This window comes from Emys orbicularis, chromosome 4, assembly GCF_028017835.1.
Source record: "Emys orbicularis isolate rEmyOrb1 chromosome 4, rEmyOrb1.hap1, whole genome shotgun sequence".
In the NCBI taxonomy this organism is placed as follows: Eukaryota; Metazoa; Chordata; order Testudines; family Emydidae; genus Emys; species Emys orbicularis.
Window position 1 is genome coordinate 55,470,598 of NC_088686.1, and position 72,089 is coordinate 55,542,686.

General features: G+C 41.0%; 2 protein-coding genes across 6 annotated transcripts in view; both read right to left on the bottom strand.

The window, feature by feature from the left end:
* Nucleotides 1-35,946: 35,946 nt before the first annotated feature.
* On the bottom strand, nucleotides 35,947-37,568 carry GJD2 (gap junction protein delta 2). Its single transcript, XM_065403809.1, has 2 exons — nucleotides 37,498-37,568; nucleotides 35,947-36,790 (listed from the first exon to the last, which is right to left on the bottom strand). The coding sequence occupies exons 1-2, from the start codon at nucleotides 37,566-37,568 to the stop codon at nucleotides 35,947-35,949; spliced, it is 915 nt and encodes a 304-aa protein (XP_065259881.1).
* A 32,564-nt stretch (nucleotides 37,569-70,132) lies between these two features.
* ACTC1 (actin alpha cardiac muscle 1) overlaps nucleotides 70,133-72,089 on the bottom strand; it is a 5,913-nt gene continuing 3,956 nt past the window's right edge. For all 5 annotated transcript variants that reach the window (XM_065402665.1, XM_065402666.1, XM_065402663.1 and 2 more), the window contains 2 exons: nucleotides 70,671-70,852; nucleotides 70,133-70,276 (listed from right to left, as the gene is read on the bottom strand). In XM_065402665.1, the coding sequence (XP_065258737.1) occupies nucleotides 70,133-70,276; nucleotides 70,671-70,852 (326 nt within the window). The remainder of the gene's footprint in view (nucleotides 70,277-70,670; nucleotides 70,853-72,089) is intronic.

A 72,089-nucleotide genomic window follows, 5' to 3' on the forward strand; every position in this document is an offset into this window, starting at 1 on the left:
GAGTAGGAGGTAGCAATAGTCTAGGTGGGAGATTGCTAGGGTTGGACAAAGATGTTGGTGGTAGGGGTGAGAAAAAAGGAGATAAAAAATCTGGAGCATATTTGAAGTTGTTGAATATAGGGCAATGCAAAATAGTTCATTGGGAAAAGTTTTTGAGACTAAATTTGTCTGTTTTTTAAAAATGCCAAATTCTTTTATGTTTTGTTCTCTCACATATAGAGCTCGCAACAAACTACAGGAAAAAAGGTATAACCATTTGGCTCATCTCTACATTCTGAAATGTTAAAAGCCTCATCATTTTTAAACTATATTTTAGAGTTAAATTAGTAAGTGGTTATTATCTTTCTCTATTTCAGAGTGTGAGTCTGTGACCTTGTAGTTTCTTTGTAGTAACATGAAACACTGGGAGACGGAGGGTGCGAGAGGCTATACAATCCTGCAGATATCAGCCATAATCCACATAAGGTTCTCAGATACAGCATTTGCATTGAGAGTGTTCCATTATCAAATATGCTTTCAGCAAACTTATGATCTAGATATATAAGACAAACAAAATGTGGGAGACAAGAAGTAAATAGATGTGAAAATGAGGCACAGAGATTATGTAGCAGTGTTCCACTGGTCTGGGGTGGACAGGAATGACAAATGTACACAGCAGCTAAAACCTCAGATGCAGTATATAGTCTTATCCTGGGTGAATATCTGACAGGTAGCCAATGAGTGTCACGTTACTCTTTGGCAGCACTTGACTACATTGTCATGACAATAAAGTTCTATTGAATTGCATTAGTTGACATGCCCAGGTTCACATAGGAAGTCCTGTGGCAGAGCCAGGAATTAAATGCAGATCTCCTTTACTTACAGTATTTCAGCTTTTCCGCTTCTGATAGACATGGAAGTACATATGTGCACAAAATAATGGAGGAGAAAATGTATTTAAACTCTTTAGAATCTCAAAAAAAGTTTGATTAGCGTTTGGAACAAAAGTTCAGGTTGATTCCTATTTCCTCAACACTCACACAACCATTCCTGCTAAGACTGGCTAAAACCATGTCGCCTTTTGGAGATCCATCATCTAACACTAAAATAGACATCCAGATCTGAAGTTAGGTACTTTGGAGAGAATACAAGAATCTTGATGAGCAGTATTAAATAGTTCAGACCGCAGCAGACCTCAGTTACATCACTTTTTATAAATAAGCTTGAGCAGATGTGACAGTAGAGACTTTCCCTTTATCCACTGCTAAGAAAAAATGTATTTACTGTATTACAGCAAGACATGGATTTCTCCATGTTGTCCTAGCCATGTGTTGTACTAGCTGGTGCAACAGCACAAGGGAAGATGGCACATAAATGAGCTAATCTCATTGACTTTGGGAACAGCTGCACCTCATACTAACAAATAAAATTTGTAAGTGTCACTATCAGCATGCAAAAGATCCCTCCCCTTAGCACTGTTGCTGCATGTGATTGAAAAGGGGGTTCACAGGGTGATGAAATAATGAGGAAAATGTCTTATTTCAGCTCTCCTGCCATAATACATTCTTCTCAAGATAGCTGATGATAAAAAATATGTTTGGAATTTTGTCACTTCTCATCAAATCAGCTTTGGTCTCATGGTCTCTAATTCTGGTTTTAGCAAAAAGTAGTTCTAGATACATACTCTCTATATCAATGTATATGTTTGTATATAATACACAGAGAGATGAAAGTATTCTAAAGTACCTGCTACCTACTTCTTTCAGCTGATGAAGGTTATGACTGCTTTGGGTCTTGTTAGTAGATAGATCATTTTCATCTCTAGGAGAAGCAAAGGGATTGTTAGAACCAGAACAGCAAGAAATTCTTTCAGTCCATGTGGCTTCCTATAAACTCAATGGAACATTAAAAACTGGCTACTTCAAAACAGGCAAAATCATATCAGTGGCAGCACCCAATACCCAGCTGCTAAGATAATTTTCCAAATGTTGCTCTGGCAACATCACATCCTTTATGAATTCTCCAGTGATTCCCCAATTTCTACTGTATCAAATTCTTCTCCTCACCTTCAAGGCCTTTCACAACTCTTTTTTATACTTTCATCTCTTATTCCATCCTTCTGCCAATGGTGCCGGGCTCAGACATCTATTATTTGTTTCTCTTAGAACACCTTCATACTTTCTTCCATCCTATCCTTGATGCATGGTGCATTGTTCCCTAATTAATCAATAAGGCCACTTACCTTCTCCTTCAGGGAAGAAGAGTATAGACGTATGGGCAAGAAAGACAGAAAGACATGCTAGAGGACAGAGCAGAAAGGGGTGGGCTGGCCTGGACCATGGCAGAAGGGTCTTTAACTATTAGATAATATTCCCCACCAGAACCTGGAGCAAAACCTAGGATTCCTGAGTTCCAACATTCCTCTGCTGTCTAGCAAATATCTGTGAACCCCTCCAGCAAATTGTGTTAGTTTCAACTCCCTCTAGTGGCTAACCCATACAGAGGATAATAGCCTACTACTAGTAACCAGTTATTCTATTAGCTCAAGTGGACTATGCTATGGTTTCAATAATTCCAAACCCGTAGATGACCTATGTGGGGTTCACTTCCACATGATGGAATTATTGCTTAAGCTGGTTAAGCTTAAGCCAATTTTACCAAAAGTGGCCACTGCATGTCCCTCATTTTCTGTGTGCCCAACTTGAGACAACTGCGGCCTTATTGGCAGAAGTGCTGAGCATTCACAACTGCAATTGAAATTGGTTGGAGCTGTGCTTTGAACATATAAAGCGCTAACTACTCTGAAAAATAAGGCCTTAATGCATCTCAAGATAGGCACCCAAAATTAGTGGACACTTGACAATGTTTACTTTAATCTCTCTCTACCTCAGTTCCCCATCTGTAAACCAGGACTAATAATACCATCTCACCTCAGAGTCTGTTGTGAAGATAAATTCACTGATGTTTGTGAGGCATTTAGATTCTATGGGAAGAGTCCATGATTAATTCATAATTTTGTGTTTGTTGCATGGTTTGGATGGTGTGAATTAAATAAGGCCTGGGATCACACACTGAATTATGAGAACAAAAATAAATATTTAATAGCTCCCTATTCACTGAGCATCATCCATCTTATGCACTGAATGAGGGAGGGGCTTTGTGGAAAAAAATAGTATGTGATCATGTAATTAAAGACTGTATCATAATGCATACATACCTGGTCAAATTAAGGCTGCATGGGCAACTTTAATTCTGGCATTTTAAGTGCTTGACTTTGCAACATTAATGTTCTTTTAACATCGTTTTGTTGTACATAATTTAAAATCAAATAGTCAAGTCAATGGAGCTCTGTGAATTTGCACCAGCTAAGGATCTGGACCAAGTACTAAATTCAGCTCTGGCTTAAATATGTCAACTCCATTAGCTTCAAAATTGTGCCTCTACATCTCTACATTTTTCAGTCCAAAAGCAACAGATGTAGCATGTCTTTACAAACCTAACCTCTCAACCACCTGCTCATTAATTTACCTTGTATAAAAAAGGTCTGAATAATACAGAGCTCTGTGGTACAAGAACAACCACAATATCCCATTTTATTGATGTTTGCTGCAGCAATGAAGTGAAATGCACTGATCATAATAGCACAAGATATCTGTGATCCAAAACCATGGACAAACTGGGCATTGATGCCAATAATTCTCACCTAGTATTCCGAAGTGGGAGATACCCCTATGACCACAAGTATGGGCAAAACTGCAGAAATATGTCCATGAATATTGTTTTGAATTTTTATACATTTTTTTCTTTGACTGTGTTTACATCCCTTTTGTTTTCACTTTCTACAAATAACCTAGTAAGCGCATTTATTCTCAGGAATGTATGCCGTGAGCATTGGAAGATATCTGTGCAATGCACATTTAAAATTTTAACCAAAATTATTTGTACCAATAATCATAGTTTCACTCATCTCATCAGGGAATAGAACTGTGCATCTAAAGACCAAAAATTATCCAGACGAATTATTTGGTGAATATTCTGAAACACAAATAAATCCAAGAAATTCATGTTCTGCTCATGAAGAGAAAAAAGAAGCAAAATTAATCAAATAAATTAGTAATTGTAAAGTATTATCCCATCTCTCTCCACAAATAAAGCTTTGAGAGGTTTTTTTTTTAACCAGGTCTAGGTCCCAGCTCTCTTTCTTTCACCTTTATTACCCACCAGAGGCCCATTATGGTTGGAGCTACACACAACAGTTATCATAGTAATATCTGTATTCACATAGCAGCAGGTCTTGGAACAGAGTTCAGGTTTTAAGAGAGATCATTTGTGCATGTTCACCTCCTGAGCTGTTCTGCGACTTCTGAGAGTGCACAGATGTGTAGGAGGTTTGCCCTTGAGCAGTGGGATGACCTGTTTTCTGACTAGCCTTACATGGCCTTCTCAGGCTTGTTTGGGGGCCCAGGAAGCCTGTATAAATTGTGTAGTGTGCACTGGATAGGGCCCGGCATGCCAAAAGCAAACTGCACCTTTTTGTTTTAGACTAACTCATCCTCAAGAGCCTAATGTGTATAAACAGCAGTGAGATTCCAAGTTAGTGTTAGCAAGTTTGTTGAATTTGCTAACCAGGACTTGAATATCTGGTTAATAGTTCACTATATTTTTATATAACAGATATCTGAATATAGATCCATGGATATTTCTGTTGTACACGATCAAATTCTTGCAGAAATAAACACTCTTCATGCCAATACTTGACTCGCATTCTCAGATACATTACTCAATTTCTGTAGACTGGTTCTCATTAGAACTACTCCTATATTCTCTTTGGACTGAACACAGCACAGGTGTCACCACTCCCATAGGAAAGGAGCTCATTCACTGCTAGCTGCAAATTAACTCTTCTGTATGAGTTTTACCGTTTAAAATTTGTCATGTAATATTAATGGGCTCCACATACAGTCTGTCATTCAAAGCAATGTCTTGGCAAAAGAAAATGCCTAAATAATTCTTTAGATGCATTTATGTTTACATTCCATACTTCAGAACAATCAGAAACTGGAACAATGTAAGTACAAATATTGTTAGATTTAGTAGTGTTGTAACTATCAATTTATGTTTTTTTCTCTAAAATTGCAATCTAAATGCACATTCCATTATTTCATTTTGGCTCAGACACTGCTTAAATCATGTCATCTCAGGTGACGTATATATAGCTACCGAGAGAGAAAGAGACAGAGCGCGCGAGAGAGATCTTACTCTTCTGAAGACAATAATGCAAACAAAAATACCATTGACTGCAATAGGAACAGGATCTGGCTCATTATTTGAATTATACATAGCTGCTTCAGTCATAGTGGCTTGAAAACAGATTTTAAAAAAAACATTGTTTAAATTGTTGAATATAGCATATGATGATTTTAAATAGAAAGAGACAACATACCCTTGATTTTCTGAATCAGCGATTTAAAAAAAAAAATTGTGTTATTGTATAATCTGGGGATGTTAAGAAGCTTATGCCGCCCTCTTGTTTCCCTGGACCACCTGCTATGCTGAGGTTGGATTTTATATATTTCTTGTCCCTTTGCTTTCTGATTAAATTCCACTGTATTCCATCTAGTTTCTCATTTTGATAGGTTTTCTTTATTTGTTTACATTAAAGCACAGTGTATTTTTACACACTTCCTCCTTTTTCTTAAATTACAAAAAGGGGTGGTTGGGGAATTTGCACTATCTCCAGTCAGATGCTTGTTGCAATTCATAAACATTTTATTTTAAAGTAAATTTTTGGCCCCTCAGGTGTAAAATCTGTTTTGACTTTTAAGATGATCTGGAAATGTTCATGTTCAGGAGTTCCCATTTTCTTTCTTTTGTTCTTTTTAGCTATGGCTCCAAGCCAGTGGTCCAGCCTGCTTGCCACTAAAGATGAAATCCTGGATCCAGAACACATAACCTCTGACCTTGGTGATGTTTCAGTCTGAATCTGAACTTCATGGCTTCGGACTTTTTCTAATTTCTTACCATCCCACTGAGTAGCACTAGTGATTAGATAGTGCACTTTCCTTAACAATGTATTCTTTGTCACTGTATTCTTTGTTCCAAAGCCATTGCAGCCAATGGAAAGACTCCCATTGATTTCAACTAGTCTCATATGCTTATAAACTGCTCCTGTTTTTATGATTTGACATTGGAAAGTTTGACGGGGGCAGGGATGGGATGCAAGGAGATGGTGCAGAGAAGCCACTTGAATTCCTCCAGATTCTTCTTCCCCACCTTCCCTCCTGCATGGGGGAAGTAGCAAAAATATTACAGCTTGAAGCAGAATTAACTCTGTGCTGTGGCACCTTCTCTGGTTATTTCTACACGGCAAAGAAAAACCCACAGCTGGCCTGTGCCAGCTGACTCAGGCTTGCGGGGCTCAGGCTACGGGGCTGTTTCATTGTTTTGTAGACTTCCGGGCTTCCATATCACAGGGTCCACAAGTGCCCAGCAGTGAAACAGCCCTGCAGCCTGAGTCCCACAAGCCCAAGTCAGCTGGCATGGGCTAGCCACAGGTGTCTAGTTGCTGGGTAGACATACCCTCTGAGACTTAGTTTACACTATAAAATTATGACGGCAAATCACATCCGCTAGCTGACAGCTATACCAACAAAACCCTCAGTGTAGACACAACTATGCCATTAGAAGCTTGCTTCTCTCAGCTTTGTTAACCTCATTCAGGGAGGCGATGCAGCTATGACGGCAGAACCCCTTTTTTACTGGGGGCTATTCCAATATAGGCTTTGTAGTGTAGACATGGCCTGAGTGTGGTTCCAGAGGCAGCCACAGATAGCAGAATCCCTGCAAGTATATCTCCTGCGGGAGCTGTGCCCTCTGTGATGATGGGAGTTGGGCAGCAGAACAGATTCCCCCCAAATCTACACAGATCTGGGAGGATCAGTGGCTTTTTCTACAAGGGAGTGGAGGGAAAGACACTGAACCTGTTCTCCCCTACCCAAAGAATTCAAAGGAAACTCTACAAGTTTTAGCTTATGGAGTTTCTTCTCCCATTTTCAGAAAATGCCCCAAATAGGGGGATGGGGGTCTTTTTTTAACATAAGATTTCACTATCATACAAGGAAAGATGGTAAATCAAGAAAAATCTGCTCTTGTCTTATATTAAGTTCAAATGACATTATTAAATGACATGTGCATGCTAAATTTATCTTAATCTTTCTTTATAGTTTAGCGCTTTTTCTGTTAAATAAAAGCCTTTTGAAGAATCTTGTGTGGAGCTCTTTTACTTCTACCTTATACTTTTTTATTACTTATTATCAGTGTTGTTATTTGGTTTTGGCCATAAACACAATGGTACCACTTGCAAATGAACCCTGCATTCTCTGAAAATCTAACACAACTATTCACTAATTAAAAAGATGACCAACATGTTAGAGAAGCTTAGAACATGCTGAAATTATGTCATTTCCTACTAAAACCACTGAAACCCTAATTCTGCAATTATTCTTGCTATATTAATTACAAAGAACCAGCATTTCTATGACCTACACTAGTGCACTCGTATTTCAGAATATTTTTTACGTGCTTTATATAATGGATGAGATAGGACCTTGTTTCCCAGTAAATGTGCTCTTGTGTCAGAAAATATTAGCAATCCACAGAACCACTGGATTATTTATTTTCAGTAGAAAAGTCTGAAATCGCAATATAGGGTTTCTTTTTCCAGCCACGGAGGATGTGGGAGGCTCGAACATTCCAATTTGGGCCTGCCATACCCTTTCCTCCTTAAGTGTGTTTGCTAAGCAGTGAAGTACTACATCCTAGGATATGTCTGCACTTTCCTCCCAGCCCAGGTAATCAGACACACGCTAGCGCTGCTTCCGTTAACACACTAAAAATAGCATTGTGGGCATTGTGGCATGGGCAATCGCATGGATTACTCATCCAAGCTCAGATCTATGGGGTCAAGTGGTCTTTTACTTGGCAGCCAGTCCATGCCGCAATGTCCACACTGCTATTTTTAGCAAGTTAGCTAGCATGTGTCTGTCTACCGAGGCTGGAGGTATATCTAACTTGGAGCTTGGGATGTGATTCCCAGCACAAGGAGACATACTTGCACTAGTGCCAGGGCCGGCTCCAGGCACCAGCTTGCCAAGCAGGTGCTTGGGGCGGCCACTCCGGAGAGGGGCGGCACGTCCAGCTATTCGGCGGCAATTCGGCGGACGGTCCCTCACTCCCGCTCGGAGTGAAGGACCTCCTGCCGAATTGCCGCCGCAGATCGCGATCGTGGCTTTTTTTTTTTTTTTTTTGCACCGCTTGGGGCGGCAAAAACCCTGGAGCCGGCCCTGACTGGTGCTGATTGAGCTAGCATGTTACCACCAGAGTGTAGCCACAGCAGTGTGAGCGGCAGGATGGGCTAGCTATGTGCCTAAGGGCTTGGATGGGCATATTATGGGGGCAGCTAGCTCATCTCACAACTTGCACTGCAATGGGTACATTGTATTTTTAGAGTGCTAGCTCAATGAGAACTAGTGCAAGCATATCGCCTCTTGCTGGGAATCACACCCCCAGCTTCAGTGTAGCCGTATCCCTTTGACCAGTGAGGTCAGCCCAAGTGCAGAGGTAGAGATTTCATATCCCCTCATGATTATAAGCCAACACTGGCAGGCAATATCATTATCCCTATTTTACAGCTGTGGAAACTGAGGCACAGAGAAGGGCACTGACTTGCCCCAGATCACCCAACAGGGTAGCAGCAGAGTTCAAATTAGAACCCAGATCTCCTGTGTTCCACTCTAGTGCTCTATCCACTAGACCACATTGCTTCCCCAGAATAAGTAAGCAGGGCACTGTTTTGGTTCTTGGAACCTTTGAAATGTTTCTAAATGACACTAGTAATATAACCACACTATGGGGAGGCAGGACACTTTGTTCACTAATGTTAAGGGACCTTGAGGGGATTTTGCTTTTCTCTACAGCATGGGGCACTGGTCACTTGCTAGGATCATCTGGTATATCTTATCAAAGCAATTCCCTGTCATTGCAGGGGCCTGGGGGCACCTCAGTCCCTCCTCTTCCCTGCCTGTGACACAACAATTTAATCTACTCAGGGCTGCAATACTTTAGTCTAATTCTGATTGAGGGGCTTGGTGTGGGGGAGGCTGGGTGGTATTTAATAGCTTGTGATATACAGGAGGGAAGACTATATGATCTGGTGGTCCCTTCTGGCCTTAAATTTTATTACTTGTAAAGCACTTCAAGATTCTCACAGATCATAGAATATTAGGGTTGGAAGAGACCTCAGGAGGTCATCTAGTCCAATCCCCTGCTCAGAGATGGTGCTATAGAACTGCAAAGTGCTTTTAGTATTATTAGTTTGTTATCTTTATGAACCCTACTTTATTAAATGTGCTATCACAATCTAATATGTGGTTAATCATACCCTCCTACTATTTTTGTGGTATTATTCTATGAATGGCACATATGTACATATGCACACAGGTGTATACCTATATAATAGATGTGTGCATGGCAGAGAACAATCTTTATTTACTTTAGCATGAGGAAATGAAGTTGTTGGGTTATTTTCATTTTTTTATACAAGTGCATGTGATGTAAGTCCGACAACAATAAGCAATAGCATGTATATATTGGCAGACGTCTGCTGCATATTCAGAAAGAATACGAATTTCATTCTAGTGACCTAGCTCTGCCCTGTTCCTGACTCCTCATTTTTTATTAATTACTTATGTAGACTTGCTTGATAACAACTAAGTGATGCTTTAAATTTGGACTTCTTTAAAAGCCTCAGAAAGGAGCTAGCACACACTGATTCAACTAGCCAGCATTTTTGCCTGTTAGCCCACGTGCCTCCCAGGCATCACTGGGTTGCATCACCAACTTTTTTCAGCAGAACAACAGCTTTCCAGGCTGATAGTGTACTGCACCCGAGAATGGCTATTCTCCCTGGCTGCGATGAAGGACAATGTTCATGTCAGTCCCGCTGGTTTTACATTAAAATGAAACAAGACTAGAATTTCAATAGCTGAGTTCAGCAGTACAGTACTCCAAAGTAAATTGTCTAGATTTCAACTACAAAAATGTAGCAGCAGCAACAGAATTCTACAGATTGAATTTCAGAGGGTATATAAAGACTAGAGGTATGCAGGTAATAAATTCCTGCTACCAACTTTCACCTGATATTAAAAAAAAAATACCGCTTTTCATAGGCAGCCCATCATCCAGATTAGCCTCATGTTTTTGCTTCAGTCAGTGGCCATCATAGAAGATTACAGTGAATGAGCAGAGCACTACCTCCTGGGTCTAAATCAGAAAAGCAGCTTTAGACAGTACAGCATTTAAGCATGTGCTTAAGTGCTTTTATGAATTGATACTTTAGTGTGCAATTGAGAGGGGCAGTTTAGTTAGAGGTGTTCTACCTTCCTTACAAGTACTGGAAGATGGTTCTTAAAAATACTGCTATTGTCAAAAATTTAGAGCCTGATGCTGAAAAGGGAGCAAATTGTGAAGAAAAAGAAAATTGTTAATTTTGAAATTTTTCTATAGAGATTTGGAAGGATTCATCCTATTATAGATTCATAGATTCTAGGACTGGAAGGGACCTCGAGAGGTCATCGAGTCCAGTCCCCTGCCCGCATGGCAGGACCAAATACTGTCTAGACCATCCCTGATAGACATTTATCTAACCTACTCTTAAATATCTCCAGAGATGGAGATTCCACAACCTCCCTAGGCAATTTATTCCAGTGTTTAACCACCCTGACAGTTAGGAACTTTTTCCTAATGTCCAACCTAGACCTCCCTTGCTGCAGTTTAAGCCCATTGCTTCTTGTTCTATCCTTAGGCTTTGTCTTCACTACCCGCCGATCCGGCGGGTAGCAATCGGTTTATCGGGGATCGGCTTACCGCGTCTAGTGAAGACGCGGTAAAATCGATCCCTGATCGCTCTGCCGTCGACTCCGGAAATCCACCTCGGCAGGAGGCGGCAGCGGAGTCGGCGGCAGCGCGGCAGCGGTCGACTTTCCCGCGTCCTCACCGCTAGGTAAGCCGACCTAAAATACGCAACTTCAGCTACGGTATTCACGTAGCTGAAGTTGCGTATCTTAGGTCGGACCCCCGCTGTAGTGTAGACCTAGCCTTAGAGGCTAAGGTGAACAAGTTTTCTCCCTCCTCCTTATGACACCCTTTTAGATACCTGAAAACTGCTATCATGTCCCCTCTCAGTCTTCTCTTTTCCAAACTAAACAAACCCAATTCTTTCAGCCTTCCTTCATAGGTCATGTTCTTAAGACCTTTTAATTATTGTGGGTTTCAGTAACTGAAAACAATTGGCTGGTCAGGCAAAAGTGTTGGTTGCTGAAAAATATTTTTTCCCCAAAATGTTCTTCTTTTCTGTTGTTGAAAGTTAAAAAAAAAAAAAAAAATCAGTTTTCAGGTTTTTGGTTTTCTGACAGAAAAACTGAATTATTTATTTCCTTTGCAAACTAACATTTCCTTTGTCCATTTGGACAACAAAAATTTTCTTCCAAATAAAATATTCAAATGAAAACTGTTGACTAGCTCCAGTTCCCTGCTCCAATTGAACTCAACTACTCTATTCACATGAGAAAAGATATGCATGTACTTAAGTGTTTGCCTGATCAAATCAAGTCCTTAGGCGCTGATACAGTAAAGCATTTAGCCATGTCCCTAGTTCAGAAAATCATTCCTATTCAGAAGACATTTACGTATTAGCTTAACTTTGAGCACATGTTCAAGTGTTTTGCTGTCAGGTCCTTATCACATGTGCACAGCGTGATTTTCAAAGCCTAATAACTCAGCCTAATTTTCATCAGAACAGTAAAAGAAACTTCTCAGCAATAAAGCCCCTCCCTCCCTGCCAAATAACACTTTATTTCCTTAAGCTGTCTCCACCGTACAGCTGGTCAAGCAAAGGTCACTATCTATATCTATATAGATACAGATATATAATAGGGAAAGTGTATTTTTTCCCCCACTCTCCTCATTCTGAAAATTGCCTCACCCTACTCTGTCAAACCCCAAATAAAAAAAAAATCATCTTCAGGCAAAAATCAGCTTCAGCCCAAGAGGTAAAAATTTGGGTAAATTATGTGTGACGGCAAATAAGGAGTTATAATGGAAATACATGGGTAATCTTAACTAACAGCATTTCCAGCTATTAAACCATCTAGAAAAATTGGAATAGATTTGTAAATTATCAAGGATTCAAACCAGCAAAAAGCTGAGTTTCCCCAATTACTACTGAAGAGAATCCCTGTCAGTAATGGGATTTGGGGGTTCTAAACATCTTGCGCAAGGTACTCAGCATTTTGCAGAATGGCCACTTATGCCTGATTCTTTAAACATCTAAGTATGTCCACATCTTTATGCACATAAGTAGGCTCATTTACAAATGGGACTATTCATGTGCATAGAGTTACACACAACTTTATATTTCTGCAGGATTGAGGATCTTAATGTTGTACATGTCAATTTAACCAAATTATCTATCAGTCTATTTAAAAAGAGAGAGAGAAGGGTTTTTTAATGACAGCTCCCTAAGGAAACAGTACAGAAGTATTTATTATTTTATACAAGCCAACATGTCAACACATTTTAGTTGAATCTCAGTGTATTTTTTGTCTAGCAACAAAAACTAGAGAATAAATTATTTATGACATTTGTAACTATTTTAAGCAAGCTTGTTTTGCATGGCTAGCAATCTACAAATTAGTCATAAAATAGTTTGATGTAATTAGCATCTCTTGTACATTATAGATGCTCTTCATTTTTTCATGTCACTTATCATTCCCACTGTAACATTTCAGCTGAAATTTACTTAGTGTAGCATCCAGTAATCAGATAGTATCTGTCCATTGTGTGCAACTTTCAGATGTTCTGAAATATACCAGCTGTTAGAAAGGTAATACTTTACTTCAAGACCCACAGGTATATAGCAAACATTTTGCTGTGCATAACATCTGGTACCTGTTTTTGCCAGACCACAGTGTGTATTTAATAATTACATACTATCTTGGAGTACTTTAATCATATACATTCATATAGATATATGCATCGTTCCCCTAGTGGATTTTACTATCAGAACGATCTGGCAATTTTATGTAACAGCAGATAAAGCCATGGGACCAAAATCTGTCATAAGATACATCCATACAATCCAAACTAAGTCAATATCCACCCAGGTGTAAGTGTCTGCAGAATTATTAAATATGAATATTTGCTACTCTTAATGTAAAATGTGTTTCACATAAATATTAAAACAATGCCTTTCCATTTTTGTGTTTCTATCCCTGTGTGTGAATTGGACAGCTAATTAGAATACATTTAAATAATTAAAGTGTTACATTGTAAATATCCAAATTCATCATTTATATCCTAATACAGAAACCCATCCTCAAAAGTTATTTCTTCAATGAAACCCAAAAGAAGAGATGGCTGTCATTCAGCAAATAATTTATTTGATGAACAGTTATCTACTGACCACACAATAGGTCAAATAATGAAAAAAAATTGTCAAGTTATTTGATGAAAAACAGCAAAATACATAGAATAATGTAGTTAGAGTGCTCAAACAGTGTTTTCACTGAGCAATCCACTCGCTGTGCATTGATAGCTGGTTGAAATCATACAATTAGCAAAAGCTCAAATGAATGGACCACTCAACCTTGGCTAGCACCACAGCCAGTTCCAGTAAACATAGGGGCCTCCGGCAAAACTGTTTCATTAAGGACCATAGCTGCAAGGCCTGAGAATCAGGGCAGCTCTACCCTACCGCTTAAGTCGATCTAACTTACATTGCTTAGGGGTGTGAAAAAGAGATCCTCCCCAAGTGACGCAAGTTAGAGCAACCTAAGTCTACAGTGGCACTACGTCGGCTAGAGATGCTCTCCCACTGACAGCTTCTGCCTCTCACAGAGGTGGAGTAATTATGCCAATGGGAGAGTGCTTTCCCATCGGCATAGAGCATCTTCACCAGGCACGCCGCATCTGTGCCGATGTAGCACTTCTCCACACTTTTCCACATAGAGTGTTTTCTATAAACTCCTATGCCATTCAAGCTGGAGAGGAAAGGGGTATTCAAGACCATAATTAGGGGGAGAAATAAGGGCTGGTCTACACTACAGAGGGGAGATCAATCTAAGGTATGCAACTTCAGCTACGTGAATAACGTAGCTGAAGTCGACGTACTTAGCTCTACTTACCGTGGTGTCTTCACTGCAGTGTGTCGACGGGAGACACTCTCCCATCAATTCCCCTTGCACTTCTCATTGAGGTGGAGTACCGGAGTCGACGCTAGAGCGATCAGCAGTCGATGTATCGCATTTATACTAGACAAAATAAATGGACCCCCGCTGGATCGATCGCTGCCCGTCGATCTGGCCGGTAGTATAGACATGCCCTAAGTCTTTTATTTGGAAGCGGAGTATGTGTCTGTAGTAAGAGGGGAATAGAGGATAGATGTTTCCTGTTAAACAGAAGGGGAGCAACTTGCAACAAGCTCCAGACAGGAAGACTTCCAGAGGGATATTTCTTGATCTCCTGCAGGGCTCCAATGCTGCAGAGCTTTCTCTCATCATAAAGCAGTTTGCAGTCTACACCACATGCTACTGTCACATGACACATACACATTACAATGTGACCATGTGAGGAGTGGGTCCCCATAGCCAGGCAGATATGACTGCATTATCTGAACCAGACATGACATTCAAATGACATTCAAATGTCTTTAACAGGCAAACTCTCTTTTGTTTAAACTTATAAGTGCAGAGACCTAGCGGGGATCCTTGAAAAGAGAAAACAGAACTGAAAACTGAGAAGAAATTAAAAAAAAAAAAGTAGGGGACATAAATCAGAAGTGAAGCAAGTGTTGGCATTACCCTCCTTTTTCGATAAACCTTTAGTATTTCAACATAGCCCAAGATCCTAAGCCCTTTCTGGCATTTCAGACCCTCTGGGATAAAGGAAGTATACATCCCAGTTTAACTGGACAGACCCAGTATTTTATATGATGTTACAGGGTGCCAAGAACTTCATGAGTGTTGACACTAATAAAGGTATTCTTTTGCTCAAGTGAGTGTTAATGATTACTTGTTCAGTATTTCATGATCAAATCATTCATATCACTATATTAATAGAAAAAAAATCCTCCATTCCAATGTCTGTGTTGCTGTTGAGTTAGAAGCTGTCAGGAGCAGCACCGGACACATTAAAAAAGAAAAGCATGCTTTCTACAGCTATCTCATATAATAAAATATTGCTCTAAAGGTGTTCTGGCTTTTGACTATGAAAATACAGTCACCTTACACTGTGGTAACTCCTAAGCACACTAACACACATGCAGGCACAGGGTAACTGGGAAATAGGCAGAATAATCCTTCGGGCTTAATAAACTGCTTTCTACAGCACGGGTCCAGTTGCAGTACCACAGCTCATTGCCCCGCATTTCAAAACACACACTACAGCCACTGAGCCCAGATGCATAGTAGCAGACTATTTGAGACACTGGGCACTGATTCTGATATCGACTACACCAGGATAAAGCAGAAGTAGCCATAACTAACATCAGATAAGTCACAATGAAATGAAACCAGCTGGGCTGATTTACATTTTTTAAATGAAAAATTTTGCATTAAAAATGACTTATTTTTTAAATAAGAAATATTCATAAATATGTGTTTCTTCTAAAAGATTTTTACGGCACTAGAAAATGTTAAATTTAGCTATTTTGAAAGGAGAGGTGGATTTTATTTTATCATTATTCCTTTTCTTTTCCCCCCACTTTTTTCCTTGGTAAAATTTAAAAAGAAAAAATAGTTAAGGGCATGGGGGAAGAAAATAAAATAGGAAAGAAAAATGAAAATAAACTGAAAATGTGTTTAACTGGAATTTTTTTATAAAAGTTTAGGCAAAAAAGTTGAACAAACAAAAAAATTCCTTTTTGGAACTCATGGAATGAAAATGTCTTCAACATTTTTGGGAAAACATTTTATCCATTTTTTGGACCAAGTTCTAGAAATTCAGTCGGAGTTCAAAAGCATACTCACTGTATGTGACAATACATGCCAGCCACCTGAGATTACAATCTGTTCCTCCACAAGGTCTCAGTGGACACAGTGGCTATTTGTATGGTAAAGTTGAACTGGAATGGCAAAATGTTGGTAATGGTAACCCACTGAATTGAGTCAGTTTTCAGAAGTTAGAAGACTGCAATTAAATAGATGTCACACTTCCCCCCCCCGCTATCAAGCTCTCATCAGGTGTCACAGTGCTACATATGGAGCATATTTTTAGAAATCCCAGTTCTTTCACCTTCGAGTTTCTGCCTATATGTGTTTATGGAAAACAAACGAGATCTACTTTTTTATTTATTTAGCTTTTCTCCTACTTGGGGTAGTTCATGAGTTATGTATTTTATGACCATCTCAGGAGCTGGTTTTAAAGGATTTTAAAAGCCTTTTCATTTATAAAATGAACTGAAATTGTGATCTGGCCTTGTTGACATTTTTAGATTCACCTGCCAGATCCTTAACTGGTGTAAATTAGCATAGCTCCAGCCAAGTTCCTGGCCTTAAAATATATAAGATCTCTGGCATGGCTTTTAGTCAAAGCCAAGTGTTGGCTCAGTGTAGAGAAGTACCATGCCAGTGGGAGCAGTAAGAAATTTTGTGCCTCGAGACAACATACTGCCTTCTGGAGTTCCTCAGCACACAGGAGGAATGTGCACAGTGCTATACTCCTTCAGAGAGATTCTTCCACATGCCCAAAGGGCTCTGATAGCCAGTACAGAGGAGGTGGAGGCATGTCCCCACACACACACTTCTCTTCACCAGTAAGGTGGCTAACACCCAAGGGCTGCCAGCTGGCAGGAGTCACTGCTTTCATGGTTGGCTCCTTCATGAGGGAAGCAATGGGTAATGGACTTCTTGCCCCTCCCTCAACCCCACAGGGGTCAGTCACAACCTGGCCCGAAATAAGTTGATCTCATTTTATTTTTGCAGAGATTCTACAGTGCCATAAGCACAGCCCACGCATACAAGATGGAGCACAAAGGTGAAAGAATTGCTGGTTGTGTGTTTTAAATTAACTGCTTTCTCTGCAGTACTGTGACACTGGATGACTGCTTGAAAGGGGGAAAGTGATTGCCACATCCATTTAATTACTGAGGCCTCCAACTTCCAAAAACCATTCAGTGCAGCAGTTCTGATATAACAGTTTAACTCAGTCAACAGCTTCAGGGGATGCTTAAGATCCTTTACCCTAAACATCTTAGTGGCCTTTCAAGATTTTTCATCTGCTCAGAGGAGGCTGCAGATCTATAACTCAGTCATTTCTCTTCCAATAAGAACAGAACTTAGTAAAAGGACTGGGTGGTGAGCTAAGAGGAACTTTAAGTAGTCCTTCAATCACTAACTTTACTTAATAACTCATGTTTACTAGTTAAATAAGTTAGTTTCTTGTAGCTCTCTCTATCTTACTTATTTGTTAATATCTGAATGAGCGGTAGAACACATTTTCAATCACCTTGCCTAAGAATAATCACAAAATGTAATTCTGCTTTAGAATATTTTTTAATCTTTGTTGACCTTAAAATAGAAAGACCACTGCCAGTAACTTTCCTCTCCCACCCAAAGACAGAGCTCCGATGACAGTCCCTAAGGTTACTGTTGGTGTATAAGTTGAAAAGCTTTGCCTTGAAAATACTGTGACGGATATGACAATTTCCTGCAATACCTTTGGGTGATCTTACTGTATCATACTTATGCATCATTGTGGGCTATGAGTTGTATATAACTCCGTGAGGGAAGGTGACTGCAGCTCCTCCAGAAACTAAGAACAGTGGAGGGCTGATTAGGCAAATTCACTCAGGTTGTAACATCTCCAGGAAGCAACCACCACCTGGGTAGGCTGGTATACACTAGTTCAAACTGGATTCTCCAGAGACCAACAGACGAAGAAAGATTTTTGGGATAAATAGCCTGAGTTTAAACTGACTCAGTCTTCTTTCTGATTCAGCAAATGGACAGCACTAGAGGCAGAGCACAATGCGGAGCTAGTGAAGTAACTAAAAATTTGATTAAAACAAAAAACGAGAAAAATAATAATTATTTTTCTTTTAGAGCTAAGTACTTCTCTTGCTAACATCCATGCAACTCCATTGATTTACATGTGGTTGTAGGAGTATTTCCAAGGGCATAATTTGACCTGTGGTCACTTGCCCATGTTCAATTAATTAGAATGCAGAGTGTATTTAACATACTGTGTATTTTTCTGATTATTTGGTATAGTTTGGCTTTAGACACAGTGCCTGATTCTCCTCTCATTTACACTTGTGTAAATGTGGAAGAATTCCACTTACAGTAGAACCTCAGAGTTACAAACAACTCAGGAATGGAGGTTGTTCGTAACTCTGAAATGTTTGAAACTTTGAACAAAACGTCATGGTTGTTCTTTCAAAAGTTTACAACTGAATATTGACTTAATACAGCTTTGAACTTTTACTACGCAGAAGAAAAATGCTGCTTTCCCCCTCCCCCCTTTTTTTAGTAGTTTACGTTTAACACAGTACTGTACAGTATTTGCCTTTTTTTTTTTTTTTTGGTCTTTGCTGCTGCCTGATTGCGTACTTCCGGTTCTAAATGAAGTGTGTGGTTGACTGGTCAGTTTGTAACTCTCAGGGTCTACTGTATTTCAATGGAGTTACTCCAGTTTTACATTGGAATAAGTGAGCAAAATCTAGCCCCATGTCTGATCATGTATATTATAAGTATTTCTGAACTAACTTATCCATTAAAAAATGTTCATCTTATTATATTACCCATTGTGTATCCTCAAGATCAGGAATTCTGTGGATCAGAGTTTGATTGCCTTTGAAAACAGAGAGGGTAGTGAGCTGCTGTCTTTTACACAAGTGTTGAACCTCAGACCTGCCTCCTGCAATAGAAGAGTGAAAAAAATATTCAAGCAGACTATTGTAGAGTCTGTATGAAAACATTTCCGAAAGATATTTTATATGATGTAGGACATCTTGGGCTCTGCTGCACCTAATTGATGAATAAGGACTGAGACAAGCTGTGTTAAGTGAACAGTCCAGATTAATTCCACTTTGACATATACAAACAAATGGCTATTCTGTTAACAAGATGAAACTAGAAAGCATAAACATCATACTTTTTGTATACACAAGATGATATGACAGTCAGAAGAGCTGGTCAAGATGTTCCAAATTTTGAATTTTCAACTATATTTTTTTCAAACATTCAATTTTCAATTAAAACCTGAAAAAACAGAAATGAAAATTTGGTGGGATTTTGATTAGCCATAACGGTCAGTAAGTACCAAGGGCCAGACTTTCTCTGCTCTGTGCTGATTGACTGTTTTCTCCAACCCTCCCTCTTCCCCTCTGCTTGGCTCCACACTTGCTTCTCCGACCCTCTCCTCCCCTTCTCTTTCCATTTAGCTGATCCCCTCCTAACTAAAAACACACCCAAGGGAAAATATCATGGGACTCATATGACATTTGCTGCCATCATATTGTTCACTCTGCTTGTGTGTACTCACTCTGTTGCAGTGTGTACTGCAAGGCAGCCCCTCATGGGACACCATCCAGCAGCAGGCTATGACACAACACATGCCCCTACATCAGTGTCCCCTCAGTCCAACCATAAAGAGAGCACCATCTCCCTGACTGTCCAACTCAAAGTCCAGCCTGGGCATAATTTTTTCACATACTGTACACATACACTAGTCCATAGAATGCTCAAAGTAAAACTGTTCTCCCAATTCCCACATATCAAGATGCAGGAATTTTCCATTCCCCTCTCCAGGGACATCACTTCCAGGTCACCCACCTGTAAATCCACTAACACTGGGTTCCCAGATCCTTTCTGCCCTTGTTCCAGGACTCCCCCCCCACGCCCCACCTTCCAGGCTATCCACCTGAGAGTGACCAGTCTCATGATTCTTGAACCCAAAATACAATCCAATCACTCATCCCTTTTCAACCTGCCAGCACTGGATCTCCATATCAGGAAGGTCAGCAGGCTAGCCCCTTGGCTGGTCTCTTAACCCTTAGCAGCCTCCTGGCACTGGTTCTCCTCATCAGGAAAGTCAGCAGGCTAGGCCTTTGGCTAGTCTCCTAGCCAATTCCTCCCTATTCCCAGGGAAGACCACCTGTAGAAATTTCTGCTGTCAGCAGCATTCCCTGTCTCTGCCACACAGCTCTCTTCTGTCCTTCTCTGTATCTCTCTCAGACAGCTCCCTAGGCCTCCAGCTCACCTGGTCTCCTCCCCTATAGGGCCCAGGTGCCCTCTTTTAAACCTAATTGGGTTTCAGCTAACCAGTCACAGATGCACAGTACCCTGTTCCCTCTTAAAGGGGCCGGTCACTCGGTGACACTCCCCTTCCTCTACCCCGTGTCTGTCTTGTGTAGTTAGACTATATTGGCTCATTGTTTCCTTGTTCTCCCCTGTCTGTCTGTATCCATTTACTGTCACTTGTTTTATACTTAGATTGTATGTTCTTTGGAGCAGTGACCATCTTTTGGTGCTATGTTTGTACAGGGCTTAGCACAATGGGGTGCTGCTCCATGACTGGGGCTCCTAGGTGCTACAATCATACATATAATAAATAATCATCTATTTGTTCAAAAATAGAAGTTAAAATCATATAAAACAATTCAGGAGAAAAAAAAGTCAGAAAATTCCACAGGAGCTATGTCAATGGAGATTTTGGCCCATAGTTTTTAGCAAAGACATTGTGTATGAGCCAAGGTCGAGGCCAGCAGAGAATCTGACCCAACCTTTTCGGATTACATTTGTAACTAGCATGCACTGATCTTATGGTCGTGCACAAGCCCTTTCCTGTGTCACAGCTTGAAAAAAGAAGACAGAAGCTAAAACAATAGAGCTACCAAGGTGCATGTTTTCATTTCATTGTCCTGTCAGTAATCACATCTGTTGCATTGATTTAAATGTCATTCTCGTGACTTTTTTTTTTTTTTTTGTATTTTTCTTGAAAATTTAATAATTTTTTTTAAATGATTTGTGGAGAATTTTTTCATTTCTTTTCCCACCAAGGATGATTTTATTCTTTTACTCTAGCTTCTTCTCACTTAAGGTTATTTATCTAATTTGGTACATTCATCCTCATTATAACACCGCTCTGAGTGTTAGAAGGAGGTGTTATAAGAAGGATGAATATAATTAAGTAAAAGATAAATGCATACTGTGCTCATTAACAGCAAGACACATACAAGGAAGCTGCTATTTTATATAATTCCCCTCTTTATATTTAAAAATGAAAAAACAGGAACTTGCTAGAAAAGGCTTCCTTTTAATATTTTCTCTCTCTTATCAGAAGGCTTTAATTATGACTTACCTATTGTACTTAAGACTACATTCTGCCTTCTGCTTAGTACAAGCATCTCTCATTGACTCCAATGGGAGCTGCACTCAGATTTCTTAAGACTGAATTTAGCCCTTAATGACTATCAGTTCTGCAGTGACTAAGTATTTTTGGATGAAGGATTTTGCAGCTGTGACAGAGTGGGTAACGTCTGAACCAAATTATTAACTCAGTTTTGGATTGTAACCTCCATTTTGTATTAGCAGGACCGGCTCTAGGCACCAGCAAAGTAAGCACGTGCTTGGGGTGGCACATTTCCAGGGGCGGCATTTCGGCCATCCTTTTTCTTCGGGGCAGTTGTTCTCTCGGAGCTGCACCACTTCGATGCTGCGAGGGCGCTGCGCCCCCAGCCACAGCGGGAAGGGGAAGCCACAGCCCCAGGATGCTGAGCTGCCAGGGCCCAGCCACTACCTGGGGAGGAGAGGGCGAGTCCTGCCGGGGAGCCGGGGCTGCGCCGCCTCATCTGAGCACTGGCTGCTGCGCTGCCTTGTGCCACCCCTTACATCGCGGCTTCTCTGCGCGGCTGAGCGGGGGAGGTCGTAAAGCCCCTGCAGGCGCTGGGAGAAGGTGACATCACTCCCTCCACTTCCAGCGCCGCCTGCAAACCCCAACCCCATCTGAGCTTCGGGCAGCAAATTTTTTGCTTGGGATGGCAAAAAACCTAGAGCTGGCCCTGTGTATTAGGACCTTCATTTTGTGCTATGTGATTAATACACGTATAACTTTAATAGAATCATAGGACTGGAAGGAACCTTGAGAGGTCATCTAGTCCAGTCCCCAGCACTAAGGGCAGGATTAAGTATTATCTAGATCAGTGTTTCCCAAACTTGGGACGCCGCTTGTGTAGGGAAAGCCCCTGGCAGGCCGGGCCAGTTTGTTTACCTGCCCCGTCCGCAGGTCCAGCCGATTGTGGCTCCCACTGGCCGAGGTTTGCTGCTCCAGGCCAATGGGAGCTGCTGAAAGCAGCGTGGGCTGAGGGACGTACTGGCTGCTGCTTCCAGCAGCTCCCATTGGCCTGGAGCAGTGAACCGCGGCCAGTGGGAGCTGTGATCAGCTGAACCTGCGGACGGGGCAGGTAAACAAACCGGCCTGGCCCGCCAGGGGCTCTCTCTATACAAGCGGCTTCCCAAGTTTGGGAAACACTGATATAGACCATTCCTGATAGGTGTTTGTCTAACCTGCTCTTAAAAATCTCCAATGATGGAGATTCCACATCCCTAGGCAATTTATTCCAGTGCTTAACCACTCTGACTGTTTGGAAGTTTTTCCTAACGTCCCTTGCTGCAATTTAAGCCCATTGCTTCTTGTCCTATCCTCAGAGGTTAAGAACAATTCTTCTCCCTCCTCCTTGTAACAACCTTTTATGTATTTGAAAACTGTTATCATGTCTCCTCTCAGACTTTTCTTCTCCAGACTAAACAACCCAATTTTTTCAATCTTCCCTCATAGGTCATGTTTTCTAGATCTTTGGTCATTTTTGTTGCTCTTCTCTTTTGATTCCCCCCTCAGTTCTGTCTTGTCTCTCCTTTATCCCTGCTATAACAGCCCATGGTCCCCCCCAAATTCTGACCCTTCTCCCAGGTCTTTATGTTTTTGACTTACCTGTGGGCTTTGGTCACCTGCCCCCTTTGAACCTAGTTTAAAGCCCTCCTCACTAGGTTAGCTAGTCTGTATCCAAATATGTTCTTCCCCTTCCTCAATAAGTGGACCCCATCTCTGCTTAGCAGTCCTTCTTTCTGGAACAGCTTCCTGTGGTCAAGGAAGGTGAAGCCCTCCTAGTGACAACATCTTCACATACAGGCATTCACCTCCAGGATGCATCTGTCCCTGCCTGGGCCTCTACTGTGGACCGGAAGGATCAAAGAGACCACCACCTGTGCTCCCAACTCCTTCACTCTTACTCCCAGAGCCCTGTAGTCACTTCTGATCTGCTGAGGGTCATACCTTGCAGTATCATTAGTGCCCACATGGATGAGTAGCATGGGATAGTAGTCAGAGGGCCGGATGATCCTTGAAAATCCCTCCATAACATCTCAGATACGGGCCCTTGGCAGGCAGCATACCTCCAGGGATGCCATGTCAGAGCAACAGATAGGTGCCTCTGTCCCCCTCAGAAGAGAGTCATTAATCACCACTACCCTACATTTCCTCCTGGGAGTGGTGGTTGTGATCCTCCCAGCCTTGGGGGTACATGGGTTCTCCTCCTCCCCCTCTGGGGGTTATTCCTCATTGCTCGTTGCCAGGGCAGCATATTGGTTTTCCATCACCATGGTGGGTGGGTTAGGAATAGGGGTGGAGCACTGCCTGCTGCTAGAGATAACTAGCAGCCAGTGTCCTCCCTGTGACAAAGCCATATCCTCCTCCCCTGGTGGTGTGACAGCAATTCTCTGTAGTTGGATTGCTATCTCAGCCTTGGATGTCTCCATATGAATACTCTCGAGGAATTCCTCATGGGCACGGATGCTCCTCAGCCTAGCCACCTCCTCCTGTAGTTCTCCCACCTTCTTCCTGAGAGATTCCACCAGCAGGCACCTTTCACACTGGATTGTCTTCCCCAGCTTGGCTTTCTGTGAGTGGGAAATGCAGACCACAGTCTCTGCAAATCCACACCAGGATCTGGGTAGAGGCATCCATGGTTAGGTTGTCTGTCTGGATACAGGCGCAGGTGGAGGAGACAGGAGCAGCATTGGCACTGATAATGTGGTCCTTCCTAACCATAGCAATTATATTAAGTCTCCCTCTCTCAAACTCCCCTGTTTGCAGTCCCTTGGTCACTAGCTCCCCTCAATCGCTTAGCCTCTGGATTTTAAGGCCTTTTATCCTAGGTCAGCTCTACCCCCTCATTAATCACAGAGTGGGAGAGTGATCACAAGGCTGATTGAGACTGATCAAAGATGATCAAAAATGATCCAGGGAACAATGGCTCAAACAGTCCCAAGACACACAATCCCAACTGACCCAGTAACTGAAATAACCTGAAAGAGAAAGAAAAACACAAACAGCCAAGCAAACTCACTCACCCCAAGGTTAGTACTCACACCTTGTTCATTCAGCAGGGGGAACTCCTTCTCCCCCTCTCAACTTCTGTTTGCAGTCCCCTGTTCGCTAGCTCCCCTTGGTCACTTAGCCTCTGGCTTTTAAGGCCTTCTCTCCTAGGTCAGCCCTACCCCCTCATTAATTACACAAGGGGAGGGTGATCACATGGATGATTGAGACTGATCAAACTGTCCCCAGACACACAATCCCAGCTGACCCAGTAACTGAAATAACCTGAAAGAGAAAGAAAAACACAAACAGCCAAGCAAACTCACTCACCCCAAGGTTAGTACTTGCACCTTGTTCATTCAGCAGGGGGAACTCCTTCTCCCCCTCTCAACTTCTGTTTGCAGTCCCCTGTTCGCTAGCTCCCCTTGGTCACTTAGCCTCTGGCTTTTAAGGCCTTCTCTCCTAGGTCAGCCCTACCCCCTCATTAATTACACAAGGGGAGGGTGATCACATGGATGATTGAGACTGATCAAACTGTCCCCAGACACACAATCCCAGCTGACCCAGTAACTGAAATAACCTGAAAGAGAAAGAAAAACACAAACAGCCAAGCAACCTCACTCACCCCAAGGTTAGTACTCACACCTTGTTCATTCAGCAGGGGGATCTCCTTCTCCCCCCACCCCAAACTCTTCTGTTTGCCGTCCCCTGTTCGCTAACCCAAAACAAGACTATTATGATGTATTCCAGATAGCTATCCTGCCCAGAAAAGGTGTTTGATGCCTCACTGAAGGACTTTCACTGAGAAGCCATCATAGAGCAATCTAGGAACATCAGCTTTGCATGTATCCCAGCTGTTAGCCCAATCCCATGGAACAGTGGATTTTCTACACAGGAGCACCAGCATGGCTGGTAGAACTTCATCTTCTCAGCCTGGGTGCAGGTAAAAAGGAGATGCACTATATTTAAGTGGGAGCGCTTCTCTGGGAAGGAGGACAGACCACCACTACATGTAAGCAGGACTTGCCAAAGAGAGAAACAGTGACTAGACTCTGCCCAGACCCAGGTGGCTTGGTAGCTTGTGGGACCCTGCAATTGGGTCCACTTGCAACAGACTGGTGACAGGATACTGGGGCAGGTGGTGTTTTATCATTCATGTGTTCTATCACTAGGTTTTAACTACTTAACTGCCTCAAACATATGTAGGACCTGAAATTGAAAGACACTGAAGGAGTCTCCTGCAAACTGCTGAGCATGCTCCATACTATTTCTATTCCATTCTGTTCTAGTCAGGTTCACATAATGCCCCCATCATCGTGGTGTCTGAGTGAATTACTGTAGGAATTTGTTCCACCATCTTGGACAAGGTCCCAGAAAAGCTCTGTCTCCTGCACAGATAAGCTTTACCCAGTGGGTAGTTCCATTTGCCTGAGAAATTAAGTTGTCCTCATTCCAGAGTTTGGAGATCATTTAGTATGGCATTGTTGGCCAGGGCATACAGTGCCTTAAAGATAAGGACTGAGACTTTGAATTTAGTTCACTATTCAATTGGAAATCAACATAGTGATCAAAGGAAAATACTGTGGTGCTGGCAGATATGCTGAGTTTCTGAAGAGATGCACAGTTCTCTCCAGACAGGAGGCACTGGTGCTTCATAAGGTCTGTGATGTAGAATGAGGTTGATTGGACCAGATGTTCAGTGCATAATTATGGGGCCTGATCCTCCACCATATTACTCCACTTTTACAACAGGGTGACTCCACTACTTTCAATGAAGTTACACTGGCGTACAAGTGGAAAAATGCAGTTATGAATCAAGGCAACAGTTGGTAGGTTGTACTGCAATAACCCAAAAAGACATTGGCTTAAAAATGATGATCCCATCACAGGACTTCAAGCCCTGGAGATCAAGTGCAGTTGCAAGCAGTACACACTGAATTCAGTTGTTTCTCCAAGGTGCATGGGAAAATACTAGTGCAATTTAATACTTGAAGTTGAATAAAGTGAGTTTCATAGGAGCTTTACTCCCAGTGAAGAAAGCTAACATCAGATCAGAAAAGGCTAACCTCCCGACAAACCAACTGCAAGACATATCCTGTGATTTCCTCTTCAAAGACAGGCAAATCCTCTTCCCTTCAGAAAGCTCAAATAAACTGGCTTTCCACAGAGCGGTTCCATAGTAGTTGGTGGATGGGAGAATCTTCCATCCATAGGCTACAGAGGGGCACCTTCCCCCTCCCTATGGTATATGGAGGTTTTTGAGCAGTGGCTCTATGTACTCATCTCACTCCTCCACCAACCCCCTTTTCATGCCAGGATAAATGGGTCCACAATGGGTCCACTATGTAGGTTCTTAGAATCCTACACCTCTAGCCTATGCAGCAGAACTGCACCAAGGCCCTTACGGGACCTGGAGGATTTGGCTTTCAAATACTTGTTTGTCCTACTCTCAAATGGGACTGATCTTTGGCATACTTAAGTTGGTGGACTTATCAGTATCAGTGAGCTACCTCAATTTACACTTGCTGAGAAACTGGGCCAAAGTTCTCAGGCCCACAAAATGAATATTGCAATCTGTAAAAATATATGTCCCCTGCTAAAAAGTGCAAGTTTTATATACTCTAAAGAGCAGCATGAGAAGCACTGCATGTGAAAATCAACTAGTTTAGGTCGGAATAACTACTGGCTTGGTCATTTCAGCTTTTGATTAATTCTGCGTATAACATTACAGCAGCACATGTAGTAAGCACAAACCAAATATCTGATCAAAAAGTCCTCCAGCTACCAGAGTTAGTCAGTCAGTTTTGACTGAACTCAATGACCTAACCATATTTCCTTTTTCAGAATTTTAGATACTCCTATATATTTGTTGAGGAGATAACAGGGGAAAGGTCCTGAACATGACCAGATTTCCTGGCCATGTTGTCAGTGTGGTTATTTCTCTTATTGAAACCAGAAGGTCATTGGTACAAAATGGAGATTAAATTCTAGTTTTGTAAGATTTTCAAAGCTGGAAAAAAGTTAGTGTTGTATAGCTAGTGGTTGGTTGGTACAAAATCTCACTAAAAATGTGTAATAACTGCACAGTGTAAAGTACTACACCTATAGTGTGACAGTATCATTGTGTCAAATTTGATATGTTTTCAATAAAATAGGCTATATTTAGTTAATCATATGCTTGTGCTGACTGGTTAGCCTCTCTCTGACATGCATTTTCATGAGAGAGAGCAGGAGGGCCTCAAAGTTTAGTCAGTTTAAAGGGATCCTGAAATATTGTATTAATTTGCAGTAGAAAGGTCATGTTGCTGGGTAAACATCAAGGAATAAATATATTGAGATCAATACACTGAGACTTAGCTGCATGATGCCCATTAATGTTAATAGAAGTCTTGCTGCCAAATCCACAAATCCCACTAATAATGTTTTATCTCCATGTTCTTATTGAAATGTATTGTGAAATTAAAGCACATTCTCTCATGGTCTCCAGTAAGGTAAAGTTCAATAGTTTAAAGCATTAAGAGCAAAGCAACTTCTATATTCAGAGGTGCAGCAGGCTCAATATTTGGTAGCTTAAATTAAAGGGGGAAATTAGGGGAAATTTCACAAATACTTTCAAAATTTTAAATCTGCTAATTTTAAATGGCTTTAAAATACATAATTAAAAATTGCTTATATTAGATATAGTATCTCAGTAGTAACATATATTGCCCTTTTGCCTGCTAAGAATGAACATGATGTATTGTTATACATGTGAACTTGCATAATTATTATTACTTGTATGGATTCAATGAATTTCTTAATACTCTATGTACAAATCCACTTCACTCCATAATTCACTTCCTTTTGATCTGTCACATTAAGCACTGTGATCTCTTTGATATTCCATACATTCTATGGATTTCCTTTTTTAAAAGAAAGAAAGATCTGAGAGACATACCATGTAGCTGACTTCATAGGAAGATTTTAGAAGTATGAGCATAACTAACTAAATTCCCGTGTTTTTTAGAAGGGTTTTTATCCAGTCTTTTTTCAAATCATCCTCTTGTCGACCAAAACTCTAAGGCTAGTTACAGTTGGAGAATTAAGTCCAACTACAGAAGTGATAAATTAAACATTAAAAAATTCTAAACATGGGCCTAATAACAAGATACATTATCATTTAGCCCCTATTTTACACCAAACGTGAAGAAATTGGTGAAGAAATTGATGACACTTGCTGATAATCATAAGAAGTAAAATACTTTAAAACATATACAGAGTTTCAGGTGATTTTGATTAATATCGGAAAAAACTGAGATGATATGCATCCCTGGATGTAAGAGACATAATCCAAATAATAGCTGGAATATTAAATAGAAGGTTACATCAAGAAGATTTGCACCAAGCAGAAAAAGACCAAGGATGCTGTGAAATTGGTGTCAGAAAATTGAAACCCCATTTGTATCCTACCTGGAAGATTTCACTTAGTATTTGTTTCTGCTGCCTTCTCAAAAGGAGAAATTCCAATAGTTCCTTTAGATAGAAATCTGACGTATTCAACTTTTGGGAAACCAAAGAGAAGAAATGGAAGAGAAAAGAGATAAAATTGATTTTCTTATAAATATTCCCACTTCCATGTGAGAAATTCAGAAGGAGATTTAAAAGCATTATGAACTATACACACCCCAACTCTACATTCTTGGGAGCATGGAGTAATGTCAGATGTGGAGTTTTTTATCACCTCTTTCTGGGGAGAACATATATACATTTTCACACAGAAAAATCTTTGCTAAAAACAGTTACTACTTCTTAAGGGGAAAGTAAGAAAATGTTCAGGTAAGGTATATTCCTTTAATATACCTGAACCCCCAACCCATCACATTCACCACTTTCACTGACAGGCTCTGCCCCTTTACAAATAAGTCCTGTACACCTGCAACATGTACAGTAACACAATACACACACCACATTCCTCACAATCACCATGTAATGCAAAACCTTAAATCTGACCTCAGCAGCATCAATTTACGTATCTATAACATATCTGTGCCCATGGGTATTGCATGATGTGTGGAGAAGTAGGATGATGGAGGTATGGTTTTGCATTATATGGCCATATTGAGGAATTTGATGCAATCTGAGAGGGCCAAAAAACCTCAGACACCATGAATGTCACTGATATCTAGTAACAGCCATGGGGTTGTTAGCATTCATGATGAGTTTAGACACTGCAATGCACCATTTAGGAACATGAAAAGCATTTACCAAGTTGTTTCTAAAATTGTTTTCCTTACATAATAGATAATAAGTGGATCCTTGTTCAGTTCTTCATTAATGTGTTTCAAAACATGATTTTATTTCTAAAATGGATAATTTGATGTCTGAAGCAATGTAAGGAACATTGTGAAAAAAGTAATTCAATTTTTCCTTAATACCCATAAATCCCTTTTTGGTTCTCCCCACACCACCCTGTTTTGCTATTTTGGAACCTTCCTTAATCTATTTCTCTTTATAACCTCTCCTCATAATACATTTTTATGAAATCTCTGGCTCATGTTCAGATTCCTCAAAAACCCCTTATAGATATAACACATTAAACATGTGATCTAAAGGGAAATCATCTCTTTAAAAAACACCATCACTTGATTGTGCTTTAATTTATGCAACAATGAATGTATTTCTTCTGTATTCCCAAATGAAGCCTTTTAATAAATAACAAAACATTAAAATCTTGGATTATTCATCACATTTTTATCCAAAATGTGTACTGATTCAAGTTCAACTATCAGTCCTCTGATATTTCTTTAAGGGCATATTTTTAAAAATATATCAACATAAATACACCAGACACTGCATCAAATGGTTTAAATATCAGTTCTGTGCTTAATTATGTACTGCGAAACCTATTTATAGCGAAATCAGATACAGCAAAATTCTGCTTTTAGTGACATTGACTGAAAGTCCCAAATTGTTTAATTGCTTTTGAATGTATAAATTATTACCCAGGCTATAGTAACCTTCCCTCCCTCCTTCTCCACATCCCCACCACAGGGAAGCAGGGGGATGAAAAATAGGCTTTACTATGGGAGGATTCATTGTACATGAGCTTGATTCTCAGCAGGTGTAAATCAATGAGGATCTATTGACTCACTGAAGCTATGCATATTGATCTTGCTGAAGATTTGGATCTATAATTTCCCTTGGTCATCAGTACCAAAAGGTGATATAGGCTGATGTAATGAACAATTGTAGCGCTGTCTTTGGCTGTAACTTGTCTATGAAGATAATCAATATCCACAAATTTACTGCAGCAGTTAATATGAATCATTTATACTTATAAGGCCATAATTTCAAAGGGAGGATAGGCAGGGTTGCAAACATAGCACCTCCAAAAATATGGGCATGCCAGATACCCATGTTTGCATGCCCAACTGTGCAATCAGGCAATTGTGTAAATTATTATAGGAGAAGGTGCACAGTTACCCAATTTGCTTGCACAAATGCAGTTTTCAGTGGCCTCTCTGGCTGTGTATGAATATTTCTGTAGTCACACATCTTGCACCTGCATCTGAAAATTTGTTCCATAATGGTCTAACAACCTTGATTACATGTATTTGGCTATAATACACTCCCTTCCTACATCCCTCAATTATTGTCATTATTATTTGTATTACTATAGCACCTAAGACCCCTAGTCGTGGACCAGGACCCCCTACGCTAGGTGCTGTACATACAGAATAAAAGGACGGTGCTACTCTATAGAAATGGGCTAGATGACCTTCCCTTCCAATCCTACCATGATATTTAACCAGTTACAAGTCAAATGACCTGATGTTCAAAGGTGTGTTATTGCACTTGTGTATGTGCAAAAGTTTGCACACATGGGCCTTATTTATGCTCACATTTGAGTGCATGTAATATTATTGTGCATGTAAATCAGGGTTTTGCACATGAAAGTGGCAGGTTATGCAGCTAGCTGGCCAATTCAATATGCAAATACCTGATTTCACACTCATTGTGTGCACATATAAATTAGCTATAGAGTTTTGAAAAATAAGGACATAAGGATTTTAGTTATGTTAGTTAATGTTTTCTGGAATGTTACCTATTCCTTTTAACATATTTAATACTTCATCGTCTTCATTAGGAAAGAAAGTAATGTGAATGATAAAACTGGTAAATAATAACACTTAGCACTTACATATTTTTGATATATTACCTAACACTGTATAAACATTAAATATTTTTACAGATAAAAAATTAAACACAGAGATTCAGAACCAGAACAAATACCTGCAACAAAGGAGCATCCTGGTGGAAGTGTTTGGCGATATATGGATTGCTCCCATTTGCAAAATTGCATATAGTTCTGGAGGTCCTCATCATCTGATCACACTCATTTCATGGGCAAATAACCCATTCCAGTGACACATTTCAACACAAGTAATATCTGAATATTTCGCTTATGGATATGTCATCCCCAGTATTCTGTCATTAAAGGGATTGGATTTATAGTCTAGTCTAAATCCAGGCTCATAGGTAACACTGGCCAGATATGTCTGAAAGATCATATCACAAAACATAACATGAGGAGACATTACTGACAATGCTAGGTGATAGAAAGGTAGTACAGGGATGATGTGATGTCCATTACTAACATAATTGAAGAATGGGTCTAATTCTCCTCAATTAGGGATTGATCTTGCTCCCATTGAAACCAATAAGAAGTTTGTTATTGACTTCAGTGATTGCGGGACTGGATTCTTATGACACTGTTAAATCAGGAATAACTCCAATGAAGTTGGCAGAAATATAGTAGTGTCAAACTGGTGCAAATGAGAGGAGAATCATGCCCCTTACCTCTGTTTCATACACATTCATCTCTTCTACTCCATTTCTACAGCAGGATGCTAAATAAAGGCCTTCCACTTATCATTAGCATATCATTAACATCTTCCTCATGATTCTAAATCACAACTTCACTGTCCCACCCTGCCAACTATTAGATGGGGCAAATCCTCTGTCCTCTCTAGTTTTCAGAGTCTGTCTCCAACTGCTGCTTCTTCTAGTGTAAAATGAACTAAAATCAATCACACTGCTTCCTTGATGTGCTTGTGCCCTGGAGTTGTGAAGTCTGCAGATTTCTCTCAAGTAGTGTGAAAAGCCATAAATTTCTTCAAGGTCGAAGGCTAAAAAAGCCACCCTTTTGTGAATGAACTGATTACAGGAACAGTCTGTTCAACTTCCCCTGTGAAAGAGTTTTGATTCCATAATGGGAAAAGTCCTGTAAAATGTAACAGAAAATTATATACAGGTATTTTGAACCCCCCTATAGAATTGAATTGAGAATTATATGCATCTTGTATAGGATTTTTGTGGGGGGTTGTTATCTTATTAAATTCTAAGAGGTTTGAAAAAGTGCTATATCAGAGCTAGGTTTTATTAATTATTATTTTAAAATCAATTTCTATAGAGCTCTATTAAGATTCTATAGAATCTCTTTGTTACATCACTATTAATTCTATAAGATTTTTCCGTAAGTGTTTAGTCACATACACATTTATGATTAAATATAATATTGGCCATCAGCACAAAACATGACATAGGGGGAAGGTTACTGATGTACATACCACATACTGTACTTAACATCTGATACTTCTCCCACTGATTTCGGTGTGGCAAGATCAAGCCCTCATTGAACAGCAATGTTTCAAACTGCTTTGTAGTCACTTGTATTTTGTATTACTTTTCGCCAACCATAAAAGTGAGTGGAAAGTAAGAAAAGAGAAAAGTGATAGCAAAGGCCGATTTAAAGGTGCTGCCCTTTGCCACCATTTTGTTTCTAAAATAAAATAGTACTTTTTTACAATTTTACAATTACAAAAGTTATGAAGATTGTGGGTTGTATGAATAAAAATATTAATTCATGTGTATGCAGACATGTACTGCTGCATATGCTCACACTCCATACTACTCCAGTCTACTGGCACGTTTCCCTCTTTAAACACATGGGTATACATCAATCTGATTTAGTTAACAAAATATGCAGTTCCTATATAAAATGACTGGTGTAAATTGAGTCACTTGCATTGCTCTTATTATAAACATATCCCTTTCCTACACCTTGAATTAAGGCATCATGGTGTATAATCTGACAGACTTCAAGACATGTAATTTTACTGGTATTGATATAAATGATGCTAGGAAACTATACAGATACCTAACACTAGTGTTTCTTTACAACAGTAATCATTTTGAATCTGATCCAATGCCCACTGAAGACAATAGGAGACTTTCTGTCAACTTTAATGTACTTTGGATCAAGCCTTTTTGTGCACAACCTCCCATTTCTTTCACATTAAAATCATGCTTGTCATTGTCATACTGCATTTTCCCTTCAAAAATCTACTCAAAGGAGACTTCACAGAACAAGCCAGTTGTTTATGAAATGAAAATCAGATTTGCCCAAAGTGTATTTGTATGTGTCAATAATCTTTAGAAGCTTGTTAGATTGCAGATGGAGTTTTAGCTGTTAAATTGCCCTTCTAAAAATAGTCTTCATGTTTTTATAGTTAATATGCAATGAAATAATATAAGTATGCATCCAAATAGCAACAAAACAGCCAAGAAATGCAACTTTGAGTTTTCATAATCAAATTTTAAAAGCTGTCTTTCTGAGGTGAGGAAAATGGTAAAGGCATCTTTAAAACAAAATTGCATATTGGACAAAAAGCTTGTAATGTTTCATAGCGTGAAGTTAAAATTCCACAGAGGAAGGTGGTATTATTTAGAATGCAGAAAGCATGATATAATTTTAAAAATTTATAATGCTGATAAATCACAACTACAAGCCAGATGATTAGGGTATCTAGTGTGAGCAAAGAGGCAAGCACAGACATATGGCAAAAATACAGTGAAATCTACTCCAAAGACCACTTGCAATACCCAATCCCTGATTCACACACCCTTTTTAAAGGACCTGGATGGATCAGGTCCTTGACAGATAATTTAAGGCAAGTTTCTCTTCATACTACATTGAAACTACCATTAACAAATATTTGTTTGTGACCAACCTAATGGCTTGACATTAAGTTGCTGAGACAGAACAAGTGCAGTTTTTAAACCAACTGAGGGCCTACAGAGCTCTGGCATTTTGCTGAGACTATCCTTTGGACTCCATGGTGAAGACATGCAATTGTTTTAGACATAGGCCAGTAGACCAAATAGGACAATTCACAGAGTGGCCTTGGCAACCAGCTAAGGATCTGATCCAGTGCCCACTGATGTCAATGGAAAGAATCCCACTGACTTCAGTGGGCTTTGGATCTGGCTTTAAAAGCACAGAGAGCTAGCTTAATGAGCAATTCAGCCATACCTGACAGCTTAAATTTCCCATCTTTGTATCAGTTAGTGTTAAAACCATGAATGGGACGCTTTGAGCACCTGAAAAATAATTCCAGTGAAGTTTATATTTTTTACCTCATGTGTTTCTAGAAATTTATATGATAAAAAAAGAAGAGCAATGTTCTCTGGTTTACAAAAAAAGGCAAGTACTTTATTTATCAATAGAATTACCAGCTGCTTTTTACACCATTGCCATGACTAAACAAATAGCATAAAATAAATAAAGGAGAGTATAAAACCACATTACTCCAGTTGGTACCCCTGGACAACCCTTTGACTAAGTACAGAGTTAGATGTTTCAAGTATGGCACTTATATGAATAAGAGCAGAGAGAAGGTGACATATTCACAGTTAAAAGCAACAAACTCTGTTCCTTTGGTATATTTGTCAGATGATCACAGGTAACTTCGCTGAACATTAATTAGTTCTATCTGATTTATGCACATCAGGGTAATTTGTTTTTAAAACATAATGACAAATTTGGTAGATCCCAACTAGCATAAGATGATTAAGGTCTCTGGTGTGAACAGACAGGCAAACAAAAATGGCAAAATTATATTCAGCATGATTGTTTTGTGTAATTGTTGTACAAAACGATGTTAGAAAATAGCTAATAATATACACCAGCAATAAGCTCTGTGACTCCAACAGACAAAATAACATCAGACATCCTTGATGATGAAAGTGCACAGACCTCCTGGTTGAGCTTATGGTCAAGTGCCTAACAGTGCAATTAACCTTCTTTTAAAATGTGCTTGCAGTTGTATATTACAGAATTCCCCTGTACACACCCCAGAACACAGCATCCTTTCAATTTTTTAGCTATGATCATTCTACATGCAATTACAACAATTAGTCAGACAGTCCCGCCTATAATCTCATCCTGATAATGACCAAAAAGCTGCTCCAGTCAAAAGATAATATTGAATAATTAGAAAACAGTAACTGTACTGTAAGGCCAGATCAAGCATGGTTTTACAGTTTTTCCTTCAGTTTTTTACTTAGCACTGCATTTTGTATCTAGTTCAGTAAGTGCAGTTCCAATACCTTAGTGGCTTTCTTGGTGGTTTGATAAAATGCTTGCCTAAGCAATGTACCTTTCCCTAATGTTGTCTGGGTCAGTTCCACCTGGCACAGTGTTTCAGTTCTGTAACAGCCTCACACATAAGCTGAGTCACTTGACTGAGTCCTGCCAAAGTTAGGCACGCTCATTCTTGGCAGGTCCTTGTTTCTGATTTCATATATGGATTTCCTTTTTGCTTGTACTCCTCTCACTGCCATTTTAATCTTTCTCCAGCCCAAGTGGTTCAGTTCTGCCAAATTGAGCACCACACAAATCCCACTCACTGCAAACATGAATACCAAGAAGACAGTCTTCTCAGTGGGTCTAGACACATAGCACTCCACTTCCTTAATGCAGGGGTATCTATCACATTCATACATGGAAGGGACATTGAATCCATACAGGAAATATTGTCCCACTAAGAACCCAATCTCTAGGGCATTTCGAAAAACCACCTGGATGATGTAAAATCTGGAGATGCCTTCTTGCCGCCTCATCTTCGACTTTGTAGTTCTGATGGCTGGGTTGGGGATTTCCTTCACCTCCAAGCAGTCTGGCTCTGCTTCCTTGGTGGAGTTCTCGGTGTTCTGCAGCACTCCATTGACAATGGTATTCTTGATCTTCTTACTGTCCTCACGTTTCATTGAGTCCTGATCTCTGTCCAAGGCGAGGAAGACGGTGGAGTACCTCCTCTCCCTCTGCTTAGCAGACTGGTGAACAGAGTACGTTATAAAGCAGAGGCTGGGAGTGCATACCATGATGATCTGGAACACCCAGTACCTGATATGAGAGATAGGGAATGCCTGGTCGTAACAAGCCTGGTTGCAGCCTGGCTGCAGCGTGTTGCACACAAACATCGTTTGTTCATCATCGTAAACCGTTTCTCCTACAATGGCCACAATGAGTATCCTGAAGATCACCACCACGGTCAGCAGGATCCTACAACAGAAAAGTTCATCAGTGCACGCTGACCCTGCACACCTAGAGTGAGAGCGAAACGCCCGAAAATACAGCAGGCAGCAGCATGGCTGGATCTAACCGCCAGGGCTGCGGGAGCTGTCCGGTGCTGATCATGCACATAAACAGAGATCACAATGCAAGTGGCAAAGAAACGTTGGCCCTGGTTTTTGTTTAGTCTAAAGGACAGTGCAAGCACGAATCTTGTCCTGTGTGAGTCAGGCTACATGATATTAAAGAGCAATGAATAGATACACGCACGCACACTCACTGTAATCCTCAAGACCCCAGTTTTACCTGGCTTTTAAAAAAGCTTCACGCTCACAATTTAGAATGTTGTAAACATCACCCGAAACCAACACAAAGGGGAGAGGCGTTCAAGCGGCTTTAGAGACATTGATGTGTGTGTGGAGGGGGGTTGATCTCGCGACGGCACTTTATTTCCCAGAAGAGTCCTATGCGGGGACAACTTCTTGATTTGCTCCACAGGGAGCTAGAGGAGCGGGAGACACTTGATGGCTGAAGTTTGCTCTAGTTTGGAGCATTTTTAACCCCTGGCACACGCCTGGTTAGGACATTGCACCGGCACGGGCACATGGCAACTGCTCTCCGCCAGCACTTCCAGGAGAGGCTTAAGCTAGGTCCCCTTGCCTGCCCGTGGATCCGAGGCAAAGCCCCTTTGTTCTTACCTCCCTATCATAGTCGAGTGCTGCTGCACGGCAGCTTCCAGGAGTCTCTCTAGGATGGTCCATTCCCCCATCGCTGTTCATCCGGAGACAAAGACTTTGGCCGCGCTGCCGCTTTCGGCTTTTAGCCCAGCCCAGCGGAGCAAAGCAACCTCTGGGCAGGCGGCTTGGCCCGCGGGGGGGCTGAATGGCCCGGGCTGTCCGAGCACAGCCCCGCAGCCCTTCCGCCTCGCCGGGCACGTCCCGCGGCTGGGCTCGGCCTGGACCCCCGGTGCCTGGGCTGTGCATGGGCAGGGAGGGAGGGTGGCTGTAATGTCTTGCCGCCTCTAATCGGCCTTTAAGTAGTCTCTGCTTGCGTCACAGCCCGGTCGGGGGAGAGCAGCCAGCAGCGGCGCTAGGATTTTCTCCGGGTAGGCAAAAGAAAGAAATCAATGGCACTAAAAAGAACTACATGGCGCTGGCGAGAGATTAATTTTGCGACCCAAGGATACTTGATGATCTGGGCTCCCGGGGGAAGCCCGCCGCGGGCAGCTAGCCCTAAGCAGCCCGAAATGCCGGGGGCAGGCAGAACAGGGGTCTTACCCAATCACACAGGGATTAAAACGGCTCCACTAAGCACACAGGTAATGGACTGGAGTTAATTCGCCCTTAGAAGCAGAGCACACAATTAGATGCCACCAAGATATCTCCCTTCCCCCTTGCCCCCCTCCCCCCTCCAGTGGAAAGCTTCCCTCGCAGGGAGTTCTCCCCTCCCCTGTGATTTCCCCTTACTCCTTCCCATTTCCAGCACATTTCCTCTCTGGTCTGCCGAGCCTATTTTAATAAATGTAACCTGCAGCTTTGTTGTATCCATTTCCCTCTGTGTGCCCGTCTCCGCTCACACGTCAGTGATTTAATAGATGTGTGTTTGCATGTGCTGTGCCTGTATGCAGAGGAAATACCCCAAGTACGGGCAGTGAATATTCATTGCCATTCCACCAGTCAGAGTTAACAGCGGAGCTAATGAGTGATGTAGCCACAAGGAAATTGTGTTAGGTCATCCCCAAAGAAGGCATATTCACTTTTCAAACTGAGTCAGTTTAGACCAGAAAATAGTGTCTATTCTGGGTATTAATTTTAAATTTTGTTTTCTGATCTATGAAACAATTCAATGGGGGCGGGGGGGGTAATTCTGGCTTCCAGGTAGAAATGTACTTTAGGAATTGGAACGATTTGGTATTGTCTCAAAGTTTGAAAATATTTTCTGTATCTTACACAATGGCAGCGTTATATAGCTATAGTTTTATATATTCTTATCGCTCAATCTTGGAAGACACTGGAATTAATATGTAGGTTTTAGTTCTCACTGGTTTTACATCATTTATATAAATATTCATGGACAGCAAGAACTGAAATTTACATATCCAGCATTTTCCAAAATTAAGGTTCTGTGTGCGTGAGTCTGCATATACATATTTATCAGTGGTGACACCAAACTATATGCAAATCATGTAAAAGTTATGTATCGTTTCCCAGACAAATGCTTATACTAGAATTAATCCATATAAATTACCATAGAATATTTTATCTTGTTAACTATTTACATTTTAAATTTTGTGTATGCACTCAGAACCAGAGATACTACAGGAGGCTATTGTACAAAGTTTTCATTAGCAAGAGTTTGCTTTGAGTGCCTTACACTCAAGTGATGAATCCAATAATGTTTATTATTTTCCCCTACCTGCTAAGTAAACCTTGACACCACCCCACCCTGTTTTGAATTATTTTTAACCCACAAATTTCACAGAAAAGCTAGTTAAGTATTTCAGACAGTTTTATGGTACTATTGATCATATATCTACACCAATAAAAGCCAGACTGCATTAGTCATAGAGCAAGTCACACTATTCACTGGAAATAATTGGGTCCTTTGTTTTTAGGAACCATTTCTTATTTCTGTAAAAATTACTTTAAATATTTGATGATTAATTGGGATGAAATCCAAAAGTAGTTTGTAAATCTTCAGCTATTCATAGTTTGCTGTCTGTTATTTAGGTGTGCAAATGATCACCTAGGTCACGATATTGTTTCTGTTCCCTGAGTGGACAAGCAAAAGCTTTTTTAAAACTAGAAGAACAATAAAAAATGAGGAATAGTGAATACCCTTGTTTGCCCAGAAATGGATAGATTTCCTCTAGCTGAACACTGGATTTCTTGATGAAGCATTCCATAATCTGGACCAACTGGGTTTCTCTCTGCTGTTTGGAATTGGTAGGCATAGTGATGAATCATGGGCTTTTCTTCCCTACAGCTGTATGTTTTCTACAGACTGATGCCCACACCTTGCACTACCTTCACTTGAAGTACTGTCAAGTATCAAAGGGGTAGCCGTGTTAGTCTGGATCTGTAAAAGCAGCAAACAGTCCTGTGGCACCTTATAGACTAACAGACATATTGGAGCATGAGCTTTCGTGGGTGAATACCCACGTCGTCGGATGCCGTACATGAAGTACTGTGTAACTTCTAAACATATTTATGAAAAGGTGCTATTAGATACAGCAACAGAGCTATAGAAAAATCAACTCTGGCTTTGCCTTTTAAAACAAGCCTAACAACTAGTTAATTAACTACACCAACAGCTAACTGCCTCATAAGGGCCCAATGGTGTCTGTCTGGAGATGAAACTGAAGATATATGAAAGAAAGCAGAGAAGCCAGTCCACATCCACAGAGGAAATTCCAATGTGTGAAGATAATACATAAATAAATAAATAATATAGAATGCCAGTGATCGGTAATCCTGTATAGCAAGACCAAACAGCAGAGCGAAAGTCAGTCCACAGTCCAGATTGTTAAAGAAAGAAGAGAAATCCTTTTGCAAAGGCAAATATGGGTATTCATATAAAGAACAGCTATTCTCCAAACTTTCATGTGGACAAAAACCTATTTGCATGAATGGGCACCAATAGTAAATAAAAAGAGAGCACAACATGATCAAATTGATCAGCCATTTGGAATTCAAATGAATGGTCAACATATTGCTTGCTGTCTTAATTAGCTTTACTTAATGCAGTATGTCCAACTGTATGCGTCTTGGAAGGAGAAAAATGTCTAATTAATAAATGCTATAAACCTCTAAAAGTAATCTGAAATAGCATTTAATATCAATAATGATAAAGGTCCAATAACTTGGGGCCTACTGTGGCAGGTGCTGTGTCCTATTATAAAGCAGGGAATGTTCCTTTTCCAATGCTATACAAACTCCATTTTCACTTTCAAGACATTGGACCTTAGCCCTGAGAATGAATATTGTCCACCTGGCACCCTAGACCAGGCTAATTTAGGAAAAGTAATTCCACACTTGTTGGAAAGACAGAATATTTTTTAAAAAAAATAATGCCATGAAAACCTAAGTGTAAGCTGTTCGAAGTTCACAGTAGCTTGGTATGTCTGAGGGTGTCTTGTATTCATATACCACCTAGCGCTCTGAAGCCCGGACCCCAGTTGTAGCTTTTAGGCACTACCACAATACAAATAAAAATAATAAATGGTGGAGTGAGCAGAGCGTAGATGCAACAGTGAAAGGTGTATGATAAAAGCAAATGTTTACATTCCCACAATTGACCACATACATATCAGAAATATCCAAATATAGACTTATTTGATAACTCATTTGTTTCACAAAGTAATTAGTTAAATTAATAATGATGGCTAGAGACCGATGGTGGGAAGGAAAAGTTGCAAGCAGGGGAAAATTCCACAGTTTCTACAGTCTTTGTCTTCGGTTTTATACCAATCCACTGAATACATCAGCCTGTTGTGGAGCCAGGATCTGCAGCCTAGCAGACTGCCCAGAATACTAGGGATATATGTTATGCTGGCTGTGGCACTCCTGTTAGTAAATCATTCTACATTTCATTCACAAGCAGCTAGGATTAACAAAGCTTTATCCCATGGCTTACAAAAACAGTTTCTTAATGAAGCAACAATATTGGTTTCCAATAGGATCAGATGTGCCCTGTGTAATATTTTGTTAACTGTATACAAAGAGTATAAAAGCAACATACTTCCTTAGGAACAGTTATATGTTTTTTATAGAAGAAAGCAAAATTCAGTACAAACTCTACTCTGTTTCTGATGGTAGCTCAAGCAACCTCTACAAAAATAACAGTAAGTCAAAGTCTGCATATGTTTGGAGCTCATGCTCCTACAATATGAATGTTAAAATAAATAATAAGAATATAGATTGGATGGATTTTGGATTAGGTTTGGAGAGCGAGATTGTATGTTTCCTCAGTTTAGATGCCAAACTGAGGTTAATCTGTCTCTAAGAAGCTATAGGCCAGATTCCCTCTCAGAGAAATCCAGCCGCTTTGCACTGTACTGGTACCGCAAAGGGTCCAGGAAGCAGCCAGAGTACTCCAGCTGGGGATTCCTCCTGAAAAAGGATGATCACACTGGGAGATAGTGGCTCCTACACCACACCCCCTGCAGCTCCCAATGTAGGTGACATGCCAGGGTGGGCTAGGAAAGATGGCATGAATGGAGAGCAGTGACTTCTGGGCATTTCCAGAAGACAGCTGACTTCTGGGGGCTATACATTAGAGCATCTCCCAAACTGCTATAATCTATGCTGGGGAAAGCCCCAGAGTTCAGGCAGGGCCAGCGCAACCCATTAGGCGACCTAGGCGGTCGCCTAGGGTGCTGCGATTTGGGGGCGGCAACCGCGGCAGTATTTTGGCGGCGGGAACTTCCGCCGCCTCTGGGGGAGGGCAGCATTTCGGGGTGGGACCTTCCGCCGCCTAGGGCGGCGGAAAAGCTGGCGGTGCTCCTGAGTTCAGGTGCTGCAACCAGCTACTTGTCAAGTCATCCTGCCCCGCTACTCTGTCCAATGGCAACTGGACACACCAGTGAGCCTAGGCCAATAAATCTTGAAATATTTATTAAAAAAAAAAATACTGTCCCATGGACTATTTTTATTTTTATTTAATTTATTTACAGCAGCAATGTGATATTACAGCAAATAAATGAATGCTTCACTAAGATTCAAAGAAGCCATGGTGACTTCTTATATTTCACTTTTACATGAAATCATGATTTTCATTGCTACTGTTAATGCATATCTCTGGGGTCTCTGAAGCTTAACTATATGCAGTGAGAGACCTTTAACTAGAGTGTGGAAAAGAGAAAACCTTATCAAACATACCTGTTTGTTGCCTTCATTATGCTTTGTAATTGGACTTCATAACTGGACTAGCTGATGAGATATTTTTTTGGTATTACTTTTATGAAACAGTAGAACTTTCTTTGAAAGATTGTTTTTACAAGCACTTCTTTTCTGCTAGTATTTGGTATAATCCACAAAGGCTAAGTAGTTAGCTGCTAAACTGAAAACGCCCATCTAAGACCTCTCCTAGCCATCTGCTCTGCTGTTTTTTCATTTGGTGCCATGTGTGTATTAATGAAATGATTGCATCAGCTTATATCTTTTATTCATAAAATCATCTAGGTCATCTGCTTCCATCTATATTTTTTCTCTCATGAAATGAACGTTTGGGTGTAGATTCTCCCCTCATCGTATGCACTTATTCCTAACAGCAATCAGCATTACATGTGAATATTAAGAAAAAAGCTCTTTTGTGTCTTCATTCAGTCTAAGTCCCTTTAAAAGCCAAGAGGCTTATCTTCAAAACCACACTGGGTGCACCTCTTCTCCCACCCCTGTAATTTTAAAGTGACAGACTTCCCAAAAGGAGAACTTCAAGGACTGATGGTGACCTCTATCCAGAGTACAGGCAGAGTATAGTCAATGGCAGTGTAAGCTTTTCTACATTACCTTGCCACTTCACCCTCAATAAGAAGGCAGTTCCTTCTCCATACCTTGTGAATCACTGGCCTCAAGAGTGCCAAGCACTGCCAACTGTGGTGGTGGTTTTTGAGATGTGAATGGTATACACCTGGTATTTTTTCACCTGTCAGAGTTAATCACATGAAATCTATAAGATGCTAACATACCCCAGTGGTGAAGGCCTTATACATGCCTAGACAGACAGATACTATCACCAACAGTACCCCATAAACCTTGGGCTATGTCAGCGTGCCACCGTGAGTTAGAGGTGTGCATCTGGAGCTGGAAATTGCCAGACATCAAGTGTAATTTGGAGAAAGAAACAAGTAGAGCACTGGGTGAAGAATGCAAAGAAGTTTACATAAATATTCATTTACATTTTTAAGGAATTTAGTTTTCACACCTCATATAAATATTCCAGAAAATGAGTTTAGTAGCAGGAATACTTAATGGAAGGTGCGGATTTTAAGTGAATATTCCTGGAAAGTGTATTTCAAATAACTAAATGTGAGTGTTTTTACTGGAACCCTGAATCTGAGTTACACTCTTTTAGTTAAAGAATATTCCGTGCCCTGTGTACACAGTCAAAATAGCTCAAATCTTAATAGCAAGTGCTCACAATGAACGGCTCAGGAACAATCCAGAATTATTATCAGAAATTATCTGGCAAATAATTTTCAATTACAAATACATCTATGGTATGTGGCTCCAATTACTGTAATATCTGGACACTTCATCTAATGAGAGTGAACTGTGATCTGTTTGCAGACAATTTGCAGTTAGAAAGAGGCACAATTCATCAAATAAAAGGGTGATGAATCATTTCCCCAAATCTTGAAGCAAGCTAAACTTTCTCACCTTAAATTTTGAAATTGGTCAGAAGTCCATGGGCTAAATCCTCAGATGGAGGAAATTGGCACAGAGCCATTGACTGCAATGGATTTGTGTCTGTTTTTATTATCTGGACCCACAGGAGTAAATTGTATTTGTCTTATGAGCAAATCTAACTAGGGTTCTAATTATGGCCCACACTAAGCTTCCTTATTCATTAAAGTAAGAAAACCTTTCAGAAATGCCTTGGACATGGAATAATATAAAGGACTATATACAAATTAATATGTTAAATAATAACTACACCTTATGTTCTAAAGATGCCAAGTAATGTGCACCTACTATGGTAATGACAAATTCAACATGAATTGAAAGCAAGTTTTCATTGAGGAAAAATTGACTCACTCCATAGAGACTGTTGTCTTAAAGAAACACACACAGAAACAAATGCAGCACTGACTAGATGCATTATGGGTGAGGAAGTCTCCTTCCTCTGATGCTTAAGGCTTGTCCGGGGCCAGAGCCAGGATACCAGACTTGAGACTTGATTGGGTCATTGGTCTGACCCAATATGGCAAATCATATATTCCTATTTTCCTTTTTCTTGTGAATCAAAGAAGTTATGATTAGTAATCAAAATGGACTTGACTTTTTTTTTTTTTTAAACCCAGGGGGTGAAATCCAGGCTCCAGAGAAGTCATTGGCATAATTCTCTGACTTCAGTGAGACCAGGATTTCAAATCTCTCTGAGAATCTAATCTACAGCTGTGCTTTTAAAAATCTCCAATGGCAAAATACTAGGCAGATAAAATTAATGAATGCTACAGAACACCCAGGATAGGAGCAGATAAGGCCAAATGATGAGAACACTCAGCCCTGTGTTCTTAAGCTCTGTGTAGCTTTTGACTTCTCTCCTGGGCTTCTTGCACCAGTAGGAAAAAAGTACAATTGTTTATGAGAAGCCATTCTGCAATATTTCCATATAAATTCATTCACATGAAACATTTCTTTTGGACCTAGTGCTTTGCTTTGCCTTGTCTTCTTTCGTCTCCATTCAAATGCTGAATCCCTATATGCTCCCAGCTGCTTTCGATTCAGCGCCGTGATATATGGCAGAATTAATTTCCTTTGTTTTGATTGTTACACCACCATATGTCTTCAGTATTCCTGGTGCCCCCCTTTTATCTCCCACCTCATCTCACCAGTCTCAGTAGAGAATTCACATTACATTAAAGCAGTCCATTGAAGCTGTCCATTGAAATAACTAGGGTAGTGCAGTGATTGATTTGAAAGTAAACTACTTTTGTGAATGGGAGTGAAAATCAGGAGCTCAGTAAGGAATCCTATTTTTACTTTTTAAATCTTTCTGTTGTTCAGGAATTCTGCAGCTAGAAAGTGTAGGGGAGAAAAGTAATTTATTTCATATACATGTAATCCTAATGAGCATTTGTTTACATTACGGAATCATCCTACAAAACGTAATAGCTATTGTTTTTTGAAACATGCCCTAGTATTTAATATAGAATGCCATCCCTACTATAGAATTCTACGGGAAGGTTGGGAAAAAGTATATAGGACGGATATTATTACATTCTATAGAATATATAGAACCCTAATGGTTTAACTGCTATTAAATTCTGTAGGAATTTATGGGGTGGGACTCTAGTTAGGATAGAAGGGCAAAAGAAATGCTATAATTTTTATTTTTCTCCATTTAGTTACCACGCCCCCAGTCATCCCTCCCCAGGCCTGCATGCAGCAGGAACGCTCCATACAGAACTCTTACACACAGACACACGTGAGGAAGGGGGTGAAGGGGTCAGCCTTCTATCAGCCCTACAGAAGGCTCTCAGTGGATCTGTGGATCCTTGCAGGGGGAAAGAGGCAGGAAGATGGCAAGCCAGGAGAGGAGTAGCTGGGATGTGGGCAGGGCAGGGGTATTGTGCAGGTGCATCATCTAGGGCTGTGTGTGAATTTTGCATGAACCCCAGCCTGTCCAGTGAGGACTGCCTGTTAGGTGGGTTCTGAACCCAGCCTTTGGCTAGAAAATCCCTGATAGGGAGACACCATTGGAGTCATGCCACCAAAGACTGGGGAGGGTGACAGAGATACAGAGCAGTGAAGATAGTCCTAACCTGCCATGGATTCTCTGGGAGCCAGAGCCCTGGCCTGTTCCCCTGGAAGCTGGAGGGGAAAAGCCTTCCCTTGCGTTCCCAGTGAAACAACTTGGGAGGAAACTTAGCAAAGAGAACAGCACAGATTTCTTCCTCTTTAGCCCCTCCCTTGGGTCTTCCCACACAGCACGGGGAGATCAGGCCCTACCCTTCATTAAAGGTAAAAAAATTCATAAACAATTCAGTTTAAAAACAGCCAGTCAGTTTAAACTACACATGTACCCACGGTCAGACAGTGGCTCATATTGGGAATGGAGATATTTTAAAGGTACAGGGATAAATTCTGCACCCTGTTACACTGGTGTAAATATTAAGGAAGTTACTCCAAATTTAGGGCCTATTCCAAAGTTCATTGAAATCAATAGGAGTCTTTTTATTGACTTCAGTAGACTGTTGATCTGGCACCTACATAAAATAAGAGTTTGTCCCATTGTCTTGATATACTTCCCAGTTTAAGGAATTTTTCCCCTCATTCTTAAAGTGAATTTAAGGTTCATGAAAGATGCCAGAGTGACATCTGTGAAGAATGAAGTCTCCTTTAATCCACAGAAAAGGTACAGCTTAGGTAGAAGCAGTACAATCCTACACGCACATGCCTTATCCCTGATCTGGTGGGACCACAGCTAGGGCCTTAGAAGGTAGCTTAACTTGTTCCATTGCTTACTTCTCATCCTTTCTGTTCAGACCATTAACAAGGCAGGCTGTTTGTGCTGAGAGTGATGGTGATTTTTGTGGTGTTGGACACACACTATTTGTGTGATATGAATGAAACTGAACAAAGACAGCTGATTTAATTCATGCTGTCCACTGATGTTAACTACTTTCATTCCATATCAACTTCTCACATTCAACCAAGTGTCCTAGGGCCGGATCTAAGGGCTTGTCTTCACTACCCGCCGATCCGGCGGGTAGCAATCGGTCTATCGGGGATCGACTTACCGCGTCTAGTGAAGATGCGATAAAAATCGATCCCTGATCGCTCTGCCATCGACTCCGGAAATCCACCACGGCAAGAGGCGGCAGCAGAGTCGGCGGCAGCGGTCGACTTTCCCGCGTCCTCACAGCCAGGAAAGCCGACCTAAAATACGCAACTTCAGCTACGGTATTCACGTAGCTGAAGTTGCGTATCTTAGGTCGGACCCCCGCTGTAGTGTAGACCTAGCCTAAAGCCCATTGAACTCAGTGGGTTGAGAGTCAGGCCCCAAGAGCTGAAAACTTTCACATCCCAATGCTCATCCCTTAGATCATCTTGTTGTACCAACAGTGAGAATTTTTTAATAGAGAATTCCCAGGATGGCAGTGGGGAGCCCCAAGCTTTTATTCCACTAATAACTACACTGTTCTAAAAGCCAAAATGTCAGTTTTATTCAGATGTATACAGGACCTAAAGCAAAGTTAAGATATTTATGAGTGTATTGTTGAGACTTAGGAAATACTCTTAATAATTAACTAATGGAAATCAGTTATGATACTCCACTCTCTCTATCCAACAAGGACTGAAGTGTCCATGTCTGGATTTTGTGATAATCTTTACTTTATGAAATACCCTGAAGCTAATCCACTTCTGCCAAAATCTAATAGAAGTCACAGATATTTCTTGAAAGAATATTTGAGATGGAGAGAAAGAGGCAAGAGAGAAAGATTTAAGAGTACTACACATCAGTTCATTGGAGCACTTATTTCCTAATGAAACATTGCAAAGCACACAGAAATGTTCAGGATATATTTCTGAGTGTTTTTCTTTAAGAAAAGCAGCATTATGCATGATGTTGCCATGGTATCGGAAGTTACACTTAATTTTTCTCGATAGCAGAAAAGCCCACGTAATTTCACGCATAGGTCACAATTGCTCAAGGGCTGCATTGATTTACACATGTCCTATGCAAATTTGTCCTCATTTTTTAGCTGAGTGCTTATTTTAAAATTTAGATTTAGAAACTCCTCTTTGTAGCTGGTTGTGAGTCCTTTCGCACTTCTCTGTAACAAACTGGTGACTACCTTCCTGTGAGGAATGTAACTGAACTGTGGATGATTCACAGAAAAAACACACTGTACCTGATAAACAGCTGTTCCATAACTTGCTTACATTAAAGCCACGTCCACCCTAGGAAATTTCACACAAAGCTTCTCTTCCAATCTAACCAGTGGAAGTCAGATTGTGAAGAAGGCAGTACTGGCTCTACCCTGTCCAGTTCAAGGGTAGTTCTGAGTAGATTAGGGACATTGTCAAGGGCAGAACTGGAATGCCCTGGTGACAGGGATTCCAGAGTTGTGCAACAGTCCCTGGTAGACCACTTTTGTTGATGCCCGCTTAGTCTCTTATCAGACCAAGTATCAGAGGCATGGAAATGTGGCTTAGAACCACCTTCTCCCTCCTGCTTCCAGGTCTTATGCATAGTGCAGTTTAACTGGTCCCAGGGATCTGGCCCTTACAATGCTGAAGAACAGTGAGGTCGGTGAGTTTCCAAGATAATATATTGCACTGCTCTTATTGTAACACTGAGAAAGACAGTACTTAATACACAGAGAGCATGAGCGAGTCATTTATAGATTGTGACCAGACTTTATTATTTCATATTCATCCATTCACTAATGCTTTGCTCTAGAAGCTACCCTAAGGTATAGATTCATTTTCTGTTTTTGGAGTCTCTTTAACGAGAGAAAAAGACATGCAGAGAATTTTTTTCCTTCAGTGGAACATTCCTACTTCCTACCTTCACAGCCCTTTCATTGGGGTTGACTCATTTAGTAAAGGAAAGCATGTTGGAATTCCCTTTCCAGCACAACACTGCAACTACTTGTCCTTTCATAGGGGGTCACTGCAGAGTAAAGAGCTGCACTCCTTCTCCACCTGATAGACACCAAGTATGTTGTGTCCGCTGTGTTCTTCCATTCCCTGCCAGTTTTAGCATGTGTCTACATTAGATATTTTTCCTTAAAATTTCCCACCATTGTTAGCACTGGTGGAGTAGGATTGTGGTAATAATAGTGGAAAATTTTAGGGGAAAATGTCTAGTGTGTGTTGAGTGCTCATGTTAAGAATTGCCTGAGGAAGCCATTTGCAGTACACAAAAACAAGTTTTATTGGTCCTACAAAACCCAGGAGCTATGTCACATGTTCTTCAGTGCCATCTACTGGCACCTTATCTATTTACATATATACAGAAATTGAGTACTCCTGTAACAATGTAGACAAGGCCTTAGAGTTCAGGCCTGAGAATCAAACCCAAGTCCCTCATGGCAGGGTACTTGTCTAACTACAGGGCACCAAGGCTCTTAAACTTGCAGTCTTAGTAGTTGTGACCGCGGTCACAGGGAGCTACAATGAAGTTACTCAATTAGGGTAAACTGCAAAGAATGGGGCAGACAATCCCCAAAGCTGGTGGTAATTCCAATGCTTAGATTTACCAAGCCAGCCCAAACAGCTTCTATAATACCTTACTGGTTACCCAGAAACCAACAACACAGTTCCCTTAAAAATGAGGAGGAGTCTGGTGGCAACTTAAAGACTAACAGATTTATTTGGGCATAAGCTTTCATGGGTAAAAAACCCACTTCTTCAGATGCATGGAGTGAAAATTACAGAAACAGGCATAAATATACTGGCATATGAAGAGAAGGGAGTTACCTTACAAGTGTCAAGTATCAGAGGGGTAGCCGTGTTAGTCTGAATCTGTAAAAAGCAACAGAGGGTCCTGTGGCACCTTTAAGACTAACAGAAGTATTGGGAGCATAAGCTTTCGTGGGTAAGAACCTCACTTCTTCAGATGCAAGTAATGGAAATCTCCAGAGGCAGGTATAAATCAGTATGGAGATAACGAGGTTAGTTCAATCAGGGAGGGTGAGGTGCTCTGCTAGCAGTTGAGGTGTGAACACCAAGGGAGGAGAAACTGCTTCTGTAGTTGGATAGCCATTCACAGTCTTTGTTTAATCCTGATCTGATGGTGTCAAATTTGCAAATGAACTGGAGCTCAGCAGTTTCTCTTTGGAGTCTGGTCCTGAAGTTTTTTTGCTGTAAGATGGCTACCTTTACATCTGCTATTGTGTGGCCAGGGAGGTTGAAGTGTTCTCCTACAGGTTTTTGTATATTGTATATTGTCAGATATCAGGAATGGCAATATACAAAAACCTGTAGGAGAACACTTCAACCTCCCTGGCCACACAATAGCAGATGTAAAGGTAGCCATCTTACAGCAAAAAAACTTCAGGACCAGACTCCAAAGAGAAACTGCTGAGCTCCAGTTCATTTGCATCAGATCAGGATTAAACAAAGACTGAATGGCTATCCAACTACAGAAGCAGTTTCTCCTCCCTTGGTGTTCACACCTCAACTGCTAGCAGAGCACCTCACCCTCCCTGATTGAGCTAACCTCGTTATCTCCATACTGATTTATACCTGCCTCTGGAGATTTCCATTACTTGCATCTGAAGAAGTGAGGTTCTTACCCACGAAAGCTTTTGCTCCCAATACTTCTGTTAGTCTTAAAGGTGCCACAGGACCCTCTGTTGCACCTTACAAGTGGAGAACCAGTGTTGACAAGGCCAATTCAGTCAGGGTGGATGTGGTCCACTCCCAATAACTGATGAGGAGGGGTCAATACCAAGAGAGGGAAAATTGCTTTTGTGGTGAGCCAGCCACTCCCAGTCCCTATTCAAGCGCAAATTAATGGTGTTAAGTTTGCAAATGAATTGTAGCTCTGCAGTTTCTCTTTGAAGTCTGTTTTTGAAGGATGGCTACTTTTAAAGCTGTTATAGAATGGCCAGGGAGATTGAAGTGCTCTCCTACTGGCTTTTTGTATGTTACCATTCCTGATGTCTGATTTATGTCCATTTACTCTTTTACGTAGAGACTGTCCTGTTTGGTCAATGTACATGGCAGAGGGGCATCGGGGCACATGATGGCATATATCACAGATGTGCAGGTGATTGAGCCCCTGATGGTGTGGCTGATATGGTTGGGTCCTCTGATGGTGTTGCTAGAGTAGATATAGGGACAGAGTAGGCAACGGGGTTTGTTACAGGGATTGGTTCCTGGGTTAGTGTTTCTGTGGTGTCAATGTGTAGTTGCTAGTATTTGCTTCAGTTTGAGGGGCTGTCTGTAAGCGAGGATTGGCCTGCCTCCCAAGGTCTGTGAGAGTAAGGGATCGTTTTCCAGGATAGGTTGTAGATCGTTGATGATGCGCTGGAGAGGTTTTAGCTGGGGGCTGTATGTGATGGCCAGTGGTGTTCTGTTATTTTCCTTGTTGGGCCTGTCCTGTAGTAGGTGACTTCTGGGTACCTGTCTCACTCTGTCAATCTATTTCCTCACTTCCCCAGGTATCGTATTTTAAGAATGCTTGATAAAGATCTTGTAGGTGTTTGTCTCTGTCTGAGGGATTGGAGCAAATGAGGTTGTATCTTAGACAATGGATCGTGTGATGTGTCCTGGATGGAAGCTGGAGGCATGTAGGTAAGTATAGCGATCAGTAGGTTTCCGGTATAGGGTGGTGTTTATGTGACCATCACTTATTTGCACTGTAGTGTCCAGGAAGTGGACCTCTTGTGTGGACTGATCAAGGCTGAGGTTGATGGTAGGGTGGAAATTGTTGAAATCCAGGTGGAATTCTTCAAGGGCCTCCTTCCCGTGGGTCCATATGATGAAGATGTCATCAATGTAGCGCAAGTAGAGGAGAGTTGCTAGGGGACGAGAGCTGAGGAAGTGTTGTTCTAAGTCAGCCATAAAAATGTTGGCATACTGTGGGGCCATGCGGGTACCCACAGCAGTGCCACTGACTTGAAGGTATAAGTTGTCCCCAAATCTGAAATGGTTGTGGGTGAGGACAAAGTCACAAAGTTCAGCCACCAGATGTGCCATGGCCTCATCAGGGATACTGTTCCTGACAGCTTGTAGTCCATCCTCACGTGGAATATTGGTGTAAAGAGCTTCTGCATCCATGGTGGCCAGGATGGTGTTTTCTGGAAGCTCACCAATGCATTGTAGTTTCCTCAGGAAGTTGGTGGTGTCTTGCCAAGTACTTCCATTTACTTGAATAACCCCTTCACACTATGTTGATCAAATCTGCCTTAGATGCTTTCTACAGCAAACACTTTAAATACAAGCATAGAGCCAATGCTCATAACTTTAGATATAAAAATGATACATGCATACGAATAGGATGAATACATGCAGTAGAACATAGCCTTTGCAAAGGTATGTTACATGGCATATCTAGCATAAAACATATTCCAGTTCTGTCATATTTACATTCATAAGCATATTTCTATAAAGCATTATGGGATGCAACGTCACACTATCCCCATATAAATGTATGCCAATAAGATAAAAATGAACAATTCAGTCCATAAGACTTGTTTTGTTATTACATTTAAATCATGTAAAACATATTGAGCCAGTGATTTTGTCAGAGATGAGTCGAGGATTACAGGAAAATAATCCAGGGAGAGAGAAAAGTTGGGAAGTAGGTTTCTACAGAGCTTTAATAAACATTTGTGAAGGATATTTAATTTAATTATACCAACCAGTTATCAGAGTCCAGTGCCATGCTACCTGAACTGTCAGTGCAAAATGACCTACAGGCATGAAGGCAATACATATGGCAAAGTGAAAGTCTGAAATCAAATGTGACTGTCACGTAGACAAACAAGGCATGAGAGAAAACAGTAGTTCTACGATAGATCAATTAATTCAAACAACACCAACTAGACAGGTAGCTGAGTCATCCAGGCTATGCAGATGGAGTTCACTTTTACTGGAAAATGTATTTAGCATAGCATGTTTCACTATGCAAGACAATGCAGCAGGTGAGCTTAGAGAAGATTTGAGGCCATCCCTCCTGGAATTATGAAGACAGCCTCTTGAAAGGGGCTGGAGGTGGATTTGTCTCTCTGGTGAACAGGTTCTTCCCCTTGTCATGCTTACCCTTTCCCCAGCCACTGTGGTGGGGGACTAGATAGAAATTATATCAGACAGTCCTCCTGCATGAGAGGACATGACCAGGTGCCTGGATGGGTCACATGGAGAATGCCATACTCAGGGCAGACTGCAAGAAATAGGGCAGACAATTCCCCAAACTGGTGGTTTATTCTAAAATTGGATTCACCAAGCGAGTAACAAAACAGCTTCTGTAACACCACACTGGTTAACAGAAAGCCAAACACAATCCCCTTTAAGTATTCCAGCCCTTGACTCCCATTTAGACAGCCACGTCTAATATAGTGAGGAGTAACTGAAAACCTGATTCACCATATGCGAGGTTCACCATTCCCAAAGGACTGGACACTTATCGCCAGGTCAATGAGAGTCTCAGATCTTACCCAATAATCAGGCTGGTGCCAATGCTTTAGTGACTAAAACTAAAGGTTTAACAATAAAAGGAAAAAGAAAGAGTTGCAAATGAAGAAGATCAATATACATACAAATATATGTAAAGTCCTTTGGTCAGTTTCATAGCAGAGATGTTGAGGCTGCTGATTTGTAAAAGTCTTTCTGGAATCAATTTAAAAGGTTATAGTACAATCGGCAGTCCAGGTGTAGAGTCTGTTCAAGTTCTTCCATGAGAATTTCATGGTGATCCAGGATAAACCTGGAGACCTCAGTCTTCTGGCTTAGACCTTCCCTGTTAAAGTTAAAACAGAACTGAAATGGCAGGATCAGGCCTGGGGCTTTACTTTATAGCTCTCTAGCAAGCCTCTTGTCATAGCAAGACCTTCCCCTGAGGAACAATAGGCTGTGCAAACTGTCTGTGCACCATTGCTTTGAAGCTAATCTATCCCCTATGCATACACAGGTAAACAAGCTGCATTCATTCACATAAGGCAATTAGCCAGTACTTTATCATAGCACAGATAGTTAAGCTGAAGACAATGCAGATAATATTATTAGTGTCCTGCAGTATCTTACATCTTTGATCTTAAGGTTAACTGAATCATCCACATGCATAATATAAGGCAATTAAGACATGAAAGGGAATTAGCATCTAAAAGCTAATCTGGTTACATTGTTAAACTTCTAACAAGATATAGGTAAACATAGACAGAGGCACTTAGCATCTACTCTTGATTCCATTACCTCAAATTAATGTGTTAATGATTGCTGGCCTAGTACAGCCTTTCCAGACTACTCTACCCCTTTCAGGAGTCTAATTTGTCTTGCCTACCCCAAGTTTCACCTTACTTAAATTACCTGCTTACAAAATCAGACATACAAATACAAAAGTGTCAAAGCATGCTATTACTGAAAAGTTGCTTACTTATTTTTACTATATAATTATAAAATAAATCAATTGGAATATAAACATTATACTTACATTTCAGTGCGATACTTGAGCCTGTTTTTTGCTTGTGAGCCTTGGCTGAAGCCCGAGCCCCAGGCAGCGGGCCTGAAGCGTGTAACTTAGCTTTGCAAGACCCCCCCCTGTGGTGTGGGGACCTGGGCAATTGCCCTGCTTGCCACCCCCTAATGCCAGCCCTGCACTTGCAACCCCTCTAAACCCATCCTGAGACATCCCCCTCCCCTGGGGGGCTGCAACCCCCAGAGTGAGAAACACTGAGTTGAGTACCTCCAGGGATACCTGTACCCCTGGTTGAGAACTACTGGTCTAGTACAGCTCTTTGCCTTGATTACATTTCAATGCCTCTTGCTAATTTCTTATGGGTCATACTCAGGTTGACTGGTCTGTCAGTGTCACAGAGGGAAAGATTTATGAATAGGAGAATAGCTTTCTTCTACATTGGGGGCAACCTTGGAAGGAGGGGGGAAATGAGGTGGGGTAGGCCATGCCCTAAAGAGGGAGGCGTGAGATTTTGGGGTGGGAGGTAGGTGGGAAGCTCCCATTTTTTTGGTCTCTGTGGGAAAAGTGGCAAGTTGAGAGACACTTTGGATGCGCTATTCTGGAGAGGCAGGAAAAGCTAAGTCATTCTGGGGGCTCTGAAGCTCTCAGGATTTGGGGAAAGGAAGAGCAACCTGATATTGGTTGCCTGGGGCTGGATTACTATGCTGCAAAGATGGCCTTTGCAACTGGCTCCGGAGATTCCTATTCAGGTGCCCAGGTACAACGGTTGTGAAAAGTTGTATTTCAAAAACGTATGTGATGGTGTAAGTAAAAACTGTATCATATTCCACACGTAGAAAAGACAAAGTTAAAGTGGTACATTTCCTAACTTCTGTCTGCTCTCCTGTGCACCCATAGCATTACATCAATAGGCTTTTAAAACATAAATGTAGTTTTCTCATTTAATATCAATAATACACACATTTTTAAAAGGTAATTTTAGATAAAGGACATAGAAATGAAATGGCAAGTTCAAGAGTCCACAATTCTACTTTCTTCTAACACTATCAGAATAATAAAAACTATTCTATAATATATACTTTTTATTAATGTTCTCCTTTGTGTATGTGACGAATACCATTCATTTCAGGGACAAGAAGATTGGCTCTTGTGTCTTAGAAATGACAATATGACTGATTATGCCAGGTCTCGCCTGCAAGATGTTTACCAGACCTCTGGGTCTTTTAAATAAGTTCCTTATGCTTCCCACAGAAGAGAATCCAGTTAAAAACAGTGAGGATAAGAAAAGCCTGAGCATTCAAGGATTCACATGTTCTTAAAGCCACTAATTAAAATGTTGCAAGGATTAACAAGTTTGAAATGAAATGATTTGTGTCCATTACCTTTTTAATAGATCACAAGATGTATCTAGCCTGGATCTGAATGTCTGTAATGTTTTGATATGACTACAAATCCAAATAAAATATCTTCTGCCATTACCCCAAATCAAGCTTAATTCTCATCAATTCTCAGAAGCTTCAGGCTCAGTACTCGAATGGGAGGCAGCTAGGGAAAACTCAGGTTCTGCAAGAAGAGGTGGTTTAATTCAGAAAGTGGTATTATACCCGCTGAGTCAGTACTGAACAAGTATCCAACATAGTGCTAGGAGAGAGTGCACTGCTGGAGGTTCCATCTTTCTGATAAGAAATCAATGCAAGGTTCCAACTGTCTGTGCTCATGGCAAATCATATGGCATATTTTGCAAGAGCAGGGTTGCTAATCCTGGTTTCCTGGCTAAATTCCATTTTGCCTATCTGAATTCCATATTATTTCAACTACACGTGGGGCCCTGATCTCAGCTGGGGCCTCTGTTGTGCTAGGCGCTCTACAGACAAGTAGAAAGACACAGTCACTGTGCAGAAGAGTTTATACCCTAAATAGACAAGACAGAGTTGGCGGAAGGAAGCATTAGTACCCCATTTTACAGATGGCAATCTGAGGTGCCAGATCATACAGACAGTCTATGGTCAAGCTGGGAGCAGAACCCCAACCTCCTGAGTCCCATTCAAGTGCCTTAACCACAAAACCTGACCTTCCTTTCTAATTCCTGTTGCAGTTTCATTTGCACACGGTATTCCGCACTTTTGTCCTAAGTATCTGTGTAGACTTTCTCTGCACCAACAAACACTTGCTGAGGGTGGCCAAAGTGATTCCTTTGGAGGTAGTTTGTACAATCAGCCTGTCAACTTTGTAATTCTCTTTCCGATCCATTTAGATAAAAGGTGCTTTATAACTGCAAGTTTGTTAACAAACAATCTATTTCTAAATCCCAGTGCAACCATAGGTACAGTGAGCACCATTAGCACCCTAACATTTTTTGCACTGCAGTAATTATCTATTCCACGGAATTTGTGGCATTCCCTATACTTAGGCTGGGGAATACCGCAAATACCATGGTAAATTTAACTACTGTGAGAGATAAATGTCAAGCTTTTAATAGCACCTACTGTCTCTCTGTAGCCACACAGCCCTATTTGGAGTTTGTACATTGACCCTCTGTGTGTAGCTATTTGTATAGGAAACTTACAAGAAATAGTCTTATTTGGCACTCAAAGTTACATTATTTTTGTTTCATTGTTTTACATTAGTATAGGTGGACAGGGCCAGTGGAGAAACCTTTGGTATATCTTTTGACAAAGTGAAGAACCTCCAGGGTACTTTTCCTGATCATTTTACATCTTGTCTCTATACAAAAATAAGCTTTGAAAATAAGTCCCTATTTCTCTAAGGTATTGGTACAATGAACAGAATGTATGGACTCTGTTCCATAGAAAAGAAAGGGACAAATTTGTCCACACAATTATTGTCAATGGGTGAGGTTATGTTAGATCAGAAGAGAAAAGAATGTAAACCTATCTCTGCATTCTTTTAAAATAATGAGTGTGACACAATATATTAAGAACTTGCTTTGTACATTACTTTGGGCACTTTTTACACATATAGAAATAAATTATTAAATCAGGCTGCATCATCTGAGCATGATTCTGTGGCACTTAGACAACGCGTTACAACAAAAGGATTGCATTTCACACTATCACCTACAATATTTCAGTTCTTCTTTTCTTTCCTCATAATCCCAAACTGCAGAGCAGAATTCAAGCCCTTAAGCAAAATACATAAAAAGTAGACATGTGCCGTCCTCTGAAGTAGGCTACTGAATCTTGATAGATTTTGAATGAGATTGGACATCTCGGTGATGTATCTGGCATGAACTATTTATTCTACTCATTTCAGCTACAATCTCTCTCCAGATTTGTTATTTACAGCAAATCACATCTGTATAATTATGGCCTCTAAAATTCTTTAGCATGTCAGAGACCCATTGCTAGGACAAAGGTAAGAGTACTTTTGGGGCAAATATTTGGAAATGTGATTGAGTTTCTTTAGCACTGCAGATAGCATGGAAAACCCAGTGCTACAGGTACTATGGCCAGGAACAAAGCTGCCACTCTAAGACAACTTTTAAGCTCTAGGCCTTGTTGCCCCACACGATCACAGGGTAATATTTTCAACAGCACATAAGTCACTTTGCAAGTCAAACTGAAAAATTTACCCATATATTATATGTAGACAGGGCTGCAAAAGTCTGGACACCAAACCAAATTGATTCTGAATCATGTGTGCACTAATGGCCAATAAAACACATGGTTGTCAGAGAGAAATAACATTCAATCAAGCAAGTCACAAAGACTTAAAATAACCTTATTACCAAATAAATCCTTTTATTGCCACAGTTGTGCCCTGGGTGCTATATAGGAAAAAAATGTTGTAAAATGTAGATTTTATAGCAGGACACCTAAATACCCTGGGAAAAGTTGGTAATTGAGAAGCTATATCCTAAACATTAACTGCAGTATACTGAAAACTTTTTTTAAATGTACTAATTCCAGCCAGATGGCAGTCAAGTATCTAGTAGACTATGTATGAAAAGAGGCATAACAGATTTTGTAAATATCCAAGTGCAGGGACTCTTGAATTTTGTCATAGTATGGACCACATCTGAACAGAAACATTGTCTTGTAGGACATCCATTTGCAATCAAAATACCGCCATGTGATAATCACAGAAATCATGTATATGAAAAAGTAATATTAGGAAAATACTCATTATATTTTTAGCTCTTTTTTTACTACTGTTTGGTAGCTGAAAACAAGGAAAAGAACCAACATCATATGACCAGCCAGCTCTCTGCAGACCTCCATCAAGTGTTTCACACTTCTATGTCTTCAGTGCAGAGTTCACCATGGCTTGACTAGTACAGATGGACCCTCCCCATGCAAAGCTCTACCCATGCCAGATCTGGGTAACTGCACCCACACTGGTGCTGTACAAAGCCATGTGCTGGATGGACTTATAGTTGGACATCCCATAGTTCTTAGTGGTGCATTAAACTGGACTTCTCTATGAATTCATTTGCAGGGTGCGCTTTCTTGCTCTTTTGCCTAGCATGTAACTTCTGTCTGTGGCAAGGCCACAAGAACAATACTTTATGTAAATAGCTTCCAAGGGAAGTTATTCATGATTAACACATCAGCTCTGAAGGTAAAAGGAAACAGCAATTGGCAGCAAGAACTTTTAATGAGAATGTGATTAAGGAATTCAGTCTGCAAACCACAGAGTGATTCGTAGCACATCTGTCTGACTGCTCCGCCTCTCCGCTTCTTTCCTGTCCACTAACCATACAAATGTCATTCTGGGTATATTTCCCCAAATTATGGATCTTTCTGACATAACTCCACAGCTCCTGGCCAAATGGGAGCACAGGAAGAGGATTTCTTGCATAGCACCTCTGTTCAAATGCTATGGAAGTTCAGCAGAAATGGAGCATGCAATCCTAGGGTTAAAATGCAGTGTGGAAGAAAGTACATCCCAGGTGAAATTGTGGGATAGTACAGAGGACTAACAGTACCCAGGCTTGATTAGCCTGTGTTCTCACTGCAAAGTAGGCAGGTTGCCAGCCCAGGCTGAAGTGAAATCTAAGATCAAGCCTGTGCCCACAGCCAAGCCTGCTAACTCAGGCTTAAAGCACCCTCAAGCCTGGGTTAGAGATTTATCTGTGTGGAGAGAGGCCGGTGAAAGGCAACACTTCAGCTAGCCCTAGCCCTGACTAACTCCGCAGGGAAGCCAGACCCTACAGTTAGGAGCCTCTGGGCTAGTGAAGTAATAGCAGATTCCCTTAGCTTTTTCATCTTGCACAAATTGTTTATGCCTAAATATACAAGGTCTGAACCACCACTGCATTACTCCATTTTAACTTCACTGAAATCAGTGGGGTTAAGCTAGTGTAAATTGGTAATAACCCAGTGGTGTATCAGGTCTGCTACAAGAAACACATCAGGAAGAGCATGTCCTATAAGGAGTGTATGATTTAGTAAATGTAGTGTGTGCTAGATGATGCTCCTCGTGACTTTACCTTTCTTGTTAGTCAGTTTCTCAGAGCCTGGGTCAATTGACTCAGGCTCACAAGACTCACACTATGGGGCTAAAAATAGAAGTAGAGGGCTTTGAGACCCACCCCCTCGCCAGGTTTCAGAGCCCAGGCTCCAGCCCAAGCCCGAATGTCTACACTGCTATTTTTAGCACCCTAGCATGAGTCCTGCAAGCCCGAGTTGATCCAGGCTCTGAGATTCTCTGCTGCAAATCTTTTTTGCAGTGTAGACATACCCTCACACTCTGCTTTTACACCCCCTGGCTCCTGAAAGCTCACTTTGCTCATATAGACTTGCTGGTCTGTACAATTATCCATTTTGCATGTTCAAATACAGTTTATGAGGAAGCAACATGTATACATGCAAGTTTTGCAGGTACTGTATATCTAAAATTCTGGTTTGTAACTTCCTCCAGATTGAGAAGAAAGAGATAATATTGCTTAAATCTCAATTCTCAGCTGGCTAACTCACCAACAGCAAACTGAAGGCTTTACATTCATGGTTGCAGATATATCCATACAGGAGACACAAGCAACATCTGAGAGAGAAAATTTCTTTAGCATCTCAATATCCTCCCAGCTCACATGCTGGAAGTAAGCAGGCAGGTGGATAGGGGTGCAACACATGTATTCTTTAATCCAAACAAAGCTGGGCAGTCTAATTTTAGGCATACCAGCACGCACAGTGTCACCACTTATTTTATAAATCTCTATATTAAAACCATCCATCAATGTTCCAGTTAGAAAGGCCCATCCATCCATTATACTCTATTTCTTCCTGATCTCCCTTGTTTGCTTTATTTTTTTTCCTTTATCTTCTTTCTTGAAATATAGCACTTAGATCACCAAACTGCTGTGCCCACTGGAGTAAGGACCATCTTTTGGTTAAGGCACAAGAAAGGAAATTGGAAGGCCGGAATTCTGTTCTGGGCTCCGATGCAGGCTTCCCTGGTGACCTTGAGCAAGTCACTAATGATAGCTTTGAAAAGCGGCCTCTGATTTTGGGTGCCTATAGAGGCATGGACTAGACCTTATGGCTTCTCAGGGATCTCTCTGGAAGCTGGGGGATCCATGGGAGGCTAGAGATATATCGGGGGGGGGGGGGAATGTTCACATTGGCTTTGTGCCCTGGTGCCCCATGCCACTCTCTAGAAAACAGCTTTAATGGAGACACACCACCAGTAACTCCCCATAGCTGTGGCTGCTCCTGAGAGGAGGGTCAGTGGAAAAGATCATCAATACTATCAGAACATCTCTGTGGAGCTAAAGGCACATTCCCCCAGTTTGCAATCTCCACCCGGCCTCTCCCACTGTAAGGACCCCAAGTGGCAGAGCAGCCCCACAGGAGTTGGCTAATGCCCTTCTTCCCCCTACAAATGGATTGTACATTAAAAATTAGTGACATTAATTGTAACCCTTAAGGTAGTAGGAGTGTGTTATTGTATTTGATTTACCATCTGGTTCTGCTTGTTATTCAGCGACTCACTGATTTCAAGAGATTTATTAATTAAAAATAGGATTAGGCTATTTTTACATTTGATGAGCCCTGAAACAAGCATGTGCTTAACTGAAAAAATATCTTTGATTGAACTAAACTGAACATGGCATAGAGTGAGGTCACAGTTGCATTCACTATCTTTTTTATTTTTTAAAAAAGTAGAAAGCTACTCTATGAAACACTGGAAAAATCCACTCAGGCATCAACTTGCTGTCCTACATATCAGTGCAGGAAACCCAGTTTCAAATCCCAGAGAGAGTTTCTCACTCCTCTAGCCCACCAGGGGTTCAGAGAACTGCAAAGCATCATGCTCTGTTCTTAAAGGAAGGGTTCACTTTGTGTCATTCAGCAGCTCTTTGCCTGTTCAGAAGCAGCATTTTCTGGGGTGGGTAGGGAGCTTAGTTTAAATCTTCTGGCTATGGCTGTGCATCCACAATCATGGATACAGGGAAGAAGGAATTATGATATTTTCTAAATACACATTTACAAAACATAGTAGCTACTTTTCACTGGGTAAACACAGTCATAGGCATTTATAACCCTCTATTCAGAACTAGAGACTTTTGAATAGAGCTGGTGAGAAAATGAGAATTTTTCTCCCTCTATGTGGAATGTGGACTTTTCATGGAAAAAACAAAAACAATTTTTTTCAGGTTTTGGCAAGTGAAAAAATACTAAAAACTGCCAAAAAACTGAACAATTGTCTGGCTTCAGCCTAAAAGTTTTGGCTTTCAGTTTTGTGACAGAAAAAAAAAATCAAAATTTTTCAAGGAAAGCAGACACTTACCATGAAAATTGTTATTTAGACAGAAACCCAATTTTTAAATAATGTATTTTGATTGAAGTTTTTTGACCAGTCCTACCTTTGAGTCCATCTAGTAAATAATATGGGGCCATATCCTGAGTCCGCTACTGTATGTTCCTCTGGAACTTCACAGCCCAGACAGATTCCACAGCCACAAAGTGCAAATAAAGAGAGTCTCTACCACAATGGCTACCATAGGGTTATATGACCTGGGATCCCATCTTCAATTCTACCCCTCCTCCCCAGTATTAGATTAAATAGGTCCTTGACATGCTTTCCCAATTCCACTATGCTAGACATGCCTTTAAAGCACAAGGGAGACTGTAGATTGTAAAGCCATTATATTCATAATAAATTATGTACTACTAATTAACATTGACAACATTATATTTTTTTGTGATGCAAACTGACAAAAAGCTTGGAAATTCAGAACAAAGTTCCACATTCCTTCTTTATTGTTTTATTACCTAGATGGTATTGGTTAGCTTCACAACCGTAATATATTATTTACATCTCAAATGCATTCCTCCCAGCATCATGCTAATGAAACCTTTATGCCATGCCATTACATATTCTTCCTGTCTCGGTTTTTCCTCTATATTAATGTTACTTGTCAGAAAATAATCAAAGAAAAGTGTGTTTAAAGTATAATTGCCCTCCCCTGAGCCATTCCTCACATTGTGTTTGGTGTATTTCAGCCCGATGATGGATTTTTCCAATGGTTTCTTTGTGAAGAAAAATAAGATTACAAATAATTACATCAATTTGCTGTGATGTTGCTATAACAGAGCATCATATATAGTTTAATCACACAATTAAGCCATCCGTTAATTATCTGTTAGCATAATCTCTTTGTTCAGATATGTCCAATAATAACAATTCTGTATTGCTGAGAATAACATTTATTATTAACATTTTCCTTTATAGGAGAACACCAAAAATAATTGGTGATACACTAACGACCTAAAACTGTAGGTCTTACTCAGGCAAAATTCCTGTTGCAATTAATGGGCATTACAGCTGTGACCATTTTAAAGCCTACATCCTTCCCTTTGATTTCCTCCTCACCTTAAGCTTTGTATTGCTGGCAGGTGTTGCAGGGCAGGGCCAGTTTCACCCTGTCACTGTTAACCCCAGCCAGCCCTGGTCCAGTTTGTCCAGCCCATCACAGAATACGTTCCGTATCAAGCTGACTAGAGCAGCTCACCACCAGGAGTGCCAACCTCAGGCCAGACTGTGGAGAAGCAGGACACAAACCCCAAATTGGTTGTGTGTTCTGTACTTAGATTTTACCAGCCAAATATCAAGTGTGAACTCCTCAAGCACTACAACAGCCTTAACATGTAGCCACAGACAGTCCCCTTGGGTATGCCAGTCTATCTTGCCAGCTAGGCAAGCTTGCCTTTGTGACGGATGGTCCTTTACACCAAAAATCACAACAATATTCAGGTTACTCCCAGTCCCAAAGAACCAGTCACTTACCCCAGGTCAATTTCACCTCAAACCAAATACAGCGCTTGTAGCCAATTCTGTAATAAACTAACGAAAGGTTTATTAACTAGGCAAAAGAGATGAGTTATTTACAAGGTTAAAGCGGGTAACTATGCACACACAAATGAGTGACAGTCTTAGGTTCCAAAAGGTAATAAGAGCTGCTATATATGCAAGTTCTATATGTCCTTTAGGGCTAACCCAACCTAAACAACTTGGGAATCCCTTGCTTATGCTTAGAAATATTACCTTCTCCAAATTCAGGATAGTGAGACCCCATTCCTTCTTGTTAGGCATTTTTATTCCCTTCCCCCCAAAGTTCAAGCTGATGGGATGAATTCACATGCAGGTCCCTGCTTCCTGGATGTGGGGTTGGGAGAGGAAGAGGGCAATTAACAAAGTATTTGTCCTTTGATGTTTCATAGTGGCTCATTTGGTTTCAATGGGACTTCTTGTGTGCAGGACCAGCACATTACGTTAATTAATTCTTTCCTGTTTCATGAGTTACACAATTACAGAAGTTTACAGTGCAAATACTCAATATAACTTTATATCATGGGCTACAGATAGTATAAGTAAGATTAATAGCAGCCTACAAGCATTTCTTCAAATCTAAACTCATTCTTGTAAACTTAACATCTATTTCAACAATGCTAACACACAGGTGGGCCAGACTGGTTTCCAGCTATGCATTTGTCAATGTTCAGTGAGGCCTAGGGGCCTGGGCATGAGCTAGTACCCAGTCTGTCAGCACCACATTCACTATTTTATGTATTGATATATTATTATAGGCATATCTGATAGTGAATCACTTAAGGTCCCCTAATACTAGCCATTATAAGCCCCTGTTTTCAGTTGCTTATAATTTTGCCAAACTTTAACCACTCAAGCTCACTTTTTCCATGCTTGCTATCTGCCTCAGGCTGAATTTGGTTGTTAGTGGGGTTTTTTTTTTGTAGTTTGTTTGTTTTTCGTTTTGTTTTGTTTTGTTTTAAGCTTCAGCAAAAACAGTTCTGCCATTTTCAAGAATAGGGTTAGTTAAAAAACTTGTCCTACCATTTCTTTGAAGAGCTCTGGCACCTCCAGGTTTTGGAGCACAAACTTAAAATGGTCCTGCCAGAGAGCTGCCTTTTTTCCATCCCTGCGAAATTCCATCCTTTTTTAACTGAATTGTAAGCTTTTGAAAATCACCATTTGTACATGCTCAGTAAGGCTTGTTAGAGGCTGGCTGTGAAAATCTCTGAATAGTCCATCTGAGCATGCTCCAACTCTACAGAGCTCCCTGGGTGCCAACTGCACTGAGCATGCTCTCAGGCCCAGTAGAGCTCCCTACATGGAGAGTGCAGCATGCTAGAGCTGCTAATGGGATAACTACAACAGCCACTATAGCAAAGTACTCTTTAGCCCAGGGGAAAATATGCTGGGCTAAGAGCAAGAAAGCAGTCATGAGTTCTAATCATAGCTCTTACTGATGTGTGTTAATAATTCTGTACACTTTGCAGTCCTTTCTAACTGACCAAAGCATCATACACCTTATTTAAGAGGGAGGATAGTGTAAGTCCCCCTATCTTACACATGGGATAACAAAGAGGCTGAACAAGATCAAATAATAGAAATGAGATTTCCAATATGGCAGACTCAGCCTTTTGGAAATGACATACCAAATCTATGTGTTCAGCTGAGCTGTTTGCAATCACTATAGCCTGTCTCTCCCATCCAAAACCAGGAACCCTGATTCCCAACATTCTCCTGCAGTGTAACAAATAATAGGTGTGTAAGCCATTAGAAAAGTGGATGTCATAGCACTCCCTAGGGGTTAGCCAACATAGAAAATAATAGCCTATTATTATAACCAGCTATGTCTTTAGCTCAAATATCAGAAAGCTGTGCTGCAGTTGTAAAGATCCTGGGTGCAAATCCTGATGATGACCTATGTGAAGGGTCTATATGCTGTGAAGGGTCTATATTAATCAAGGCTAAATCCAGATAATTACATTTTAAAATATATATATTATATTTGGAGTAGAGTGACCATATTTCCCTATGCTGAATACGGGACACCTGGTAAAATTACTTGTATTCAAGCAAGGTCAATGGCAATCTATCAGAACTATACAGTACAAACATCGAAATTAACATCAAGTTGGCTGAGCCCCATTAAAAAGAAATACTGAGTAGTTGGATTCTTTTTATTTACCTTATCTTTAAGGCTTTATGCTTCACATGGGGAGAGGTGACACACACACCCCTCCCCCTCCCACATACATGGGGAGAGGTGACACACACTCTCACACAAGGGGAATGACTGACAGACTCCCTCCATCCAGCGCTCTCTGCCCTCCATGCCTGACAGGGCCCCTAGGACGGACTAGCTTATCCCGGTACCTGGCGCCACGTCGTCCCAAGGCAATGCGTGGGGGCGGCATGTGGGGTCACATGCTCTTCCTCCCCTCCATGGCTGGAAGCAGCTTGTCTCTTCCTGCCTGCACAGTGTCAAAAGGCAGCTAACACCTCCAGGCCGCTGCTGGCCACCAGCGTAACCCAGCCGCCTCCTGTCCCCTGGCTACAGTGCGAGGAGGAAGGGGTTAAGCCCTAAGGATGCATTGTGCACCAGGGCCCAGGGAACCTGACTGCAGGGGCTTCAGCACCTGTGGAGCCCAGCCAGAGAGGTGGCTTAGCAGGGGAAGGTGCCTAAGAGATGGAGCAGCCACATGCTCCCTTGGGGCAGGACCCAGGGCGGTGTGGGGGGAGGCAGTCGAAGACGGTGCTAAATTCCTGCCCCGGGTGCTGCTGTGGAGCCTGCAGGTTTGGGGCAGGAACAGGCTGGAAATCACCTCCACCTCCCATTCTAGAGCTTAGCTGAGGGGTGGAGAGGCTTCCTTGTAGCGCTGCGTGGGGCTTTGGCACATGCAGGGCTTGGCTCCTCCTGGCCAGCACCCCAGGCCAGAGGGTCTTGGGCTTTCCTGGGGCACTAGCCCAGCCAGAGGCAGTGGGGGAAGGAAGGAGCCTTCCGGCCAGGCTGCTGGTGAGCTGAGCGTTCCAACCAAGGGCTGGTTCTTTGCACAGTGCTGGGAGAGGGAGGCGGCCCACTGGGGGGAGGGGGGATATGGAGGAGCAGTGGGGCTGGGAGGGCAAAGGGGCAAAGCAGGGAGAAGACAGCTACAGGGGGAGTACATAAAGGGCTGATGGGCGGACAGCAGAGGCAACACGTAACTGGTCACCGCTTGATGCCTGTCCGTACTCACTGGCCGCTACAGCTCACAGCGTGCAGCCAGCACTAGCTGGAAATGGGGTAGGGGGCAGGGCCCTATTGGCCGAGAACCAGCATGCAGTGGGGGCTGCACTGACGGACCGGCAGGGGGAGCAGACTGGCCCTGCAGCTTCTCCTCACCATGAGCCCTGCACACCATCATTGGCCACTGAACCCTCATCCCCATTCACCACTGGTGTGCGGGCGGCTGGAGAGCAGGGATCCAGCCAGCAGCAGAACCTGCCAATACCGATGGGGAGCAGGCAGAAAATACAGGACAATTTGCCCGTTTTTAAAAAAAAGTTGGGACACCTGCAGGAGGGCTTAAATAGGGGACTGTTCCATTAAAAACGGGATGTCTGGTCACCCTAATTTGGAAACACTTGCTCTAGTGGCAGAAAGAGGAGACAAGAGCACAATCTCCTTCCCTTGATGCCTATATGTTTTCCATTCACCATATTTTTGCATGTTTTTTGCTGCCCATAACAATGTACCATTAGCCATAAATGATTAATCCAATAATGTCTCTACAGAGGAATCCTGTTAATGCCATCAAGCAACTAGTGACATGCTTCAGTCTCTCGCATGCTCAAAGGCCCATTGTTATGAACTGCTATTCACACTCTTGAACATGCTGTCAGCTTTATGCCTGCCACACCTGACCCAAATGTCAGTGCCAGTCACAGCTCTATTGTCTCTTAACTTTGATTCTCTCTGCATATTTGTCTAACATTTTGAACTTCCCTTAGTTTGAAGCAATGTGTGGCTGACTGAATTTTGCAAATTAGCAAGTAAGAGAGCAAACAATCAAAAAGCAAGGATTCTGCATTACAATTTGTAATTTAATTGGCAAGCGTCATTGTCATTTGGTTTCAATTATTCCTATTGATACTTCATAGTACACTTGTAAATATTATGTACTGTATTTTATAAACTACCAAACTCTACCTGCATACCAAACTCTTCAACATGTGAGCCTCAGAATGGTGCAATGCTTTTAAACCCTGGTTGAGAAGGAGGAGGGTGTCTGTTGGTTTTGGGTGTAAATTATGGGATGTGCTGATTAACAAATCTCTACTGTACTGGAAAGGCTTATTTAAAAAAAAAAAAAAAAAAGATTGATAATGCTATGCACAGTGTCATGCTCTGGTATTTCTAGAAGCCAGTATTAACCTTCTCCCCAAAAACTCTCATGATCAGAGCTGAGAAAGTCCTTGTCATACTTCGTTCTTAACAAAACATTCTACGTCTATAACAATGACAGACAATTACAACACCACCTTTTTACACCCTGTTCCAAGGTACAATAAATTATAAACAGTACAAATAAAATTTACTAAAAACATCTTCATATATTCACAGGGGCAAATACATCTCTGTATAACAGAAAGTGCTTTTTTTCTGCTTATCCACAAATTACATCCAAGTATCCAAAGTTTTAGTTAAACTTCAGAATAGTAAATGGGAGAAACAGGGGAAAAGCCTCTCTTGCTATGTGCATGTCACCTATTTTTAATTATTCAGTATTCTTATATTGTATAGCAGTTGAAGAATATAAAGTTAGTATGAAACCTATTTTAAACATGATCTTTAACACCTTTAAAGCCTAATCATTCTACAGGGACCTGATACAGGACAGCGCTTAAGCACATGCCTAACTTTAAGCACTCGCCTAAAGTTAGGCATATGCTTAAGTGCTTGCTTAAATCAAGCCTAGGTGAGTCCCACCTGTATGTATTCTATAACAGGCTATTGATTAATGATAATATTGAAGCCAAAGTTTCCCAAATCATTTTGTACTACACATTTCATTTATTAATTTTTAAAAGATAACCAACCAGCAGCATAGTTATGAAAAGAAAGTGTGAGGAACAGAAAAAAGCTTACAAACGCCAGGCCGTGTCTCATCTCAGTATCTGGGTCAGATGGAAAATAAGAATTAAAAGTGTCTAGGGCACTCTGGGTGATGTAAAAATAATCATTAGTATAACAGCAGTGCTTCATTTGTGCCAGGCTTGCCAGGGTTGAGCCCTGGCACCTCTAGGCTTGGCAGTTCATAGCCCTGGCACCTCTGCGCTTGCCACATCAGTTATGAAAGTTAAAAAATTGCTTGAGTCCAGGCACCTAGTTGCCTGCGCTCTGGCACCTCTTTCATTACAAATTAAGCATTGTATAATAGTTGTATGTTATACTACTTTTGACTTCAAATTTTTGTTTGGCTTTTGCACAATAAAGCTTTCGTGTCCTTGTTTCAGAATTTTTGATGGGTTTGACGAGATGGGGGAGGGGGTCAAATTGCCAGTTTGGATTAATGTTTAATCACAAACATGTATAACCTTCAGAAGACGCTTCTGGTGGGTGGGGGAGGGGCTTTTTCGGCATTAAGGATTTACGTTAATTAGTTTTAAATAACACTGATCATATGAACATAATTATCCTTTTCCAACTGTGTTTGGTATGCAGGACTTTGGTATTAAAATACTTGGATTATAACTAATCCAATTAGCAATTGAAAAATAACATTTAAACCCAAAGAATGAATGTGAGTTATTTGCTTCCACTTGTCCCACTTACTGGTTTTACCCCCAAACTACTTCTTTATAAGCTGTGTTGTAAGATGCTTCTTTTGTTTCAGATTCCAAAAGAAAAAAGTCTGAAATAATAATATATCATGGCTGATAGAGTGCCCATAATCACATAATTTAAAAAAGGACACCCACCCACCAAAGTGTTGTGTTGTGTTAGTTTCCAAACCCCAGTTTGTATACAGCTTAATTTTTAGAGCAAAAAGGGGGGGGGGGGAAAAGACAAAATCATTTGTAGGTTGCAAGTCCCAGATCTTGTTTATTTATAAAGCAATAAATATTAGAAGAAGCACAAATAAATTGCACGGGTGTGTAAACAAACTGTACAATGACTGAAGAGAGTTCAGGAAGGATTGCTGGAAGACTCCAAGAAGCATAATGTCATCATCCTGAGTGGGAGGTAAATTGAGGAAAAGGCACTTAGAAGCACTTGCGATGGACAATGGATGGACCAGCCTCATCGTACTCCTGTTTGCTGATCCACATCTGCTGGAAGGTGGACAGAGATGCCAGGATGGAGCCACCAATCCAGACAGAGTACTTGCGCTCAGGTGGGGCAATGATCTAGGGAAAGATAAGCAACAAAATCCTCATCAGTTCAACAGTTTGAGTTTCCAACAGCTACTTTACATGGGCTTTGTAGTGATTTGATATACCAAATTGCTACAGACGACATAAAATTATGAAAGAACTTTCCTATCTTATCACTGGTAACATCTCCAGCAGCCAGTTTACAATATATGCAATATTCTCAAAAGCAATTTACAGCCTGATTCTCCTCTCCTAACACTTGCTTCTTATCAGTATAATTCCACTGACTTCAGTCAAGTTATTCCCAATTAATCCTGCAGCTCTTGGTCTCACTATTGAATTGTTCCCACCACCCAAACTAATTATTTAGTCCAATGCGATCATTCTTTACCCCAATTTCTGTTTCTTATGACACCAAACCCCTCACCTTGATCTTCATAGTGCTAGGCGCCAATGCAGTGATTTCTTTCTGCATGCGGTCAGCGATACCAGGGTACATGGTTGTACCACCTGAAAGGACATTGTTGGCATACAGATCCTTACGGATGTCAATATCACACTTCATGATGCTATTGTAGGTAGTTTCATGAATACCAGCAGATTCCATACCTTGAAAGGCAAGATGATAGCTCAGCAAGTTATACAGGAGGGACAATTTTTGTGTAAAAGATCTGTGAGCATTTATAGCTATTATTAATAAGCATTATTATAGTGCCATAAAAGTATGTGTCATAAAACATAGCAAAAGCTTCATTCAGGACAGGGATGGTGTTACAATATAATAGAGACAAAACAAAACATGTGACAATGATTTCGATAAAGGGAGGGTGTGGAGAGATTATTTATTATAAAAGTACTGGTTAATAATAATTACTATAGGAGACTAACACAAAGGAGAATCCTAAAACAAGTACATTTTAAAAAGGAGAGGTCACTTGCTGGAGACAGTGGGGGGAAGCTTCTCAGTGTGTGTGGAGCAGAATAAAAGAAGTGCACAGCAAAGAGCAGTAATAGAGGATCAATAGAAATATATGTAGAGAGGAGGGATAGGAGGAAATGACAGAAGAGATGGAGATTATGTAGGTCCTTGAAAGTGAGACAAAGAGCTTTAATTTGATCTGGTAAAAGACAGGAGCAGAGCAGAAGAAGAAGAAGAGATTAGCAGTAGTATTTTGGATAGACTGGAGAAGAGAGAAAATGGAGAGGCCAGGCCAGAAAGGTTCAGTTATCAAGACTAGAGATGATCCAGGCACGGACAAGGGGTATAGCAATGCATGTAAAGAGGAAAGACATCAGAAGCAAATGTTCATAGGTTACATTCCGATGTATTAATTTAACAGGTGCTTCCTGAAAGCAATGAAACTAGATCTGCAACGAGATGCCAGCTGATGAACAACTGCATTTAATACACAGGGTTTATGCTATAAACACTTGTTGTAGCCAACAAATTTGTTTGGCTCTATAGCAGAATTTACAATCTAAGCCATGACAGTATTTAATTATAAGGCATATACATAGACGCAAACCTCTCTTTCTGAAACTTCACTTCTCAGTAGAAGCAGCTGTTGTCTTTGAGTAAGTATAAGACATAAACCTTTCAAATACGGTCTCTGAAAAATTCACCCTGATGGAAAATCTCCAATGACACAGTGACATTCTACTAATTCTAAGACCTTTATATCTGAGCAATAACATTTCTGCAAGGACAGAGTCCTATAATTATGCCACATCAGCACAATAGGGACAATTTACTTGTGGGCCAGATCCTCAACTAGTGCAAATCAGCAGAACTCCATTGACTTCAATTGAGCTATCCTGAGTTACACAATAGCTAAGAATCTCCCCT

Coding starts and splice junctions, on each gene's coding strand:
- GJD2 (XM_065403809.1), bottom strand. CDS start 37,568: ATGGGGGAATGGACCATCCTAGAGAGACTCCTGGAAGCTGCCGTGCAG. Junction 36,791..37,497: donor CACTCGACTATGATAGGGAG/GTAAGAACAAAG, acceptor TTTCTGTTGTAG/GATCCTGCTGACCGTGGTGG.